We start from the raw sequence: 72,089 nt of genomic DNA on the forward strand, positions 1-72,089 counted from the left end.
AGGGAAACTTTTCCCCCTTTGATTCACAAATATTATGGAGAGTACAGCAGGCCGCAATAGCCATCGGAATATTTTCCTCACTGAGGTCTAACTGGCCACCAGTGACCTTTTAATCAGCCGAAGGCACATTCAACGGTCATTCGGCACCTGCTGAGCCTGTTGTTACAGCGCTCCTTGCTGCTGTGTAGGTTCCCAGTGTAAAGCTTCATGAGCCATAGGAGCAAGGGATATACAGAGTCTCCAAGGATCACTAGGATCATTTGCATATCCCACATTGGAATCTTCTAGTTTGGAAAGAAAGTGCCAGTGTGCCACTTTCTAGGCAGTCCAGTGTTCCGAAAGATGCGTGCATCATGCACCTTCCCTGACCACCCCACATTGACATCAGTGAAATGGCCCTTGTGATCCACCAGTGCCTATAGGATCATGGAGAAGTAGCCCTTTTGGTTGATGTGCTCTGTTACAAGATGTTTGAGGGCCAAAATTGGGATATGCATTCTATCTATTGCCATGCCGCAGTTAGGGAATCCCGTTGCCTCAAAGCCATCAATAATTTCCTGGACGACAGACCAGTAGCAGTCTGGAGTAGTCAGCTTCCACACACTGATCGCCACTCGCTTTTGCACAGTGAGGGCAGCTCTCATTCTGGTGTCCTTGCACTGCAGTACTGGAGCAAGCGCCGCACACAGTTCCAGGAAGGTGTCTTTGTGCATCCAAAAGTTCTGTAGCCACTGCTCATCATCTCATACATGCATCACGATGCGATCTCCCACTCAGTGCTTGTTTCCCGAGCCCAATACCGATGGTCCACCATGGCAACCTGGTCCGTGAATGTCAGCAGCAATCTTGAATTGTTTCTCTGGCAGACAGAAAGGCAGGCATCACCAATTCACACTCTGTTTTTCAGTTCATGAAATACTGCAGGACCAGCCATGTTGTGTTCATAATGCTCATCACCAGAATGGTCAGCAGCTCAGGATCCATGTCGTCAGGCAGAGATGGCGGGCACACAGTTTACAAGGGCTGCTGAAAAACAGCACAAAACAAAGTAGGAAGCCCATGGAATGATGGGATGGAAAGAACTGCATCATGAGATTGCGAGCAAGTCCCCATGGTGCACTGCAATCTGTTCCCAGAGCTCCCTGCGGCAGAGAGCGACAGAGGTTGGCGAGTTTCACTGTGGGATAGCTACCCTTGATGCAATGCTCTCTCTATTGATGCAAGAGCAACGACTGCGGACGCGCTCAGCCATTGTGTAGATGTGCTCCACTGATGTTATTAAAGAGACTTATGATTGTTGACAAAATTTAAGTCGACTTAACTCTGTAGAGTAGATCCCGTGAGTGATTTAAGTTACACCGACCTAAGCGCCAGCATGGACAACGCTATGTCGGCGGGAGAGCTTCACAGGATCACTGTTCTGCAGCCATTGCTAAGTGCTCTAACAGCAATGGGTCCAATCCTGATAAAACTTCCATTCACTTAAATGGCAGCAAGTTCAGGTCTTTATCCTAAAACATCCACAAAACCCAGTTTGTATTGCTGCAAAATGAATTCATTAGCTTGCAGACTTGCGTTACATGTTTGTTTCCTGTCTGCAAAATGAATTTAGGTTAATGCAATGCCAAACAAACCAAACAAAAATTGCTGAAGTTTCTGAACTAGCCTATCTCTTCTGCCCACACTCTTTCTGCATGCATTTACAGCAGATATTAGTTATGATGGGCTGAGTTTGGGTGCATATATAATCTGTGTATAACAGCAGTTCTCAAACTTTGGGTCGGGACCCTGAAGTGGGTGACGACCCTGTTTTAATGGGGTCGCCAGGGCTGGTTTAGACTTGCTGGGACCCGGGCCAAAGCCCAAGCCCGAGGGCTTCAACCCTGGGTGGCTGGGCTCAGGTTACAGGCTCCCTACCTGGGGCTGAAGCCCTTGGGCTTTGGCCACCCCGCCTGGGGCAGAGGGGCTTTGGCTTTGCCCCCCTCCACCCAGGGTGGTGTGGCTTGGGCAGGCTCAGGCTTCGGTCCCCACTCCTGGGGCCTGTAGTAATTTTTGTTGTCAGAAGGGGGTCGCGGTGGAATGACGTTTTAGAATGCCTGGTGTATAACATGCATTCTGAGCTTTGTTATATTTTTTATGAAGTGCTGTTTTGTCATTTTACAGAAGATGTCCCTAGTACAGTGCTTCACCTAGAAACTGATGTGCCTTCAAACAGTATAGAAGATGTTGCCTTTTAGTATTTACCTGGAGACTGACACACATAATGCAGTTCATGCTTCATCAGTACCGTGATATGAATGAGTGTGACACAGAGCACTGTTATCGGCTTGCCTGTTTGTTCACTTGAAATATTAGTCAAGTTAAAATAGTGGTAAGGTATAACAAACCAAAAGCATCAGATAATGTAGTCTTTAGAGAAAATGCTGCGGCGTGGTAGGCATGTACAGTTCCATCAGTAGAGAAAATAAAAGTAATCAAATAAAAGAAAACACCAAACCCTTCAGAATTAGAAAGTGATGAGTGACTATTTAGTATGTTGCTTAGGACTATGCTATATGTATGTGACCACATCGTATTGTTAGTATATGAAGTAGGTCCTGTAGATGTGTATAAACTCTTATTTTTAATAAGGTTTTCTATTGTTTTGCCTGTTGAGATCATACAAACACAACATTTATGTTTCCTTCTCAAAGGAGCGCATGGCCTGATTTTGAATGGAGAAGATATTTCTTCCATTGAAGATATTCGCAAATGGACTGTTGATGATGTATACAATTTTATTATTAGCCTTCCAGGTTGTTCAGATTATGCACAGGTGACCACAAGTATTAATCATACTTACATTTTTAGATGTTTAAAGATACATGCCCTGTAATTCTGCTAACATTATTTTATCTACTGAAATTAAATTATTATTACTATTTATTATTGCAGTAGAGTATCTTGAGGCCCCTTTGTGCTAGGCAATGTGCAACCATGCAGTAAAAAATAGCAAACAATGTAGGTTAATGCTCGTTTGTGGTTGTATGCTGCAATACAGAGTGTTCTATCATGGCGTAATATGAGAATGTTAATAGGAGAGCAACTGTATAAGGAAAGTGTTTTAATCCCCCACCCTCTGCCAGTATAGCACTTGCACAACTTTCAAACAGGCAGAAGCAATTGCATGTTCTTGTGATATTAAGCAATGTTTTAAGCAATAGTGAAATTACTTCATTCAATTTCATGAAAAATCATAAGCAGTGTAAACAGGAGGCTGAAAATCTGCATATTCATGGATAAAAAATGAATGACTAAGACGTGAGCCTCCCTTTAATTGATCACTTTTGTTAAAATAATAAAACTAAATAATGTTGCAACATTACACAGCTGGAACTCTCTGAGAGCAAGTGGATGTGCTGCAGGCACAGATGACGACAGCCACATCCATCTGCTCTCAGATTAATATAAAGCTGAATTACTTCCATGTTACTGTTTCCTTCCTTTATTGTCTGGGTATCACGATTAAAATAGAAGACATAAAAGAGTCTGTTTTAACAAGCCATTGTGTGCATTTTATTGTTTGATAAGATATTTAAAGATCATGCTATTGATGGAGAAACCCTGCCACTACTCACAGAAGAACATCTGTTGGACACAATGGGATTAAAACTTGGACCAGCACTAAAAATTCGATCTCAGGTACTGAAATGCTAAATGGAGGGAGAATGAAAGATTTGTGTTGCATGGGAAGGTGACAAAATTTTGTTGATTTTCTTTGAAGTTATATAACACTCTTTCACCCATAAAATATCTGAAATGGTATTGTGATAGGGTGCACTATCTAGTCCCAGTGGACAGCGCATTAACTCCAATTCAGCTTCCCTTTCATTTTCATGAGTGCCCCGAGGAAGAACTATGAACAGCTGCTTCAGAGACAGTGATAGAAGAGAATGCCTTTGGGAAGGTTGGGCTCCATAGCCAGGGTCATAAGATTGGGTTGAAATTAGAAATGAGGAAGACTTGTCTGATCAATTAGTCCATCTCCCCTTTTTTCCCTCCCTCCCCTGACCAACGGAGGATTGTTCTCTCCTGTAGATTCTCCAATACTTTGACCTGTCCTTTAAAATAACCCAAGTGATGAAGCTTCCATCACTTTGTTTGGGACAGTATTCCACAGTGTTACAGATCTCACTGATAAGAAGGTTTTCCTGCCCATCAGTTACAAATGTCCTGTTCTTAATTTCATCCACTGACTTCAAATTTGTTCTCATTTCTATTTGTCTCATCTATCTTTCTCCTAACCCATGTTCCTTTTCTTCTTCTTAACCCATGTATATCTCTCATTCTCCTCTTATTAAACCTATTTCTCTCTTCTCTTAATCATTTGTCTTATGTACCACCAATAGCCTGCATTATGCATGCTGAAGCGCACCACCTACTGGGAAGGAAGGAGCTTGTTGTCTAGAGTCAACAGGGTGCTTGCTCTCCTTCCTCTACAGATTGTGCTGAGCACAGCCAAACCAATTCAGCAGAAGCTGGGGCAGTGGAGGCCATTTCTGAATTTTTGCTAACCATCCTGAGATCTGGCCCTATGAGATGGCTGGAGGCCATACAACCTGAAGGCTCTGAGGTCATGTCCCCATCAGCCCTGTGGATAATCTGGACCTACATTCAAATTTAAGGTTAAGAAGAGCAATTAGTTAAATTGACATTATTTGAAGTAATTACTGTAATTGCTTATGTCTTTAAAGGTGTCTCGGCGGCTGGGCAATGTGTTCTACATGATGAATCTTCCTATGTCCATGCCCCTTCCTTCTGCTACAGGCAAACCATCAGAGCAGCCCTCCGACATGGCCTCCCCTATTCACTGCAATAGCAGTGGTGATACACTGGGCAGTCCCTGCTCCCAAGACCCAGAAACTTCAAAAACAGTGGAGCAGACTGTTTCGGAAAACAGGGAAAATCCATGTGACACAGCTGGAGCCCAGGCTGACTTTCAGATGATCAATTTTCAGAAGAGCTGAGCTGGGTCCAACATGTTCAGTGTTTTCAGTAATACAGTAGAACCCCTATGTTACAAATGGTTTCAAGGAACATCTGAAACCTTCATAAAACCAGGGATGGTGAAATAACCTCCAAATGCAGCAGGACTCAGTAAGATATTTTTAAAAGCATTTTTTTAAAGTGCAAATACTCATCAGTGCAATTAATTTCAAGTGCAATTCATACAATTGAATATTAATGCAATTAAAGCCTAAATTTAAATCAAAACTCCAAAATTATTATTCAGAACTGTTAGGGATTCAAAGAATACTGTCTTAGGGCTTGATCCCGCAGGCTGCTGAGTGCTGAGGAACTAGCTGTGAGAGGGAAAGGGATAGCACTGAACAATTGGCTTTTGCTCAGCATCTCTTAGTGACTTCTGCTGAGAGCCCAGTTCTGCTTTGCCAGTCAATGGCAAAATTCATATGGAATTTAATGTGAGTATATGGGAACAGTTTCAAACTATAGAGAAATTTGCCTAGTGCTCAGCAATTTGAGTAAAACTCAATGCCCTCCCTGAACTGAGCACTTGTGTGTAGTGGAGACGTGGATGCAGGGTGTGGGCATCGCAAACTGGTTAAATCCTGGACATTAAAATGATGCCTGGAACTGCCATATTCATTGTTCTGGGATACTCCTGCTGCTGCCCTTGAGTGCTGCTTTGCCTGATTGCACATATGAGCTGAGTTTCGGAGAAAGTGAGAACAGAGGCTGTCATGAAGACGAGCCAGGAAAGAAATGTTTCCCAGTTCTTGCAGCTGGCTGGCTCGATGCCTCAGAATCACAACCAACGATGGGCTCAGAATTCCTGCTGGCCCATTGACCTGCAGCAGCACCCATTCCCCGTGTCTTAATTTACCTTATTAGACCACTTATTAAAAAGCACCATGCTCAGCAGCATACCTTTTGCGTATAACACATTTCAAGGGACATCACTCATTTTAATGCCAAAGTTATCTATGTTCTGCACTAATTTGGTGTCCCCTCACTTCTTCTGTTGCAAATGATTTGCAACAGAACAAATAAGGATCATGAAGCTGAGGTTTTAGAAAGGGATAAATCTCACAGCATTTTGTGATGTTTCCTGCATTAATTATTTTGTGTGTTCCTCACTGTAGGTTTTTGTCACACACACTTTGTCCCACATTCAGGTCTTGGCAGGCTGAGAGATATAGTCAGTAGCCTGCTGCCTTAATGGTGGCTCTGCAATGCTCTCTCCCAGTCTCATCCGTATCCCTGCAGGACTGAGCCCTTATGTCTGGAAACACACACATTTTTTGGATAAAATGGAGTTTTGTAAATTGAGGGTTGATAAACTGGGGTTCTACTGTATGTCATTAACAGAGAGTCTCTTCCCCCTAGTCTAGTTGATGTGGCCTTGAGTAATTAAACAAAAGGAAAACTGATGCTTAGGATAGTAAGTGTCTAAGTACGTTTTTAATTTACCATGATTGTGGGGGAAAAGTAATTTAACATTTTAAATTAGGGGAACCTGTTCTTTTGTTTTATCTTTAAGTAAATCATGTTATATTATGTCTTTCGTCTTGTAGATCACACCTTTGTGCATTAGATAATGTGTGACAAGATGCTAACAGCAGCAACTAAATGAAGACGCTTATCTTACTGTATTGTACTGTTCATACTGGGTGGCCTTTAGGAGTATTCTCTTTCTGAAACAGCGAAGTTTTGGGCTAAAAAGAGTAGGGGCCTGATTCTGCTTTCAACGGGAGTTCTGTCATTGACTTCTATTGGAGCAGGATTGGACTCTAATACTGATATATCTGTGTATTTCTCTACATACTCGAACTAGGGTTTCCGGTTTTAGGGCTAAATTAATAAAACCCAATAAATCCTACCGATGCATATGTCTGATATATATAGCAAAATACCCCAAATTTGCCATTTTTGCAGTATGTAAAACTATTTATAGTGCCGAAGGACCCTACAGTCCTCTCATACTCATGAAGGCCCCGATCCTAATCCTGTTGATGTCAATGGGAGTCTTTCTGTTGACTTTGGGTTTTAGATCAGATCTTTGGAGATCATCCCTTGGAGTAAAGGGCTACAAAGGGGAACAATTTTTGATATAATTCAAAGAAAACAATGTTTTAAGTAGAGATTAAAAAAACCTCATATTGTTTACTTCTAAAATATGAGTCAAAAATTCCCTAAAAATAAACACCTATAATCAGAAAAAAACAAAATAAAAACCTGAAGCCGGAAAACCTAAGTATAACTCCATAAGGTTCTCTACAAAAAAAATAAAGAAAAAAACCTAAGTGTTATTAAACTTAGAATGGCAATTAGTTTGCTGTTCAATTTTTGTCAAATAACTTTAGCAAGTATTGACCTCTACCCTTTTCATTAACTTTTCTGTATTTTTCATGGCTAAAAACTTTCTAAGAAAGGATTTTGTTTTTGTTTTTTAAATAATCAAAATTTACTTTTAAAACTTTTGGATAAAAGGCCACTGTCAACTTAAAAATCACATTCTTCCTGAAACATCTTTATCTAATATTCTAGTCAGTAATGCCTATGATTACTAAAAGTGAAAGAGATTAGAGTAAAAAATTATCCTTCATTCTTTCATTTGTGCTCTTGACTGCTCTTTATTCATAGTAAGTTTCACTGTAGTCACATTCCCTTTTGTTTGTGTAGTTTTTCAACACAGCAACAGGAAAGACAATTTAAAAAAATGCAATTGTAAAACCACAAAAATTGTCAGGGAGACTCAGGGGCAGGTGTAGTACCTGAAGCTATTTTAAAATTATTTATTTTTTTGTAAAATTGACTACATTTCCTGTTGGCAGTATCCCTTTATCTTATTAAAAACAATTAATGCAATGGTCTTCCAATTGCTCCCTTCCTTCTCATTGTATGGAACATTCCATTTGTGACTTAATTTTAAGTTGCAAGACTTTCAAACTTGTACCTTCATGAAAGCCTTACTGTTTTTCTTTCTATAGAAAAAGAGTTTACACAGTCCCCATGAAATTCTCCTCCACATGGGAGGGTAGAGCTCTGCTATTCTCTCAGGTCAATTGGTCACGAGATACCACTGCAAAGCTAAAAGAGGCTAAGGTGACATCTCTTTGCAGCTGAGCATAGCACCTTTGCAGTACCTATTAAGGATAAGGATAGGAAGGAAGCCAGATTTATTTTTAAAGAAACCAGAGAGGAATTTAACACAATATATCCCATACCCTAGAATAAGAAGATTTCAGATCTGGAGCTGAATTTTGGGGTTTAGGCCTATCTTTCTAAATGGGCTCAAATCTGAACAACTCCAAAAGGTGGGGAAAATTGGGATCTGAACTTTGCACTTGGACTGTGAAAGAAACGTGATCATTTTGCACATATGGGATTATTCTGCCCATAGCTAAAAAAAAGAATTATCAGTTTTCTATGCCTGAGAAATTTCACTTAGTGCAGCCAAAATATAATGAACACAGGTTTGCAGGGTGGAAATCTGCGGTGGGATGAAGTGGGAAGAAAGAGGGTTCGTATAAACAGACACATCCATTCTCTTTATATACAAGGAGAAACCTCTAGTGGTGAATGTTCTCTTCCAAGAGTTCCCTACCAGCTCCTGAAATAAGAATGAAGAGCAAAAAAAATTCTTCACAGCACTACTAGACAGGGCCACATATTCAGCCCTTGCTGTGTTTTTCAGATTATTCTTATATATATAAACATTAGAGGCCATATTGATTCTCAATACCTGCACATTCTTTCTATATTTTTAACAAATATTACATGCTGCACCAGAGGTGTAACTAGCAGTCTCAAATATGTACCCATATTGGCTGGGCTTTGTTACTTACTGGTGTTCCAGTGTCCATGCCACCTCTGTGTTCTTTTGTTCTGATGTGCCACTGAAATCACAATTGAACACAGGTGATGCACCTGAATACATGTGGTAGCACTGGAAATTATTTACTTAATATATCTGCCACATTCGGCAGCAGTGAAGCAGTTAATGAAGGGGTGTATGTCTTATATGTGTCCAAATTATTTTGCCTGTGTCTGCACTAGATGTGTAAGCTAGTAGGGGCAGGGACTGTGACTTCTTGTTTGTACAGAGCCAAGCCCAATGACAAGGCTTAATAAATAAAATTTAATACTGGATGTGTTGAAAATCAATCTGTGCTAGGAATAACTGAATTAGAAATACTTCTGACAAGAAGAAAAAATAGAAGTTGGAAAGTCCATCAATACCAGTCTTCTCTCACCCCATATTGCAGAATTTGATTATGTGGACTATGCCCATATAGTCTTAATAGATGATACCATTCTTAATAGTCCAGAGTAAGGTGAAAAAATCTCTAAAGGAAACTCAGTATGATCAGTAAGAGGAATTCCAATCTGACCCCAAATCAGGTAATTATTGTAATTCAGTGCATCAAAGAAAGAACTGCCAGTTAAGAAGCACATGCCACTGATGTTTCAGGCTATTCAGTGACCAAATAATTGCCCATTTTTAAAAAAAGAAATCCTAGAATTGTGGAATAGTCTTCACAGGACAGAGAATTCAAAATGTTAATTTTTTTGAGTGTGGAGGAAAAAATAGCATCTTAACTTTTTAACCTAGATTTATGTTTTCTGGGCTGTCCACATATTCTCTTACTGTAGCTTAGTTCAAACAGAGCCTCACCTACACTTTTTAGGTCTCCTTTAAGTACTGTATTATGATCCCCATAAGCTTCTCTACAAACTCTATAGGCTTCTGGTCACCAACCTGTTGTCACAGCTATGACCTTACATAACTTTTATCAGTTGAGCCGCTCTCCTTAGAATCTTCTCCAGAATTTGAGCATTCCCACAAACGTTTTACAGAAGGTTACTGAAAACTGGACACAGCACTTCACAAGGTACTTCCCTCAGATGCTGTACAATGGTATAATGGCTTCTCTTGTTTTGTTTGTAATACTTCTGATGCAGCTCAGGAACTGACTAGTCTTCTTTGCTGCAACTGAATAACACCTTCCCATACAGCTGACTTGAATCCCTATCAGCATAGGCAGCTGGTGGCTAGGGCTAGAGGAGGTCAGTCCCCACAAATTGCTCTCTGTCAGGCGCACAGGATCTTGCTGCTCCCCATCTCTGCCTTTGACCTGTTTCCCCGCAGGGGGCAGAGCCCGGGACTAGGAGCAGGAGTCCACGGTCGCAGTGTCACCCGAATTTGGTCTGGCTGTCCCTTTATCATGGCAGCAGGGAACAATCAGCCTATGGGGAGGCGCTAACTGGAGCTGGGTGGCATGGGGCAGAGTTGGACTCAGTGCTGATGGGAAAACAGAGCTGAGCTGAATGGTCTGAGGGAGCAGCAGCTTCACTAAAAGAATGTGCCCCTCAGCACCCCTGCTCAATCTGGGGTTGCGACCCCCATCCCCTTACTTTAAGCACTTTCCTGGTGCTCAGATTTTGCTGGGCCTGGGTGCTAATAGGAATGGGCCATGGCCCACCTGTGGCTATCCCCTACTCAGACCCACCCCAAGAATATTTGCACCAGTCATCTATGCCTATCAGTATATTCCAGCTCTTTACACGGCATCATACGGGTTGCTTTATGATTCTTAGAACCAAAATGCCTCACTTTATGTATGCATACATTAAAATCCACCAATCATTACTGTTTAAATCTCATGGAATATACTACCAGTTTTACCATTGGTTGTATGTAAAATCTCACATATGGGATGGTACCCCCAATTCCTAGCACCTATTTACTTGTTTTTATATGTAAAATGTGCCCAACACATTGTGTCCAAGTGCAATATAAAATTACTAAAGTCATACACAATTTATTGACCAATATAAACAAATGTAGAACAAATTCGCACCTCCACACTGTGAACTGTGTCCATCCCTCAAAATCAGTTCCTTGAGATAAAAGCCTATGAAAATAGATCCTAAAATGGTCACCAAACTCTGTTTCTGTTAGACTAGCAGAAATATACATATTAGAAACAAAGGCCCTGACTCCAGCTTCAAGATTTTTAAAGCTAAGGAGGTACCTGGCTTGCCTCAACATTCTGAATTACAAATAGCACAAGGTGTGTCATCTCAGTTAGGCAGATCCCAAACAGGAGTCGTACATGGCTTTATAGATCAGGGGTTCTCAAACTGGGGGTCAGGGCCCCTCAGGGGGTTGCGAGGGTATTACATGGGGGGTCGCAAGCTGTTAGTCTTCACCCCAAGCCCCACTTTGTCTCCAGCATTTTTAATGATGTTAAATATATAAAAAAGTGTTTTTAATTTATAAGGGGGGGGGGGTCGCACTCAGAGGCTTCCTATGTGAAAGGGGTCACCAGTACAAAAGTTTGAGAACTACTGTTATAGATCACTGTCAATAATCTGAATTTCACTTGGAAGCAAATAGGAAGCAAAATCAGTCCGGAAAACTGGTGTTAAGTTCTCCTTAGAGGTGGTCAGCTGCTTTCTGCAGCTGTTGTAGCTTCTGAGTTGTTTCTTGAGGGTATCCCGTCAAGTGCATTGCAATAATTAATCTTGGAGGAATGGGTAACAGCAGCAAGGCCTACACCACAGAAAATGGTTACAGTTTCAGTTTCCTAACCAGACTTGGATGAAAAAAAGCATTTTAGGCTGTAGATCTCACCTGAGAATTCAGGAGTAAAGTGGGATCCAAAAGTTTCCTCTGCCCAAACTGCAAACCTCATTGACAAAATGTAGTCAGTCCTCCTCAATCACGGAGGCAGGCATCACCCCCATCTTGCCTTTTGCTAGATGCTGCCCCATCCTACCAGCATCAACAACTTGTCTGGATTGAACTGCAACCACCTCACCCTATCCACATTCAATCCTAGCCAGGCACTGGGAAATCGATACACTACTCCATCTATGCTCAATGAAAATCAGATATAGAGCTGTGTGTCACCTGAACACTGATGGCAACATAGTCCAAAATTTCTCACTATCTTCCTGCAATGGCCTCACATATTGTACACATTAACCAGAGCAGTGACAGAATAGTACTGGAACAGTGGATCCCATATGAGAGAACTTTTAGGCATTATGAACAATTCTGTAACCCCACAATTTAGGATATATTTGAGAAGAATAAAATCTTCCCATCTATCCTAGCCAGTATCTGCAGGTGTGTTAACAGAACTTCATGGGCACTAGTATCAAAAACTGTTGACAAATCTTTAAAAGAAAAGAAAAAAATGAAAAATCAGCTTCAACATGTACTTTGTCTATTTCTAGGAGATCATCAACCAATGAGACCACTCTTCCTGACATAATCAGGAAGCCAGTCCAAAGCCAGACTGGAAGAGATCAAGGGAATCTGACACCAGATGACACCAAAGTAGCCCAGCTATAACTTGCAGTCATGGCCTTCTCTTTATATTTGATCTATACTTGTAACGCAATGCAGAGTATGCATTTTAAAATATATTTCATGTTTTTTGTCAAATCTGCATTTATTACTTCAATATCAAATTGCACAAGGATTTTTTGTTTTAATATGGAGCATTACTGTTGAGGTTGTCTGGATTCTCTGATTAAAGACTCCCTTTCTATACATTGATACAATACAGCTTTAAAACAGCTGGTAAGGCTTAAAGTGCCAGTGATCTGCAGATTAAGTTGTCCCAAAGTATGTGTTACATGATGGACCATACTGGTTCCATTCTTTTGTCTGGGCCCTGTAGTGGATTACTGGGTGACTTCTGAATCGTCCCTTTCAGTCAATTGTGTATTATTTGTCTTAAAGGATACAGAAAGCTGTGTTAGGATTTCCCTTAAAAAGAAAGCAGACCAGTTTGAAAGTTCCTATCATTGCAAGAGCTTCACGCCATGTATAATCTGTGAAATGTATTAGAAAATAGGTTTCTAACTAAAATGGACAAATGTGTGTATATGTGTAGTGATAACTGTGACGGGTTAGACCCCCTTTTTGGGATGCCACCTGATGTACTTGGGTTTCACTAAGCCCCTCCTGCTCCACCAACCTGGATTCCCTCTCCGTTTTGCTGAATTAGGCTCTCTGGCTTTTTGCAGCGCACACACATAGGTAGGGCCACACCCAGGTGCAGACATAGACTTAAGTCAGCTTTGTGTGAGAGTATTCACCTAGCACTCACGTGCACACCCCCTTTGGTGAATAAACCCAAAATAATATTGTCTTGCGCTGTATAGAAAGATCTGCACAGTGCAAGCTCATAAAAATTCACCCTCTCCCTTAATGTGAAGAGAGAGATGCACAACTTCTTGCCCCCCCCCCCAGTTAGAAATTGGACAAACTGGGTTTAATAATAAACAAAACAAATTTATTAACTATAAAATTTATTAACTATATTAAGTGATTATAAGGGATAACAAACAGAACAAAGCAGATTACTAAGCAAATAAAACAAAACACGCATACTAAGCTTAAGATCTTAAAGAGACTGGTTTCAAGAAGTAATTTCTCACCCTAAATGTTATTTTAGGCAAGTTGCAGAGTTTCTGTAGCTTAGAGTTCCAGTTATTTATTCGTACAGACTGGACCCCTGTCTCAGTCTGGACTCATCCCTGCCTTTCCCCTCAGGTTAGTTCCTTTGTCCCTTCAGGTATTTTCAGCAGTCTTTCTTCTTGGGTACACAATGGAGGAGAGTCCAGATTAACCCCCTCCCCAGCCTCAAAAAGGATTTACCCCAGGCAGGAAACCTTTGTTTGATCCCCATCCGCCTACAGAGGAAAAGTACCAACAGTATCCACAGTATCCAAGATGGTATTTTGTATCAAGTGATCTTATCACCTGGCCTTGCAGTGTCAAAGCAACTATGAAACCAGGTTTATTTGCAATGTCCACAGGAAGGAACTCCAGGCCTTATTGGAAATCCACATCTTCAAAGACTCATTGCCATTTTCTAATGGCCCATTAAGGCTGATTGCTTATTGTCTGATGGGCGTTTCCCAAGTATACACACAGATGTACTTCTTACAGTCAATATTCCTAACTTTAGATACAGAAATGATACATGCATACAAATTTGATAATCACATTCAGTAAATTGTAACCTTTCCAATGATACCTTGTATGAGCCATCTTGCATAAAATATATCTTAGTTATGCCATATTCGTATCATAACCATGTTTCTATGAAGAATACGGGGTGTAGCGTCACAATAGCCATCTTGATTTTCAAGAGCAGCAGCATTTGTAAAATCAGAGAACCCAGTATCAGGGATTATAAAGAAGTCTGTAAACACTGGTTCCATAGTTGTGGATGACATTTTACAAAGACATTGTCTGTGCCCTATGCAGCTTACTATCTAAATCAGATAGATACAATACAGAACAATCTTGACTATTTGAACTTCACACATCCAAAACCCACTTTGTAAGCTGCTTGTATTCCCGCTCTACTCCTAACACAATACACAAAATTCAGAACCTAATTCCTGAAGTCCTATGTTGCTGCCAGCAGATCCAGTCTCCTCCTTACCTACAACATTTCTCTTACTATGCCCTACACAAACTCCAGCAAGGCAAGAGCATGATCCCAATCTCCTAAAGACAATAGGCCATTGGAACAAGTGAGATACTCATTTGAGTATGAATTGAGCCATCTAACTCCTTCTACTTGTTGGGAGATAACTACCACCGTAAGTTATACATCTGGAATCCACATGAACACAGATCATCTTGAAAGGTTCTGCTACCTGCAATCACTCAATTTTGACTAAGCCCGATCATACTAATGTCTGGACACACCCCAACTCCATGAAGGTTGATACCATCTCTTTCAGCTGCACTGGCACCGGACGTCCCCTGGCAGCACTGGACTTTGTGACATCTGAAAAACAATCTCTCTCCGTGGTCAGGTTCCACCATGGGAAATAATTGTTTTATATTCCACATATCCACCACAATAGAAGGCAATTATAGGAAAGGCCAATAGTTCCCTCCTCGATTCTTGGTATGCATTCCTATTCCTATTTGGTTCATTCCTTGGAGTTCCAAAGTCACTTCATTCTTCTCTGGGATGGCTCTACCATCTATCACTACCATTCCTTCAGTTCAAGGTTGTGGCCACAACAGTTCCTCTGTTTTGTTGGCCTTCAGGTAGTCCTCTGTTTGTTGCAGAGCCAAGTTCACCTAAGTCTCCATTCTTCCAGGCAGACTTTCCAAGTACTGCTCCAATACCATGAATTTCCCTACTATACAGGTTCCAGAAATTGTGTAAGATGCCTTTTAATGAAAGAGCAGTATGTAGATTGAATTAAGAAACTTTGCTGTTCCATTTATTTAAATTCCTAATGTGATGATGACTCAGTTAACAAGTCTGCTGTTTTAACAGCAGATACATGCTACGTCACACACACAACAGAGAGGTATAGCACAGGACATAGTTTGCTGTTCCAGGGAGTGAGAGCATTTTCTTTCTAAAGTGTTTTGTGTGTGTATGAATATGTCTCTAACCTGAGTAGCCAAAGCTTTCTTGCAGTATTAGCAGAAGGCTTCTCATAAGATAGATTTAAGCATTACATCACATGCCATTTGTCATTATTCTGCATATCAAGTCATGTTTCCACGTCAGTGTCCTGTTAGCACTTGTGCATTCCACCACTTCTGTGCCAAGTAAAGTGTTGTTATCCTTGGTCATTCAGGAGATGGGCAAAACCTCTTCCACAGGAAAGTTAAACCAACAGCCTCAGTTTGAACCTACTGTTTTGTAACTTCAACAGCTAAGCACATAAAATAATTATTAAAAGGCTACTGTCAACCTAAACATCACACTTCTGTCTGAATATATTTTACCCACTATTTTTAGAAGAAACACCTAATTTTACTCTATCTAAAATAGATTAAAACTTTATTTCCCTATATTTTCAATTTATTTTGTGTATAGTCCCCTCTACAGTCAGCCAGTTTAACTTGTAGCTTGTGTGGATCTGTTGTCCAGCACCAACGGAGAGAAAAACGTTTACAAAAAATAGGAAATTGTGATTATAAAATGCGCAGAAGTGTGCAGGGTGATTCAGGGGCAAGTATATCTGAAACTATTTTAAACTTTTTTTTACTGTTTTCAATTGATAGTATAATTTTCATTTGCGCATGAATACAAACTGAGACAGGCTGAGCGCTTCCAGATTAGCAGGAATAACCAGGTACAACAAGGTTTGGTGTGGCTGTGGGTTGCATATTCTGGTACAGAACTAAACGTGCTTTGCTAATATATATGGCCTATTAGTAAAAGCATGTGGTGAAACAATCTCAGATAAAAAGGTATTTGATTTTTATGTAAGGTGTATATCTGCACCTATCGCTTAAACTATGGGAAAGGGTCTGACTAACCTAAACAGGTACAATGCCTTCATAACCTGTGGACATATCAACAGGCATCTACATATGGAGGCACGGTGCAACAACTACTGTATCTTTGTTTTAGTCTAATCTCTCATCTAGGAATGTGTAGTCAAACGTCCATTCTAAATGTATGTGCCTATATTCAAAAGAATGGGTTATTACTAATCTAGTTTTGAGGCAGCCTTTCAAGATGGAGAATAACGTCTATGACCATTTACAGATTCTTTTTGGTTTGTTTAATCTATTGCCCGGCCTAAAATAGCGTACCTGGCAGAATGTACCTGGAGTGCTGCCACACACATTTGGTACATCGTGACGTGCTTTGTATTGTACATGAATAGAACACATGAGCACAGTAGGCAGAGATGAAGAAAAACACCTGAGTAAATATAGATTTAGGAGCTTAACTTTGGGCACTCAGTTTAAAATTTTTGACCAAGGATTTTGTAGCCTTTTGGACCAAATTCTGGACCTTTTCAAAACAGGATGCCTCTAGCCAATGTGCAAAAATGCATGCACAATTGGGCACCTAAATTTGTGGGCTCATTTCAGGCAATTGTTCTAAATTGTGATAGCTGCATACATGAGTTTGTGTATGCTGACACAGAGTCCTAGTTGAAGGCCAGAAGAGAACATCCCACCAGAGTCTAGGCTATCACCCAGTTATCCCTTGAAATGAACCCAATAACCTGGACTTTAGACTAAAGCATTACAGCCCTGGACAGACTAAAAAAAAAAACTATTGTGTGGCACAGGAAGAGACTAGCAGGGACTGAGGTGCACCAATGCCCCAAAATGGTGATGACCCTGGACACAAGGGTGAGAAAAGAACCCCAGGGATAGAGCCACACTTGAATGGTTAGTTGAGTTAATTAACGTGTTGATTAAGACGTGTTAACTAACACCACTGTGAGCGCTAGTGTAGACACCACACCAGCACCTACCATCGGTGGCCCGTCCAGGGGCGCTAGGTAAGATGCAGGCGCCACAGCTACATTCCCCTCCCCTCAGGCGGAGCAGCGGCGGGGCGATGAGGGACCAGGGAGCGCGCTACTGAAGAGGCCGCCTAATACCCAGCGGGGTGCTCGCCCCCGCCGTGCTGGACAGCGGAAGCGCAGGGCACGTATCCTGGCTCGAGCCCCGCCGGGAGCCCGCCAAAACTGCCTCCGCCCCCTGTCCAGCGAGCCGGGCCCTATCCCAGCCCCCACGCCACCCCTAATCCCTCCCGCCAGGCGCGAGCCCCAACTTAGCTCCCAGCCAGCTCCGCCCTGCTTCCATAGCGGCTCCCGCGGCCTCTCGCGAGGCTCCCGCCCCCACGTCACCGGCAAACCAGACGGCGACAACATGGCGGAGCGGAGGAGACATAGGAAGCGGATCCAGGTAGTGCAGCTTCCCTCGGGGACGCGTTGTGTCCTCCTGCCCTGCCTCTACTCCCGCTCGAGCCCCCTGCGGCTGGCCCTGCTCCCCATCCCTAAGGCCTGGAGGCCTCCTGCCTCCCCTTGCCCCCCCGCCTCTCGCCCCAGCCCCTGTCTCCCTCCCGTAAGGCCCCGCCAGAGTGCCCCTCTCCTCCCTGGAGCACCCCTGCCCTTCTCCCGCCTGGAGCCTGCGCGCCCCGCCGCATGCCCCTCTCCCCACCCGCGTGCAAAGCCCAGCCCACCTGTCCCGCTGGCACCCTGCATCATGTGAGCACACGCGGACCACCCTCGACATGCTACCCCTGTCGTGATATCGTAGCAATACATCACCCACCTCCTGTGGGTGCACCCACCCACCGCCTGTGCATGATCACATGCCCCCCTCCCCCCCACACAAACACTCCTGTGCAGAGGTGCACCCCCAGTGCGCTACACCTGTCGCAAACGCGCGGCTGTGCGCTGCCCACTGAATTAATGGGAATGACAATTTTCTTCTCTTGGAGGAGGGGGCAGAAGGGGTTTCCGCATTTAAGAACCAGTATTTTATAAAGAACGTCTGAATTTCTCATACCTTCTTGCAGCTTAAAGACCTATTCAGTTGTAAACAAAAATATGTGGAAGGGATTTTCTTCATAATATGGTTTAAAACGTTTCATTATTTTTCTTAAAGAGACCAGGTGGGTGAGGTAATATCTTTTATTGTAACAGCTTCTTTTGGTGAAAGAGATGAGCTTTTGTGAAATTTAGACAAACGATTACTTTTGTGAATAGTGGGTGTTTTTTCAGGTACAGTAAATCACCCCTCCTCCTTTCCCTCTCCCCCCAAAATCTTACATATTTAAATGTTTATTTAGACAAATACTAATGGGGGGGAGAGGAGTAAATAAATTTTTTCAGTAAATATTCAATTGGGGGAATAAAGTATTTATTACAGCTGGAACAATAAAGGCATCGGTAGTTCAGGTTGCCAAAACATATTGGGTGGGATCCAAGGTACTTAAGTTCCTAAATCCCAGTTTTGGTGCCACGGAGATCCATAAAACACCCACTAAATGCTGTAGGTGTCTAAACTCATTTGGCACCTAAGTTTTCAGGGTAAAAGTTCTCCTTTGTGCCTATGTTTATGTCTCTGAGAGTGTGCATGTCTACCTTCCTCAAGGTGTTGAGACACCATCTCCTGCCTAAACCTCAGAGCGATTCACAAGCCCAGGAAAGATAGGAATTTGGCTGCCTATCTCACATGCATGGCTGCCTATCTCACAAACTGGTAGGTGGCCTATGAATGTGCCTACCAGATTGGGTCCCATTCAGAATCTGGCCAAAGGAGGAGGAGGAGATGGTGCCCATCTTATAACTTTAGCCCCATGGTTAGAGCATTCACCTGGGATGTGGGAGATCCCGGTTCAATTCCCCCTTCTCTAGCAGAGGGGGAAGGAGGATTTGGACAGGGGTATCCCACATCTCTCAGGAGAGTGCCCTAATCATTGATGTGGGGTTCCCTCAAAGTCTCCTGCTGAAGCTTGTCCACCGTGGATAAATAATAAGTGAGTGGAGCAGAGGAACTGAAGCCAGGGTCTCTGACTTCCCAGGTGGATGCCTTACCCACTGTACTACAGTCATTATTTCCCTTTGCCTCTGGCCCGATGACTATTTAATGATTTATCCACAGTGGAACAGTCATTGAGTGAGAGAGAGTTTCTGAGAATTTACAAGTTATTTTGTTAAGTTAGTTTAAGTTAATTAAAGACAATCCTTTAAGAAATTAAGCAGCTGTCAATCTTTTCTCTGTCCCAAATGATCTTAACAATGGAATAATGCAGGCATTTCAGACTTCCCATATAGTTAAAATTAATTGAAATCTTGTGCAAGAGCACAGGGGGAACCGTGGAAGCACAGAGAGTCACCGACTAAGATCTCTTACCCTCCTTCACATATCACCAGTTTTGCTAATACAGCCCTCTCACTTAATAAATCAATTGCAAATTAAGGGTCAGATTCTCCAGTATGCTTAATGCTGCTCTGATGATGCAAAGCAGCTGTAAAACCATCTTAACTAGCTGACGTGCTCTGGCTGTTTTGGTGTACTGTTGAATTTGCCCCTAAATTTAAAATTTCAAAAAAAGATTTTGAGGTTGATATTACAGATCTTCAAATAATTAGAAATGTTTTATGGTAATATTCTTCTTAGGGTTCTTGTTTAGTATTCATATCTGAAAAAACCCAAGAGAAATTGAGACAAGAAACTGTATTAACATGGAATTAAGTTTGAGAATATATATCAAATATATCAGTAACTTCCCAGCTGAAAACATTATAGAGAAGTTGTAATGATCCTAAACCCAAGCATTACAAACCCAGAAAATGATGCCATGCAGGGAGGGGAATATGTGAAAAAATCTGTCTTTAGAAATAAATTTAATCTGGGATCACAAATACTACATTACTTCAGGGCAGAGATGAAGTTGTTTAGATTTCTTCACCATGTATTTTTTTTTTTTAACCTGAATATGTTTGGAGTTCTTTTAAATGTAACCTTAACTCTGAATTTCCTGGGTTTGTAATGTATCTTTTGGGAATAATTACACCATCCCTGTAATGTTGTATTACTGTTAAATTACTGATATATACTCTCAACCTTAACTTCATTTTAGCATATTTTGTCTGGGAATATATATGTGTGTGTATGCACATTTGTGAACTCATGGACGCAGTGTTCATGTAATGAATTGTAGAGTCATACAATACGTGTATTTATTCACTTTGATCATCTCACGTGCCCCGTGCTCACTAATCTATCACACTGGGACTTATTCTAGCATGCCATGCCTGTGATCAGTGTCAAACAGCCACCATTAAAAACCACCACCAACAAAAAACTGTCAGAGAAACGTTTCCTCTTTCTTCCTCCCAGTGTGGAATTTTCTGGGGGGGGAAAAAAATCATACCTGGTTTGAGGCCCAAGAAGGGCAGGATTCATTCTTATGCTTGTGACCTGTTCTTTTTTTTAACTTTTAAAAAAATTACTATTAAAAAAAGAAGAAACGGGAAAAAAAGCATAGATAGAACAAGAAAATAATCAGGTGCTTACAAGTTAGAACTGCATCCATTGCAATAGTATGATAAAATACTCTAAAGTGTCAGTGATTGAATTATTCTTTATATAGCAAACAAAATACAAACAAATAGGATTAAATACAGTCCAGGAAAACACTCACCAATAACAATTTACATATGACATTTAATATCTGGTGTAATAACAACCTAAGGCTTCAATCCTGCAAACACTCATACGCGAATTTAAAGCATTTAAGAAGTACTCCTGAATTTAACAGGACTATTCACATGCTTAAAGTTAAGTATGTGTATAAGAGTTGGCAAGACCAAGGCCTAAATTTGTAACACAAATACGTAGATAAACATATGTTGCCTTCTTAGCAGTTTCTCCATCATATATCAAACAGAATGTTGGAGATGAGTCCATGAAGAGAGTACTCTTTAATTTGCAGAGTTCTTAATTGGCCAAAATGAGTCAATTGTTTTTCTCAGCTTCTTGGACTGTCTTGGCATAGTTCAAAAAGGATCACCAGTTTTCAAAGTAATACTGCAAGCTGCCTCTATTAAGATAGTCAATTTTTCCTTTATAAGGGTATATCAGATTTTCTGGAACCAAGGGTGGAATCCATGAATCAATGTAGGTTCCTAACTTCTATTTAATCAGTGGAAGTTAGGAACCTTAATATAAGTTAGGAGTCGATGTTGTTTTGTGGACTCCACCCTAACTGTTTATTATAGGCCGGTGTTTAAGCTTCCAATTATCTGCCAGTGAATAGCTATAAAAAAGCCTGACTTTAAAGTCTGGCATTTTGTGGCCTTGCTGGGCAGTAAGCAGGAGCTTTATCCCATTGAGAAGGGAGAGATTCCCAGCAATGGGACATCTAGCCATGGAAGGTGCAAAGGTAACAGTATAGTCAAAACAATTTTATGTTTAGAAAAACTATTTAAAATAACTTCTTAGAGGGTTTTATGTGTCTGACATTGAATTCATAGTAATTAAGTCAAACGACTTTACAGGAGGAGAGAGATGAGATGAAAACAAGCTCCAATAAAAACTTTTAAACTTCTGTAAAATGTTCTTAAAATAGTTCTTTGCTGGTGGCTTTCAACAGAATGCAATGGCTAATAATATATATTCATAGGGTTTTAAAGAGGAGACTTTGCCTGGACGCGTGGCATAGAGAACAATGTATAATTAACCATAGCACACATTAAATGGATTAAAAGCTGGCTAACTGATAGGTGTCAAAATGTAATTGGAAACAGGGAATCATCAAGTAGGTGCATCTTTAGTGGGGTCCCACAGGGATCTGTTCTTGGCCCTACACTGTTTAACATTTTTATCAATGACCTGGAAGAAAACATAAAATCATCACTAAAAGTTTGCAGATGACACACAAATTGGGGGAATGGTAAATATTGAGGACAGGTCACTAATACACAGCAACCTGGATTGCTTGTTAAACTGAGCACAAACAATGTGCATTTTAGTATGACTAATGTAAATGTATTCATCTAGGAACAAAGAATGCAGGCCATACTCGCAAGAGAGGGGAACTCTATCCTGGAAAGCAGTGACTCTGAAAAAGATTTGGAGTCGTGATGGATTATCAGCTGAATATGATTTCCCAGTGTGATGCTGTAGCCAAAAGGACTAATACAATCCTTGGATGCATAAACAGGGGAATCTCGAGTAAGAGTAGAGAGGTTATTTTATCTTTGTATCTGGCACTGGTGCAACTGCTCCTGGAATACTGTGTCCAGTTCTGGTGTCCACAATTCTAAAAGGATGTTGAAAAATTGGAGAAGGTTCAAAGAAGAACCATGAGAATGATTAAAGGAATAGCAAACGTGCCTCATAGTGATAGACTCCGGGAGCTCAATTTATTTAATTTAACAAAGAGATGGTAACGGGGTGATTTGATTTCAGTCCACAAGTATCTACATGAGGAATACATATTTTTATAGTGGGCTCTTCCATCTAGCAGAGAGAGGTATAACACAATCCAGTAGCTGGAAGTTGAAACTAGACAAATTCACACTGGAAATAGGGTGTAAATTTTTAACAATGAGAATAATTAACCACTGGAACAATTTATCAAGATTCATGGTGGATTCTCCATCACTAATAATTTTTAAATCAAGATTGGATGTTTTTCTAAATGATATGCTCTAGGAATTATTTTAGGGAAATTTTGTGCCCTGTGCTATACAGGAGGTCAGACTAGATTACTACAGTTGGTGTTCTGGCCTTGGAATCTATTAATCTAGACATAGAACAATGAAGGAGGTTAGGCTCTTGATTTAGGCAAAATAAGAAAAAAATAAGTTTCTCATATCCCACCAGGACTTGTTTCCTTTCCATAGTTATGTAGTTTCTCATTTTCCCTATATCTAGTTGTGTTGTTTCTCTCCCTCTTGAAATCCCACCCTCATCTCTTTTCCTTTTTGTTCTGTTTCCACTCAGTGGTGTTTCCCTACCACACAGCTCTCTTCTGTGTAGTGTTCTGGCAGCAAGGTGAAATTTATTAAAATTTTGGTCTTTGAAGGATCAATAAAAGGGATTTTGGAGATAAAAATTCTAGTAAATCTTACTTGGGTGGCAGTTTAACTGAGGTAGTAGGAAGAGCACTATATAAAGAGAAAATCCTGAGGGAATCAGATTGCTAAAAATGGTGTGATACTTAGTGATATTGAGGTTTCTGAAGACCCAAGACTTTAATTTCTCTGAGAAAAGACTATCTGTGTATATATATAAAGGATGTATTTAAAAAAATAAAAAACTTTTCCTTTACAGACTCCAGGTTAATATCTGTTTAAGAAAAAGTCTAACTACATATGGTCAAAAAAGAAAAACACCACCACAATAAACCCCCCTCCCCCGTATACCTGTTACCTAAGAAACCTGATCCAATGTGCTCTTTCATCTCTTGTTAAAAAAACAAACATGTTTTATAACCTACAGTGAAACTATTCACTTAAACACAAAGTCGTCTTAGTCCAGTTCATTTGGACAGGTGTTCAGTTGAACATCACAGCTGGCACTTTGTTGGCAGTTTCAGAGACTAAACTGTTGACTGAATAGGCACTTAGGTTGAACTGCACTGGCCAAATTCTAAAGTGGATAATTATATGTGCCTAAAATTGTGCCTATACTTTCATTTGGATAAATAATTAATACTTATTAAATGCCTCTCATCTTAGTGTCACTGTATTTCACAAATATTAGTATATATGACCACTATTACATAGATGGAGAAACTGAGGCAAAGGTTGTGGTTGGCCAATGGCTCAGTGCAAGCTGGTGGCAGACATGGGAATAGAAATCCAGATTTCTTGACTTTCAGTCTGTTTCTCTAACCACTATACACAGCCTTTTGGGATTCAACTAGATGAAAGATGTGTTGGTTGTTATTTTTATGAAGACATTAACATCATAATCCTACAGTTTGTGGTTCTACATTTGGGTTGGAATCTGTGGGTAGGACATTGTACAATATCTTGCACCACTGTTTCCGTGGTTTACCCCTTTGGTGGATGAATAAAGGACTGATCTTCAGAAGTGACAATAGAACACTTTTTACTAAAACTAAACCAATTTTCCCATTTGTTAGGGCTCTTTTCAGTTAGTTTCATGGTGATTTTTTTAAAAAAGAGGTCAAATGCTGAGTGGAGAGACAGGGAGGGAGAATGGCAAGAGAGAGATGAGTGTACACATAAGAGATGTCAGATAGTAGAGGAGGAAGAAAAGAAGAACAAGAAAAACAGGAGATGTAGCAAAACAGGATATGAAGACAAAGATAATTTATTCCATGATGACAGCACTTACTGTCAGTCAGACAAGTAGTGTGGTCTTCAAAAAATCCAAGTCAGGTGTGGGGAAAGGACCAAATCACCTGGCATAAGGTTAGGAGAAAAAATTAGGCATGACCTTTGCTTTTAAAATGTTGTCTCCTCCTATTTTGTCATTAAATATTAATTTTGAAATGTGATGCTTTTAGTTGTTGCACAACAAAATTAAAGCTATGACTGAATATAATAAAGGGAAAAAATAGATGATTCTTTTTTAGTGAGAGAGATTTCTATGGGGACACAATGTCAATGATCAATAGTAGAGAGAGAGAAGGTTGGTGAGGTAATATCTTCAGTTGGACCAATAACAGATATTACCTCACCCACCTTGTCTCTCTATTAACCTGGGACCAATAGGACTACAAGAACATTGCAATGAGCAATATTGTTTTTTCTTAAAGAAAGGATGCATGTCTTACAGTTAAAATATAGTACCCTAGTAATCTGGAGATCTTGCTTCTAGGCCTGGTTCTGTAACAGGCTTCCTTTGAGGGACCTTGGACAACTCATATACCAGTCACTTGTCTACAGTTAGTCTTAGTCTTAGATCATCACTTGGGGCTAGATTTTCAGGGGTATTTAGGTGCCTAAAGGTAGAGGTAGGCACTTTTGTAAATCCCATTAAATATCTGAAGATGTAAGATAGACACTTAAATACTTTTGAAAATCTGACCCCCTAGCCTTTGTGCCTGAGTTTCCAATACTGACCTGCTTGATGGGTCTGAACGCTAATTCATGCCTGTAAAGTGCTTTGAGATCCTTGGATTAAATGTGTTATAAAAGAGCAAATGTGTTTTTTTTTTTTTTCCCCAGAGTGATATTTTTACTTTGACAGATTTCTTAAATGAATGCTAAAGATGTTACACAAACCAACAAAGACAAACAGAAAATAAATGTTCTCTCTCTAGGACACAGTGTAAGCTTTAATTTTTAATTTTGTTATTGTCTTCCATCTTTCATATGATTTAGACAAGATAATTGAGTTTCACATGCTGTACGCTTGAGGTCGTTTGCTTGAATTTTGTATAAAAATGTGTCCTGAATGAGTACATAATTCTTTGAAAAAGAGTGAAATTAACTTGTTAAATATAAATAAATAAAAATTAACTCATAAGTGAAGCCTGTCCCAGGTTCTAGGCACTCATGCCATCAGTTAAAAATACTCTTGGATCAAATACAATCCTTTTCAGACTAAACAGAAACACATTCTTTTCTCCACAAATGTCTCCCATCAGACAGCAAAACATCTGGACAGGCAAGTGAGTGAAAATTGGGGTTTACTATAAACTCAGTAACTCACAACTGTAACTTGAGCCTCTACATGCTTATATACTTTTATAAAATATCCACTACCGTAACTCCTATTAGGAGACCCATCTTGCAATGATTAATAGCTTATCTAAACAAATTTCTTTCAAATTCTTTCAAAATAGTACAGATCCTTAGCCCAAGCTAAGTCCCATTTGTGCCATTCCACTTAAAGATGCTGTGAAGGTGTAGTTGGGGAATACCCTTGTGAGACAGAACTGGTATAATAGAATGCCTGGGGGATTTTGGGGGGATAGCATGATGCTATACTCTGGTGATCCTATGTCAGCAGAACAACCCCTGAGGACCGCTGCTTTAATTTATGCCCCCACAAAGTGGGAGGAGGTGGTGGAAAGGAAAGGAGGCGGTGGAAACCAGTATTAATTTTATATTTTTATATTATAGGAAGTTGGTGAGCCGTTCAAAGAGGAGAAAGCTGTAGCCAAATACCTACGTTTCAACTGTCCAACAAAATCTACCAACATGATGGGCCACAGAGTTGATTATTTTATTGGTAAGATTACTTGTAACCAAATGATGATACTGCAAATTTACTAATATTGTACTTTTTTAAAATTTAGGTTACTAGTATTTTTAATTAGTAAGCTGTATATCATTTATAGCCCAGGGAAATTAACAAGGCACTTACTAGTCAGAAGATTACATTTACCAACCTGAAGTAGATGCAGAAGACACAGTCAGGAAAGCAGAAGTGAGGTCCAGAGTAAGACACCCTGGTGAAAAGCCCTATCTGTCTTCCACCCCTGTCTGCTGGTAAGGGAGGAGGACTGAGATTTCTAACAGGGAGTTATCCCTGCACCCTGCTTGGGGGGGTCTAATGTTCACATCAGTCACTGAGTAGCAGGTGTCTGATAAATCTGACACCACATCCCACCTCTAGCTGCTGAAAGGGAGAAGTAGCTTTCTGTCTCTTCCCCATCCTCTTGAGTATCCTGGTTGCTGTGAAAGGGACTCTGCTACTTTACTTCCCCAAAGCCTTCAAGCTGCTGTGGGGAAAGTATCAGCAAGTTCCCACTACACAACCCCTCTCTTAGTCTCCAGTTTTTGGGTCTTTTTTTCTCTGTGAATAAAGACAGAGCTTTGTCAAACAGCAGTAGCAGCATTAAACTAACATGATTCATGATAGCTTCACAGTATTCCTGTAGGTTCTGAATGGAAGCAGGAAACTAACCAGAATCTTGTTAATTTCATTGTCTTGTTGCCTCACTGAGCTATGAGGAGGAGTAGATGTACTGTGTGCAGACTTGGCAAGACAATACTACATTAGCTATTCTGTTCTCATCCGGAAACTTATCTTTGTAATGATAAGGGGTATAAATTATCTTTTAATATGAAATTGATGGCTTAGTCTCTCATAATCGCCAGGGAAACCTTCCCATGTGCCATTGCCAGTGATTTTTTTCAAACCCTATTTTTAGTTCACTTTTCATTGTGAAGTAATGTTACAAAAATTCTGAGGTGTTTTGTGTGGCATTAGGACTATTAGACAAGAAGTCCTACTTCTACTTATAACTTCATACAGACTGCTTTCTGTAGCCTTGGACGAGCTTCTGGACTTCCTGCCCTAGTTTCTCTATCTGTAAAATGGAAATGAGGGTAATAATTATGTACCTCAGATGGGTGTAGTGAGGCTCAATTAAGCTTCATAGTGTTTTTCAGATATAAAGGGCTATGTAAGAGCTATATACTTGTATTATAACTTTCTTGGTAGTTTGAATGGTTATATTTTATATTTTTCAATCACTTATTTTCCTTGTAACTTTTGGAGATGACACCCTATCCTCCTGATCTTGTATTCACTGGTAAAATTTTATACAAAAATGGCAGTAATATAACAGCAAATTCTACTCTCATAAAATGAAAGCATTTCTTGCTTGAGTGTTCAGTAAGTCATGTTGATGTTTAAAATGTTTATGCTAATCATTTTTTATTTTTTGAAGGGCGTCTGTCACCTTTCTCCACCCCTCTCCCATCACCACCCTTAAAAGCCCCAAGTTAAGGTGACCTTCCTGTCTGAGGAGAGCTGGATTTTGTTTCCTTCCTCCAGGGGCTAAGGATACTACTTTAACTTGTACCCATCCTCTGCTGGCTTAGGGTGGTGTGGTATCAGAATTATTCCACCTGTATTTGGTATAATGGTGCTGTAATACTATAGTAGTTCAAAGTCTCAGTTTTGCCTGGGTAGAAACAAAGTGCTCTATTGTGTATCTCTCAGTGTTTATAGGGAAACCTCAACGTGGGCACCCTCCTGCTGCCAACATTAGAAGCACAGGCATAGCTTGCCTCAGTTTCCATTTCAGCTGCCTATGCAAATGAATATTGTCTCTCTCAGCAACAAATTCAGACGCTTTTATTCATATCAAGTGCCACAATCTTCACATCCCTCATGGTAAAAACAGCTTCTCCCAAAACCCCAAAGTAGAACACCGCACACTTCAAGGTTACAACATAGCACTCTTCAATCCCGTTCAGAGGTCACCATTCTCTGGTTGGCCACCTGAGAGTCGTTAACGCTTCAACCCCAGTTTCTTTATCCCTGTTCCAGAACCCTCACTCTCCAGGGCATTCACCTGAGAGTTCCAAGACCAGTTTCTTTCCCACAAGTCGTCTTCTATAGCCGCACATTAGATGCCTGCAGCATTCCACTCCCCAGGCCTGCACTGATCAGACTGGTTCTTTCCCTCATTCCTAAGGCCTCTGCACAAGCTTTCCTGCAACTCATAAAGGTTCCCCAGCACTAGTCAGTCCTCCCAACAGCTTTCCTCAGAACTAGTCACCAGCAGCTCGCAGTTACTGTTTTCCTACTGTTCTTTCCCTCTAGCCACTCTTTGCTACTCTTCTGTTTCTCCTCTGGTCTCAGGCTGCTCATGCCTGCTGCCCCTTTCTAACTCTGACATGCTCACACTCTCTCTCTTTGTCTCAGTCTCCTCCTTTTGATATGGTCCTGCTCTGAAGCCCAATTGGAAGGACCTGACCAGTCACAGGTGCAGTGGGCCCCTCTCTGTCTTAAAGAGGCAAGTCTCCCTGTGACTCCCAGAATACAGCCAAGATGATCAGTGTATTCCTAACTGGGTTTTTTTTTTCTTTCTTCTTTTGCTTTTGATTCAGGTTCTCCTTCTAAACCATTTGTCTTGTGTTGATTAGGAAATAATTTAATTCTTACTGTGGGATATAAAACAGAATTGTAAATAGTTTGTAAAAAGGATGAAATTCAAAAAGGACAAATGCAAAGTACTCCAGTTAGGAAGGAGCAATCATTTGCACACACACAAAATGGGAAATCACTGCCTAGGAAGGAGTACTGCGGAAAGGGATCTGGGGGTACTGCGGAAAGGGATCTGGGGGTCATAGTGGACCATAAGCTAAATATGAGTCAACAGTGTAACACTGTTGCAAAAAAAGCGAACATCATTCTGGGATGTATTAGCATGAGTGTTGTAAGTACGACATGAGAAGTAATTCTTCCACTCTACTCCGCACTGATTGGGCCTCAGCTGGAGTACTGTGTCCAGTTCTGGGCGTCACATTTCATGAAAGACGTGGAAAAATGGGAGAAAGTCCAGAGAAGAGCAACAAAAATGATTAAAGATCTAGAAAACATGACCTATGAGGGAAGATTGAAAAAATTGGTTTTGTTTAGTCTGGAAAAGAGAAGACTGAGTGGGGACATAACAATTTTCAAGTACATAAAAGGTTGTTACAAGGAGGAAGGAGAAAAATTGTTCTTCTTAACCTCTGAGGATAGGACAAGAAGCAATGGGCTTAAATTGCAGCAAGGGAGGTTTAGATTGGACATTAGGAAAAACTTCCTAACTGTCAGGGTGGTTAAGCACTGGAATAAATTGCCTAGGAAGGTTGTGGAATCTCCATCATTGGAGATTTTTAAGAGCAGGTTAGACAAACACCTGTCAGGGATGGTCTAGATAATACTTAGTCCTGCCATGAGTGCAGGGAACTGGACTAGATGGCCTCTCGAGGTCCCTCCCAGTCCTATAGTTCTATGATTGACAGAATAGTTCAACAATATATTTTGCCATGAAGCTATTCTAGAGTTCCAACAAACTTGAATTTGGAGTAAGGACTTAATTGTGTTCCATGTGATTGGACTGGATTTTGGAAGTGTTTTCATGAAGTTTACACTTTACTGGTATGATGCTCTGGCACTGTACGGATTATAGTTCTATGACATTATGCTTTTTTTAAAAAAACCCTCAATAATAAGAGATTGTAAAACAAAAATATGTAATACACCAGACTAAAGAGTGAAAAAATTGTTACTCCTTTCCTAGCTACACACACAAACAGTTGTGTTTGTGTTTTACATTCATACAACCTCAAACTGGGAGATCACATGGTATAATCAATAGCATTAATAGAATACTTCAGTAATGATCGGCTGAAAGCAAAGACTGGCAGCCTGTTTATGCGATAGCTATTGTACAAAGTGTAAATATTAAAAAAGAAGGGGGGAAAGGATGTATGATCAGCTGTGCCAGAGCTCCAGTCAGTGCAGCTGAAGAGTTGGACAAAGGTAGTTCTGCTGTAAATTACCTTCTCACTAAACGCCTGACTGCAGCGGCCCCCACAGAGCCATTCTGTAGCCAAGGAGTAACAGAGCAAGCAACACTCCAGCCAGGCCTTGTTTCCCCAAAATGCCCTGTATGATGAGACTGGGAAGCAATGCTGTGGGGCTGGCTACATTATCTTTCTGCCATCTGAATATTCCACTATGCCAGAGAAATTTCCATATACTGGTATCTGGTTAAATTGGCTTGAAGCTGCATTGTATTGCCAGTGCAAAGTAACTTTATTGGGGGCCAGGATCTGTGCTGGAGCCTTTAAACTTCTAAAGTAACTAATCGGATCACTCAGAGAGTTGAATTATGGGAGTTGGGGTTTTGTTTTGTTTGGTTGTTTTAAGCTTTAAAATCTTCATTATGATTTCAGATACTCTTTCTGAGCCTGTGTGCATATGCTTACACCTTCGTAAATGTTTGGACATTTGGTGTCTGCAAGCCAGTTTATATAGAAGGTGTGGAACAGCAACTTCAGGGAACAGGCTAATCAGAATTTTCCAGGATAAACAAATAACTCTACGCTTGTTCTTTTTATCTTATCTGCTCCATGATTAGTGTGTTGCTGTTACTTTTAGAGCCTGGACATAACAATCCGTTTCATATTTTGTGCCAGATTTTTGCTTTAGATAGTCACATGGCTTCCTTTCATAGAATTTGACCAAGAATATTTAAAGATTGAACTGTTACGTTAAAAAAATCATGCCTTGAAATAAAAAAAAAAAAAGTCAGATTTTTAAAATTTAACTACTTACATGTTGTACTTCCTGCATTTCAGCATGGATAGTAAAAATGGACTAATCAGTTTAACTTTTTTATTTTCATTCACTAGCAGCACAAACTACTGTAGAGGATAATCTCTTTTTTAAGGTTCCATTGGAATTTCTTAAAAAAACAGAAAATCCTCACACCTTAGTTTTGGAATTATAACAGAATTCTTCTTTGGGGTAGGATTTGATCTTGCAATGTCCTGCTAAAATTGGTTTGTAATATAATATTGTGTAAAGTATGCATCTGAACCTGGATTCTTTATGCAGGCAAGGTTCCCATTGGCATCAGTGGGAGTTCTGTTGCAACACTGGCATCTCTCTCTCTGAGAGTGGGGTGTTTTTGTTTCATTATGCAGGTAGGGTTTTGTTCCTGTATTTAGCAAAACTGAGAACTAATTACAGATTCTGTTTTTGTAGTATTTGGGCGGATCAAATATTGAAGTGAGCTCTTTCTATATTTTATCACAGGTTTGTTTTTCCTTTTTTCCTTTCAGCCTCAAAAGCTGTGGACTGCCTTTTGGATTCTAAATGGGCAAAAGCCAAGAAGGGAGAAGAAGCCTTATTTACAACTCGAGAGTCTATAGTTGACTATTGCAACAGGTATGGCCTTCTAGTCAAGATAAATAGTCTTAATAACAAGTACAGTTTTCAAAAGCATTAAAGTTCCATTTTCTGAAGGCCCTAAATCACTTGGGCCCTTTTGAAAATGGGACAGATACTTCTGAAAATTATATTTTCACTATTTTTCTTAACCTTTTGTGTGTACATTATAGTTACTTCAAAATAGACTGCTGAAGCAATGTATGTTTTTGATTAGAATGTTTGAAAAAATATTTGTGGTGTATCAGTAACATAGAAATAATGTAGTTTAATCATTGTAAATATATAGTCATTAACAATTAGAAGAACTTATTGGGTCCAATCCTGTAATTACTGGTGGCTTTGCCACTGGAGCAGCACCCCTGGAGGAAAAAGGAGACAGTAAAGTAATAGCAAAGTAAGTATCTTTCTCCCAATTCCACAAACATTTTAATGTTTATCTAGTAGAATAGCTGCTCTTTCAGATGAAGAAAGTATTTCTTCACACAACACACAGTCAACCTGTGGAACTCTTTGCCAGAGGATGTTGTGAAGGCCAAGACTATAAAAGGGTTCAAAAAAGAACTAGATAAATTCATAGAGGATAGGTCTATCAATGGCTATTAGCCAGGATGGATAGGGATGGTATCCCTAGCCTCTGTTTGCCAGAAGGTGGGAATGGGCAACAGGGGATGGATCACTTGATGATTACGTGTTCTGTTCATTCCCTCTGGGGCACCTGGCATTGGCCACTGTCAGAAGACAGGATACTGGGCTAGATGGACCTTTGATCTGACCCATTATGGCCGTTCTTATGTAAGAATTCTTGTGGGACTGCTGCTCTGAAGGCCTGGGCTCTGTAACCCACAAATCTCCAGCAGCAGTCAATCAAGAGCCTGTCGGCTGCATCGGAGGGCAGCAAAGATAGATTTTAAGTTCCTACTTTATGACTTGTAGGAGCAAAATGAACCTTCCAGTAAAGACTGAAATTGGGAGAAGCTTTAAATGCCTTGTTGTTCTTCAAGTGATTGTCCACATGGATTCCACCTTATGCACACCAGATTGGATTTTTTTGGCCAGCAGTGTTTGTTGGGGCTGGACCTGTGCTCTAGATGTCCTCCAGCCCCTGCACTCAAGGGCATAAGGGCAGAGTGGGCCCAACAGTTCCTCAGTTCCTACTTATCAGTCACGGCCCTACTGGGCTGCTTGGTGTATGCAGTCATATGCCCTCAAACCAACGTCCTCTGCCCTCACGTCTAGGGTAAGATCGTCTTCCCCTAAGAGGGAGGAGGCTATAACAGGCAGGGGCAGAGGAACAGTTGATCCTGGCAACAATTTCATCCTCCTCCCCTGATATGGCAGCCAATCTTTCTACCTTGTCCAACAGATGACTTGAAGGCATTCCAAAACTGAAGAAATGTATGGTCAAGACCCTTGACATCCCACTGAAATTAGTGCAAGAGAAATTGCAAAAGCTGCTAGACATTCTGCACCCTTCCATGCTTATTAACAAGGGATTATTAGAACCTACAGTGGACTTGTGGCAGGCTCCAGCATCGATACCTGCCACTTACAAAAGCGTGGATAGACAGTATGAAGTTCCTCCTAAGGGCTTCAAGTATTTTTATTTGCTTCTTAATAAGCATCAGGTTTAAAACAAATATAAGGAAGTTCTTCTTCACACAACACACTGTCAACCTTTGGAACTCGTTGCCATGGGATGTGGTGAAGGCTAAAAGTATAACTGGGTTCAAAATAGAATTAGATATGTTCATGGAGGACAGGTCTATCAATGGCTTTTAGCCAAGATGGTCAGGGATGCAACCCCATGCTCCGGGTGTCCCTAAACCTCCAGCTGCCAAGTGCTCAGGCTGGATGACAGGAGATGGATCACTCAGAGTTGTCCTGTTCTGTTCATTCCCTCTAAAACATCTGGCACTGGTCACTGCCAGAGACAGGATATTGGACCCTAGATGGACCATTTGTCTGACCCACTATGGCCGTTCCTGTAGTGCCAAATTCACCTGTTATAGTGGCTGTTACAGAAAGATCCAAGCAGAAAGGGCCTCCAAAAACATCACCAAGGAAAAAGGCCCCTAAGAAACTAGATCTGTTCAGCAGAAAAATTGTCTTCTCTGCCAATCTCCCAACTACCAGCTTTTGGCAAAATATGACTATCTGAACTGGGACAAATTCTCTCTGTTTATGGAAAGACTGCTGCAGGAGCATAAGGAAGAATTAAAATCCATCATGCTAGAGGCGCAGCTGATAGCTTTAACTTCCCTGTAGGCTGCTTTGGATGTATCTGATACATCCACATGCACCATGATCACATTGGTGGTGGTTCAGAATTGGAGAGGTCCAAAACACTAATCAGAAATGGATGAGGCCCTCCACTTGTTAAAGGACTCCTGAGTCACTTTGCGTTCTCTGGGTTTGTACAACTCAGCCCCAAGAAGAAAGCAAACCAGACCTCAAGATTCCTTCAGACATAATCGCTCTGCTCCATACTGTTATAACTTTCTGAGGGCATTGGCGCGAGTAAGGGAGAAGCAGAGCTTCCAGAATAGACAACCCATCACTTCTTCCTCTGCTACAATGCACTCAATGTCTTCCTCTCAACAGCAGTTTTCATGCCATAGTTGAGCCCTTTTGGCAACTGCCTTTCTTTTTTCAGGGAAGCCTGGGCTGGGATCACTGTGGACCAGTGGGTGTGAGAGATTGTCAGCAAGAGGTATTGCATGTATTTCCAGTTGCTTACTACCCTTCAGGTACCTTCCCCATTCCTCTTCTGAGATACTGTTGAAGCAAGGGTTGGTTTTTTTCCTGCATCTCCGAACAGTGGAAGGAGGTGCCCTTTAAGTTCAGGGGAAGGAGTTCTTATTCACATTATATTTTCATTCCAAAGAAGAAAGGTGGCTGGCATCCTATTCTGGACCTTTGATGTCTCAACAACTTCATCTACCATTTCAGGTTCAGGATGGTGACTCGAGCCTCCATTAGATCCTCAAGACTTTCATGGCTCTAACCTTTCAAGACACCTATTTTTAGATATCCATACATCTGGCTCATAGGAAATACCTCAGATTCCTAGTAGGAACATCTCATTACCAGTGCGGTATCTTGTGTTCTGGTCTTTCCACAGCACCAGTACTGTTCAAGGACTTGGCAGTTGTAGCAGCTCACTTAAGGAGAGAAGGGATCCAGGTCTACCAATATCCTAATGATGGGTTGATCCAGGAAAGATCACCACAACAAGTGACCAACTTGATTAAAGTAGCCTTAACTTTCTTTGCCACACTGACGCAAAGCAGAGAGTTCACAGAAGTCTTGTTAGATTTCAGGTCAGCAAGAGCCATCTTCTTCCACAAAAAAGATTTTAAACTATTGTGGTCCTCAACAACTCTCATTTCAACTAATTGGACTGTTTACTAGACCTGAAACAACTTTGGCTTCCTATTATTTCCATAAGGGTTTATCTAGCAATAATATCTGCACATCACTCTGTTATCCAGGGCCAAACTGTATTTTTTCCATCCTACAGTGGCTAGTTTCCTTAATGGCCCTATTCATTAGTTTTATTTTTTTTGCCCCCTCCAGTTCAGGAGTCACCTGCCTCTTGGGACCTCAGTATAGTTTTAACAGGATTGATGGGTCTCCTTTTAGAGTCCTTAGGTGGTATAGGGAACAGGTTGCTATCAGTGAAGACTGCCTTTTTAGTTGCCATTACATCAGCTTGAAGGGTTGAGGATTCAGACCCTTATTGTGGGGACACTTATTTTTTGGCAAAGGCTTCCAGAATGGATGCCTATCTTGGTAGGGCTGTCTTGCCGTTTTTGTTTAAGTAGGACACCTACAAGCAAATGGGTTGTTTGTTACTCACTAAGTGTAGAATATGTGTGAACAATCACTGAAAGAAAGAGAGCTTACTTACCTTACAGTACAGTAACTGGTTCTTTGAGATGTGTTGCCCAGGTGAATTCCACACCCCGCCCTCCTTTCTTGCTACTAGAGTCCTACTCTTCTGGGATTCTGTTTTGGCGAAGGACCATGGTTGGGGTCGCTCCACCCTTATGCCTCAGGTGGGGGGTGGATGGGAAGCAAGGATATCTAGGGCACAGGTGTGGCCCCAATGGACACTACTGGCCAAAAGAATCCAATCTTACAGGCATGAGGAACATGTGCACCGAGAGTGGAATCCATGTGGAAAACACATCCCAAAGAACTTCAGTTACTGTAAGGTAAGTAACTTTTTTCTTTTTTTCTTTTGAATAAGGGATTGAGGACCTGATTCTACTGCTATTTTACATTAAATATTCCCACTGGCTTTAGTGGGAGTTTGTGTGCATAGGAACTGCAGGGTCAGGCCAAAAGCAATGTAGCTTAGGATCAGATGAGCAGAACTGGACTATTTTTCAAACATATTCTTAGTAAAGTTACTGTGCCTTAAAAAGGAAAAAAGAATGAAACCATGCTTTGCTTTTCTTTCTATCTGTTTAATTTTTGTTGTGCCTCCAGCTGTGTATGTTTTATTTTAATATCATTCTGCATATAGTTTTTCCAATGAAGTAGTTCAGCTGATTTCTTTCCCTGTAAAATATTTAGGTAAATAGCTCTGACAAAGGTACCTGATCTATAATAATAATAATAATTAATAGATAAATGAAAGGACGAGAATCAATTACTGGGTGAAGCGATGGCAACAATTCAAACTAACTAGACCACAAAGTAAGGGCCAGATTCTCTGGTGTTTTAATCCCTGCCTCCCGCAGCCCCAGCCTGACCTGCCCTTGTCGTGGCAGAGGCCATGACCACAGTATTTTATGCTCTGGCTAGCTCAGTTGGCAAATACTTGGTTTCTCAGATGTAAAAGTCTCCCCAACACTTTCCCCCTCACTTGGCACCAAGTTTCTGTTTGGACCTCATAGAATGTGATTGTCTAAGTGTGTTACCTTGGTTCCAGTAGTACATCTTGGGTCAACTTACAGCTCTGAACCATATAGCCTGATAAGTTGTATGTCCACTTCCCATATCTCCTGCTGCTGTGAGAAATGTTGACATGTAATTAAAGAGAAATATTGAAAGGAAATGTATCAAATGAGAGGGTGTAAGAAAAATAATTTAAACAATGTACCCGATTTTCCACTCTCTTGGTTCTGGTGTTGTCATTTACATCTCTGCAAAATGCAACCGAATCAGGAAGGTAGAGGTTTTACTCCCACTTTGCACAGGCATACAAAGAAGGCACACAGGTGTGAGGCAGAGGAGAATCAGGCCCACTATGTTTATTAATAACCAGTCCTGCTTGGTGTGACACCGTCTTTGCATCATGCTGTCACAGGTATCCAATAACATAATTGTGTTCTAAACATATAACCACACCAGTAACTCCTAAATGATTTAGTAATATAACCTTTTTATTGTAAGACTCCTAAAGAAACAGTTCTTTCACCGAGCATTGAAAGTGATGAAAATGAAGCCTGATAAGGATGCAAAAAAAGAGAAAGAGAAAGAGAAAGGAAAGACTGAGAGTGGGAAAGAGGATGAGAAAAAGAGCAAGAAGGAAAGTGGCAAAGATGAAAAGACTAAGAAGGAGAAAGAGAAGGAAAAGAGAAAGGATGGTGAGAAAGAAGAGTGCAAGAAGGTAAGTGCAACCCAAAAAAGAAGACAGTCAAACCTATTAGCAGATACTACTAACTACTGTGAAAAACCTAGTTTTTAAAGGGTAAGGTTGTTCGATCCAAAATGGGGAGTGCTTCTGCAGTAGTATTCTTGTTGTTCAGCACTCATAAGCAACTTTGTAATAATGATATATGGATGCAGCCAAAATTTCAAAATGGGACCTAAGAATCTGGGGCCTTTTACAGTCTCTAAATTCCTTTTTAATTATTCCTTCTGTTTCATGATTGATATATGTTCTTAGGATGAGAACCCAGGAACACCCAAGAAAAAGGAAACCAAGAGAAAATTTAAACTTGAGCCACATGAAGATCAAGTTTTTCTGGATGGAAATGAGGTGAGGTTTGTGTGTAACTTTTATTTCTACACTTCCTATATTTATCCGTGACCAGTACATTGACAATAAAATACTGAACCTGATTAATTTCACCAGACTTTTTCCTTCTGCCCTTTTGATAGTTACCAGCATGGGTGGAAACTAGCTGGCCTCTCTTGCTAGTAGGTAATGCCATTTTGAAGTATTTTTAAATACTTCAAATTCAGCTACAGGAAAGGGAGTCCAAAGTGGTTGCCATCTAGAAGCCTCATGGTCTGAACATGGGACTGGGAGTCAGGCACGCCTGAATTCTAAACTAGGCTCTGCCACCAAATTTCTGTGTGGCCTTAAGTTATTTAACCTCTCCGTGCCTCACTTGCCTCTTCTTTAAATCAGATGATTTACTTCTCTAATGATACCATACTGTCTGGATTCCTGCCCTTGCACTTATATCTTGAGACAAGAGGGAATTCCTGTACTTCTCAGTGATTTTACCCATTTAAACAGAGGGAAATGTGTCTCATACATAGACCAACTGCTGTCTCTCATTGGGCCCCTGGAATGTTTCCTTAAATTCCTTTCTGACGTTGGTCAGCAAAGGAGTGTCCCGTTAGGACTGTGACTCTTATGACTGGTTCCAGTTCTCTGCCTGTCCTGCAGACTATACATCGAGAGAAACTTTCTTCACAAAATTGGTGAGTACCTACAGTAGTGGGTTTGTATATGTCTGGTATGCAGTTGACGTAACAGTCACCTTCTTTTCAGCTGTGAAGGTCACCAGTTACTGCTGTCGGGTACTTTGAATCTTCACTACTAGATGAAGATGCTATCTGGCTTTAATGACATTCATTAATCATACTAGTTCAAAGTACTCTACACTTTGGCAAGAAGCTTTTTCCTTAGGGTGAGTGAATTCATGGTTCAAGTGGATTGTGTAGTTCCCATGAACACCTTTGGTACAATGTGATGCAACAGTGGGGATTAAGATGACACTGTACCCTGGTACTGGGTATAAATTATTGCTCCTAATTGCCATTTGTTTGAGCCTATCAGATAGAACTTACCTCCCTTACTTAGTTTATTCCTACATTTGTCTTCTTTTGAGCCTCCTGGCTTGCTGTCTGTTTTCCCTTGATCTCTTTCTCCTGGGTGCCTCTTGGCACTTAGAGCAGTATATATTTTTTCCCTTTGGGAACATGAGTGAGTTTGTTTTTTACTGGAAGTTATGGCTTCATGGCCAATACCTCCAAAGCTCCATAAACACTTGGATTTAGTGTTATTTCTGAGGCTCTTTCATTTCAGTGAGTCTGTTACCTAATGTGAACTCCTAGAGAAAACATCTTTCATAAATTATCCTTGGCTAAAGCTTCTTTTAAGAAGTAACGCTTCTAGGAATCCATTCAGGAAAGTGATTTTGTTGCTTAAGAGAAGCAATTATTTACCTGTAATTCTCTGAAGATATCCTTTGATGTGTTCCTACTTCCTTACATTTGGGAGATGATCCCTTGATGACTTACCTTTTGTCCCTTTAGCTAATTTTTTGCTCACAAATGATTCTTAGAGGTTAGAGAGCTCCATGCTTCCCACTCATTAAAGCATTACAAAGGAATGCTCAAGTGGGACATTGAGGCACCACTGGTTGGTCAGTAAATGAGACACAACTACCAGCACCGGAAAATGTCAGTCTTTGAGAGCTAGGGAAGTTTATGCCAGTCTCATGCTAAACTTCAAGTCCTAAGTAGAAATATACAGCTAAATGGTATTTTCAACTAAGCCAAGTGAAAGTAACTTTCCTTTCTTTACCTCTGATGGAGCTATGAGGATTAATGTTTGTAAGATGCTGAAAGTGTAAAGGGCTATGTATTATTAATGGAAAATAATATACTCCTGGGGGACTTCTGTGCCACTGCACATGCGCAGAATTTATGTCCCCCGCAGATTTCTTCCTCGCAGAAAAAATGACTTTCTGACGGGGAAGCCACAAGAGCGGTCATGCGACTCTCCCCAGCAGTATGTTTTGGGTGCCCACGGCAGCTGGCACAGAGGTAAATCACTGTGGGGCAGAGGGCGGGACTGGGGAAGACCCAGCTGGTGGCTCTTACCCTGCACTGGGCTCAACTGCTAGTCCCAGCTGGGCTGGGGAGGACTTCCTCTTCCTCTGCATGGCATCCGGGGCTGTGTTAGACCCACCCCCAGATTTCTCCCCTGCCTGTAGGAAGCTCTGCAAACTCCCCGTTTCCTGCACCCATCGCTCCTCAGCTGCAGGGGAAGGGATCACTGTACAGGGAACTGCCCCCCCATCCACCCAACCCCCATGCATCCAGACCCCCTCATACCCAGACCTTCCCGCCAAGCCTCACTCCCCCCACACCCAGAATCCCAACAAGTCCCACTCCCCCTGCACCTGGACTACCCCAACGAGCCACCTGCACCTGGATCCCCACCCTGCTGAGCCCAACCACCTTCACCTGGACCCCTCTGCAGACTCCCATTACTGTTGCAACCAGAACCCCCCTAACAAGTGCCTGTGCATCCAGATCCCCTGTGCACCCAGATCCCCCACTGAGCCGCCCGCACCCAGAATGCCCCACACAGAACCCTCTCAAACCACACCAAACCCCTCCACACTTGGATCCTGCTTTGCTGAGACTGCCTGCCCACACCTGGTACACGTGGCACTGAGGGGCATGGTCCTGGGGTGTTTCTGGGGCAGGCCTAGTCCTTGTGCAGTGTCAGGGTTGGGTGCAGCCTTACTGCTGAGTCTGTGTCCTGGGTGGGAGCTGCACAGTGATCTCCCACCTCTGTGCAACCAGTGGCCTGTGCTTCCCAATGCCATGCTGGAGCCTCCACATTTATTTGACAAATAAAATTTGCAGAATTTTAAAATACTGTGCGCAGAATTTTTAATTTTTTGGCACAGAATGCCCTCAGGAGTAAATAATACTAGTAAGTCATTAAAATCATTAAAATATTTTAAATAAAGGCACCAACACACACCAGGGTATGAGCAATATATTCTAATAAGAGCATTTATCAGATGCTGGAAGCTCCCAGCCTTCATCCTTGTGCCTGACAAGATATGGCACCAGTGTAATATTAAATATTTATATTATACATCCTTCTCCAATAAAAATACTGTGCTTAGGCCGTCTGCTCACTGAGTCAGATTAAGATCCGTGCATTGCTGAGGCAATTTGTGTAGGCTTAAAGAGGTGGTAGTGACAAGGTTATATATCTGCTTCTGCAGCTACTTCACTGAGCAGAATTGACATAGACCTTGGCTTCATGTCTCATCCAAAAATACAGAATCTCCAGCAATGCAGTGCCCCTCACCACAGTGCTGTACCATGGTTCAGTGCTGACTTGGAGGGCAGAGTGGCACCTGGTGGTGAATGTAACCTAGTACTAGAGAAATATGGTAATAAAGAAACATGCAGATGAGGAAACGAATCTGAAAGCTCTTACCAAAGATCTTTATTTGGGAATATAATTTGTTAATTTTAACCTGATTATTCTTACTGCAGGTGTATGTGTGGATCTATGACCCAGTTCATTTTAAAACATTTGCCATGGGACTTGTTCTTGGTAAGTAAGAATAGATGTTAATGTTCCTCAAGACATCTGTCTCTTTCCCATGGACAAACCTTTTAGTGTTTACGCTTTGTTCTAATTTGATACCTGCTTCAGCCTTGGTACCAATGAGAGAAAAGGTGCATGCAGTAAAAACCTCAGACTAGTGAGGCTCCTTTTTATTCTCTCATATTCAGACACAGAATTAACATTTTTATCAATTTGCACCTAACTTACAGTTACACCTACTAACTGATCTGTAGATTTCAATTACTTAACACTAATAGATCGTGTCCTTAATAGGTACTGAACACTCATAATTGATACCCTTTCCCTTCCATCTCCCAATATTATTTATGTAGATCATTGGCCCAAGCAATTTTTTTTTTTTTTTTTTTACAGTCTAGACCAATTTTAATGTTTACACACTGGTCTATTCTTCTTCATTAGCTGCTGCTGTGTAATGGGGAAATGGAAAAAGTTAGGGCCTAAAAGGCACCCAACTTCCCTGAGTTTAGAAATCATGGTAGCACCTTTCTAGAGAATCATGCTGACACTTTATGCCTAACCACTATGGTGATGGGCATCTTGGAAATACCTAAGGTAGATGGATAAATATTTTTGATCGGTATATAGAGGGCCTAACCATGTTACATGCTACAACTGGTGGGGATGTTGTGTACGGTATGCTTTGTATATTGGGTTCTGTCTACACTTACCAGGGAATACTTATTACTTATATGGTGCTTTTTATCTTGAGAATTATACAAATCATCTTTTCAGACCCTCTCTGAGGTAGGTAAATATTGTTTATTTCAGTTATAAGATGAGGAAAACTGAGGCAGAGAGGTGAAGTGACTTGCCAAGGCAAGGCCACATGGGTAAGTCAGGTGTCAGAGCTGGCATTAGAATGTAGGAGTTGCTGGCTCCCAGTTCCATGTTCATATCCTCTCTCTATCAGCACAATTCTCTATGGAGAAGATATAATTTATATGACCATGATATATTTAGGGCTTTGAAAGGTAATGTGCTTAGCTTCTAAAGTGGTGTTGGGAGCCAGTTATGTGTTTACGCAATCTTGTAGACTTCAGCAAATAGCAGGAGGGCAGAAACTGCACAACTGTAAGGAAGACAAAGGGGGTGAGGGTGGGGACTGAAAAACAAGCAAAAAATGAAAGAGTGGGGATATTCACTTGCTCTCCAAACTTAAGCATGTTCTATTGGGTTTTTATGGCCTAAGCTGGTAATTTATATATGTGTATTTGTGGGCCAACAGAAATCCTACTCTGTTTCTGAATGGCAATCAAATAATGGGAATGCCTGGCAGTGGCGTAGCCAGGTGGAGGGAACGATAAAAAAGGCGCCACCCGCTGCGGCGCTTTTACTCACCCGGCGGCGCTCCGGGTCTTCGGCGGCGGGCCCTTCGCTCACTCTGGGTGTCTTCAGCAGCACTGAAGGACCCGCCGCCGAAATGCTGCCGAAGACCCGGAGCGAGTGAAGGTCCTGCCGCCAAACTGCCACCGAAGACCCGGAGCGCTGCCGGGTGAGTAAAATAAAAGCACCGCAGCGGGTGGCGCTTTTTTTTTTTTAATTGCTCCCCCGGGTGAGTACAAAGGCAGCAAGAAATTGGCAAGGCGCCACTTGTGCTCAGTCGGGGAGCAGCCACTGCCCCGCTCCCACCCTAGCTACGCTACTGATGCCTGGTCAAAGTGCTGTATGAACATTACTACAGGCAACAACACCAGACCACTATAGCCCTTTAATTGGTATCTTATCCATGTTTCTCAAACTCTTATCTTCATTTTTAGTGATTGCGGTTATAGCTGCAACTCTCTTCCCGCTTTGGCCTGCAGAGATGCGAGTAGGTGTTTATTACCTCAGCGTAGGCGCAGGCTGTTTCGTAGCCAGTATTCTCCTCCTTGCTGTTGGTAAGTTTCATTTGTTTTCAATAGAAGTTAGATGAACAGGACAAGCAGGGTAAAATTTTCAGAAGTTTCTAAGTGACTTAGAACCCTGTCTAATTGTAAAAGTGGAATAAGTACTTAGACTCCTAAATCTGTCAACTTAACTTCTGAAAATTTTACCCCTATTCTTTAAAATAGCCATAGACCAGTGGTCCCCAATCTGTGAGGCATGCACCCCTTTGGGCAGTGTGGAGGAATGTCTGGGGGGGCCCAGGCCAGCTCCCACAGGGAAGAAAGTGCCACCCAGCCCCACTCTAGGCTCAGCTCTGCTCCCGTCCCCGGCTTGACCTCCCCATCACAGCTCTGCTCCTGGCCAGGGGACTGTGACACATTCCATTACTGGTAAGGAGGGGCGGGGGTGGTACGAGAGGAAAAGTTTGGGGACCACCGCCATAGATTAATCTTATGTGAGTAATTCATTAATGGCCACTATATGTCACTATTGTGGCACTGGAAAAAAGTGTTCCTCAGGGTTCATTTCAGGCTGCAGGCTTACACCAGGGTGTGCACTCTTGATCTTGCATAGTGGAGATCAATGTCCTTAGGACAGCACAAGCACTCTGTTTTATCAGAGCTCTCTGGTCCACTGTTCGTGTTAGACCTCTCTTGCTGCTAAAACTCTTGTTTTAGGCACTAGATAGTAGCAGCGGCTCTAATGTGAGACATGTTAGTAAGGTTGGGAGATGAGAAAGGTGGCCACGGTGGTGGGGTCTTTAAACTGGAGGAGAAACAGTGGCCAAGGTGAAGAGAAAAAGTTTGAGACAACAGGGAGGGGGAAAAAGGACCATCATCTACAAATTAGAGGCAGTGCTTCCTCCTGAAAAGCCAGTTCAGGCTTTTGGCAGAGGTGGAATCACCAGACCTAGAAACAGTGTTACTTATAAACTTACGGGCATTGCCTGTAGATAGAATACAAAGGAAAGTAAAACCGCTCGAGTCACATTGCATCTTGATATCAGAGGCCTGCATTTTGACCACCTGCCTTCTAGGCAGAATTAGATGCAATGCCCGAAAGGAATAGCTCAGGATCAACACATAGACACTTGCAAAAGAAATAAAACTGAGAACATGACTCACCTGTTAAGGATTTGGGCCCAGATCCTCACATCTGAAATCAGTGGAAGTTAGGAGCTTAATTACCTTTGAGGAGCTGGATGCAGGTAATCAAGCTTTCTTTTTGACTTGCATGGTGTGTAACTGACCAAAACAATGCTTAAAAATGCAGATGGGAGATCACTGACCCTCTTATTTTTCATGGAGACTTACAAACTAATAGAGAAAACTTGCTCTTTGGCTAAGATCAAATGATCGTATCCTATTGCAGGGGAATAGACTTTTCTGTCTATTAGCTCTTTACCGTTTCTAACTTTTATCATCAAACCTTGTATCAGACTTTTATTTTTGGGAGGGTGTTGAAAGATGGCACCTTTTAATTCTCCCCCTTGCCTACTTCTTGATCACCACCATTAAGTATCAGAACACGCTGTTAAACCCATCCTTCCAGCCCAGGGATTTGGTTTCATTTGTATTTTGTGTGTTTTGTCTGTCCTCAACTTGATTTTGAGTACAGCAGGGGAGAGGCATCTAATGAACACAGTTGTTATATGTTGTAAATATTTATATAAAATATTTGGGCTTTCTCTCCTCACAGCCCGCTGCATTCTCTTCCTTATTATTTGGCTGATAACTGGAGGAAGGCATCACTTCTGGTTTTTGCCAAATCTGACAGCAGACGTGGGTTTCATTGACTCCTTCAGGCCCCTGTACACACATGAATACAAGGGACCAAAAGCAGACTCAAAGAAAGAGGAGAAATCAGAGTCCAAAAAGCAGCCGAAGTCTGACAGTGAGGAGAAATCAGATAGTGAGAAAAAGGAAGATGAGGACGGAAAAGTCGAAGCAACAGGCAACTCAGGAGCAGATGGCTCTGGAGGGGAGCGGCATTCAGACACAGACAGTGATAGGCGTGAGGATGACCGATCCCAGCATAGTAGTGGAAATGGAAATGATTTTGAAATGATCACAAAAGAGGAACTTGAACAGCAAACTGATGAAGGAGATTGTGAGGAAGAGGAGGAGGAGGAGGAGGAGGAGGAAGAAGAAACTAGGCCTTTACATGAAAAATCCTAACTCACTGTAGTTTTGAGACTGAATATGTGCAAAACAATTGGATTTTCTTCATTGGCTGATCACCAAAATGTAGTTACAGTAACATTCTTCCCATTTGTTTGCTGAAATACACGTTATCCAAACAGTTTTATATCTAGTTTCTTCATTTTAAAAAAACTATTAGCTTGATTACTTGGTACAATCTGAAGTCATTAATACACATTTACAAAAGTTTTGTCAATTTGACAAGTTTTCTGTCAGATCCTATAATTTGTCTAGATAGTCCTCAAACCTTCCGAAGAACATAGTTTCCCTATTGTCATTTTCTGGTACTTGCATAACTTTTCAGTAAGTATAGCCTACTCAAAATAGCTTTGTAAAATGGTAAAAAGTTGAATGACCAAATCTCACATTATTCCTAGTATATTCATTTGATAGCTAGTTAAGTAAAGGACTTCTTAGCTCATGGCTCTCTTGACATTTTTCTTGATCTTTATAAAATTGTAAGAAAGAACTTTAAGACAACTAGTTTTAGCAGAAGGTAATTTTAAAGTATTTTGCTAGACATACAAGCTGGTAGTGCTTATTTGGCTGCAGTGTTTTCAGTTGTGTACAAATTGTGTACCACCAACTTAAGAAATCCAAACTGTTTTGTACATCTGGTTCAGAGAAAGATGTCATCTCGAGGAGGCAAAGGGAACAGCATAGTTTGGAAACTATGGCTGTCTTCTTTTCCCCCTCACTTCCCCCACCATCATAATTCAGAGGAAATTATTCTGTACGTAATTTTAAAATAAAGCAACCCCCTTTTTTTTTTTAAACTGTTACTTATTATTTAGAAGTTTTATCCAAATTTCAATTTGTATAATTGAAGCCATTTCAGGGTGTGTTTATTAGAGAAATGCAAGATGGAGGACCTCACAGAATCTGTTTGATTGGTAGATTTGTCCCAGGAGCTTTAGTTTCCTGCGAACATTCCATGTATTTGAGTGAGTAAATTGATCCTTATTAAACAAAAGCAGATAACACAGCTGTCTGTATGCCTTAATGTTAATCTTAACATTTTCTATATTCAGAAACGAGTACTATATTAACTGATGAGTAGGCACATCTTGAGAGTATTCACCTGTTCAGAAGTACAGATAACAAAAAAGCTAATTCAAAAGATGACCAAGATCAAATTGTTTTTAAAACTGCTGAAGCAATTTGAATGTTCAGTTTGTTTCACACATCTCTGATTTGCTAGACTGTTGGAGGACATTTTGTGTTTAGTTATATAAGTATTTAAAAAGTTAAGATGACATAATTCCTCTGAATCGTTCAATTTCAGACCAACTGAAATAGTGAATACAGATATTATTCCTCCCTGACACCACTGTGAGGAAAGAATGCTAGTTATTGCTTGAATTTTCAATAGTTGACAACATTTTTTTCTTGAATTTCTCTTTTCCATTACCAGTGTTTTGAAGGAAGATGTTAATTTTTCTGACTGTGCAAATATATACATTTTACATGTGCATTGATAAGGTCTAATTTGCATACTACTTCTGAATATTTATTGTATGGGGAACAGAGATTGGATCTGTTACGCATTTTTCTATTGATACGGAAGAACTTTTATTAACCTGTTCCCTGGCAAACTTTGACATTTGTGTGTTATTGCTGTTTACAGTGACTTGTTTTAACAGATCCGTCACTGCCATCCACTACCTTAAGATGTGCATGTGTAATGGGATAGGACACTGGCTTAAAACTCTTCTTTCCACTCAGTTTAGCAACTGTTTTGAACAACATACTGCCTTCAGGCAGAAGCTAATATCTGCCATGCTTGCAGTTCCAATCTCCGTGGCTAGCATTGGGAACTGAACTGCAGTCCTTTGTGTACAACACTCTTTAGCTATTTGGTTCTGTGATGTATCTCAGTACCCCCCTAAACACCCACTATTATCATATATAAAATGGTACACATGCATCTTCCTTTCAGATGAGCAAGAACAGCACGGAACCCTTGCTTTTACTATAAAATGCAGGGTGGTAAAACCATTTTGTAGTCTGCACTGAAGCTAAATTTTGTCTTTATTCAGGTGAAACTCCCATTGATTTCAGTGAATTAAAATCAAGACAGACTGACATTTGGCCTCTATCTAGTTTTTAAAAGCCAGTTGGAGAACAGCACCTGACGTGTGTAAAACAACAAAACAAAACAAAAAAGTGTGTAATACATAAGTTGAAGATGGTTTTACTAATATTTGAAAATAAGGTCCAGTATTTTTCCAAGTAATAAACAATTGGGCTACCCGCGTTTGAAGCCTTTAGGGCAATGAATTTATCTCTATTTCCTCAGCTAAAATGAAATGACATCTTAATAATCCTGTTGAGAAAATTAAGTTTAATCATTCTAAATTGGAATAATATTATTAAATAACTGTTTAGTAAAGCTGTCACCTGCTGTCTGTGCAGTGACCTATTTGAAATGAGCTTGTGATGGCAGTCCATTTCCTAGTACACAGGTGTCTAGATCTCAAAACCCCTGCCAACCCTGGCAGGAGAGTTCATCGCTTAACTAGGCACGGAAATGGAACTGTCCTCTAATCCACTGACTCATCTTTAAAAAAGAACTTTGTGACGTGGATGGAACATCCAGCTCATGTACACATTGAACTCCTGATTACCCTTAACCCTAATTTGCAGTGTTCAGCTCTGAGACACATTGACAGGGTAATATGAGAAAGGGTGCACTATTGTTGGGAGCTGTTCTGTGGACATAAAGCATTTCATTGCCCAGTTCTATTAGACATTTCCACAAATACTAAATTCACTGTACTTATTTTAAAAATTTTAGGGTTAGATAGGAGATGAGTGGCTACAATTTGATATGCCAGCAACAACTAAAGAGAAAAAGAATCAGTGGACATGTGACATTTTGCATACACACTTCCAAAACAGACACAGGGTCCAAAACATAGATATGGAAATAATAAAGGTACTGACCAGCATTCAGTTCTCTTAAGATATGTGGTTACTTTTAAAATCAAAGTATTTCAGAGTAAGTTGCTTCTACTCCCCTTACTGGTTTTGACTTAAACTTCGTAACTTATATGCCTGTCTAGTAGGATGACTTTAATGGGAACAATTTTATTTATATTTAGTGGAACATTTAAACAGTTACTCTATTAAAATTTCCTTATTGCAATAAAATGTTAGTGGTCTCATTGATTTTTCTCCCTATAGCTATATAACAAGTGTAATAGTTACTCTTTTCTGATAAAATGTGATTGCCATTAGTTTAACCAATTTTGAAAATAAATTATTAAAAAATTTTAAACTTAAGCAGAAAACTATGCAGGTCAACATCTAGAGGTGATGTTATACCAAAACCTGATCTGGGTACAGGGTAGACGAGAATTTTCAACTTAATTTTTCTATCAACTAGTGCACATTAATTTTTTTTCAGATCTTTATCTGGTAATGTATAAGACTCAAATATTCTTCAATCAACTCATTCTCAAATCTGTACTGTAGCATTAGAGAGTATGGCAGTGGGGAGGAGGCTTACTAGTAGCTGTGGGAACTGAGCAAATATGATTACTAGAAAATTAGTAGAATTTTAATACATATTAGACAAATGGGACCATGACCATCCTGTGATGTGTATCTCAGATTTTCTCATATAAATATTTTAAATATTAAAGTCTTTGTTGTTGCCCCAGTTGAGGCCTGATCCAACTTCTAGTGAAGTCCATGGGAATTGGATTAGATCCATAGAGTGTAATGTAGCTTCAAGGGGAGACAAAAAGGAAGGGGAATGACTCAAATGACTGGTAAGTTACACTTTAGTCATGAGCCTTTTTTATGTCTGATTAGGGAAAGAGCCTAATGGTAGAGATGCTGTAGGAATACAACACTCTGACTCCCTGAACCTACAAGTTCATAATTCAGCTGTCTTGACTTATTGCAGGGGTAGGCAACCTGTGGCACATGTGCCAAAGGCGGCACGCAAGCTGATTTTCAGTGGCACTCACACTACCTGGGTCCTGGCCACCGGTCCGGGGGGAGGGAGGTGCTCTGCATTTTAATTTAATTTTAAATGAAGCTTTTTAAACATTTTAAAAACCTTATTTACTTTACATACAATAATAGTTTAGTTATATATTATAGACTTTAACATTTTTAGAAGGTCTCTTTCTGTAAATGTGTTACTGGCATGTGAAACCTTAAATTAGAATGAATAAATGAAGACTTGGCACCCCACTTCTGAAAGGTTGCCAACCCCTGACTTATCACCTCAGCCTCCTGAGACAGCTAAGTTACTTATGTATTTTACCATATTATGCTAAAATACAGAAACTTATTGCAAGTAATTTAATTGTTGGTCATTTCCAAATGAGATTTCAAACTTGTGCTGCTATCTGCTGAGAGGTGTTAAAAGTACCCATGCCTTGTTTCTAAGAAAAGGGAGTCACCCAGTGTCTTAACCAAACTATCCCCTCTCCCTCCCTGCTGCCATTGTGAGAATACTGAGACTTTCACCCTATTTTCAGATGTGTTTTAGGAGTGCTGTATTGGAAATGTTCAGGTTGAAAGATTTTATGTGAATATTGTTACTGTCAGACCTCTGGAAACCCCACATGCTTAACTTTTTACATCTCTTTAACTGGAACCAAATTAAATTTGGAATCACACTGGTATCAATCCAGAGTAGTTCTGCTGTCTTCAGCGTAGCGGAGATCAGAATCTGTACCTGCTCCTGCATCTCAGCCACTCTGCCTCCACCTGTGATGAAGGACAGTCAGTGAATGCTGCTTTATAATTGGTCAGAGATTGGTGCCAAAGCCCATTTCTCTTGGAGGCAGCATGTTCATTTGCTAGTGTGGCTTTTTAAATAATTCCTAATTACATGGTTGACTTGAGTTTCATATCTGATGCCTTTTAGTACATCTTAACAGCAATCCCACCAGAAACACTTGCAGAGGTGCTGGAACAATTTTTAATAGTATGGTGCTGAAAACCATTAGACAAAACTGTAACCCCCTCCGCATGATGGAAACCATGCATTGGGTTGCTATTATGATTTCAAGCTAAGGGGTGCTGTCACACACATCCCCTAGCCCTCTGTGATCTTGGTCTACTTGGAACTATAAACTCTCACTTGTGCTGTCCTTATTGAGGAATATTTATCAACCATCCAATGTAAGGAGAGTCTTTCTACAGTTATGATCCAAAAAAATAAAAACTAGTAGCTACTCTAGGCTGTAATATTTTGGATTATCAATGAACATTGTAGCATTATGTTTTGTGTTTTTTAATTAAAGGGTTTCTATCTCCATTGCTAGCGTTGAGAACAGAACTATAGGCTTTTGTGTTCAACATTTTTCATTCACATGGTACCTTACTATTTAAAGCAGCTGTTAAACCTTTTGAATCCAGAACAAAAAGGGGATCATTTCTATTCAATGTACAGAACTGGGAACTAGAAACGCCTGTATTCTAATCCCAGCTTTGATACTGACTCATTCTATGGCACCAGTCAAACCACATAGGGCCAAGTTTTTCTCTGTCAACCTATCCAGCACCATTGCAAGTTAGAGGCATGACTTGCAACTCCATTCCAAGTCATATGACTGAAGGAGAATTTGAGTCTTAACCTCTCTGCAACATGAGAGTAATATAGTAGTTATTTACCTGCCATACAGGGGCACTGTGAGGATGTACGAATCATCCTTTGTAAAATACTTGGAAGTCAAATTTCATTTTATTGCTGTGCACATTTTTATATCAGAATTGGTATGTATGTGCTTTACTGCTGAACTCAGTTTATCATTGATTTTGATCATGTGCCTTGAAAAGTTTGTGAGGAGAATGGAATAAAATGATGCAAGGCTGCATTGTACACTGAGTTATACTGTAGCTTTCTCATTTACAGACAAAGAGCAGGACAAAATAACCCAAGCAATGCAAATGAACTGGAGTCTGTTTTCAATAGACTTCCTGTAACAGCTGGTATAATTTCACAGTTGCTTCCTGCTTTACTTAATAAACATTGGATGATTTTATTCATAATGTAGCAACTGAACAACTATGAAAACAAAAAGATATAGCTCCTGATTGTGTATGCAGTCCATTATTCCATTGGTTGACATAGTGGTCATTAGTGCTGAACTTACGTTTAGTTAATGGAAGAAATGATTTCAAAGAACATTGTTGGTGATAGAATCATGTAAATAATTCCAGTATAAGTCTCAAGTGTGTGTGTGTGTGGGGGGGGGAGTACTGTACACTTGTCATGTTTCAGAGCTAGCTCAAACCACTTGGCAAAAGATCATAAATGCCATTATCCTTATTTTACAAGATGGGGAAAAAAGGCACATGGGGCAGATCCTTAAAGATACTTAGGCATTGCTCCACTCAGCATGGCAATGCCTAAATCCTAGGCAACCTGCCACTCAGTGGAATTTTCAGCCCCACGCGAAGTACCCTGGCTCCCCCATACAATACACAGGGAGAGTTAGGCACCTACAGAAGGCATTTTTCACAAGCCAGCCAGCTGAGTGGGAAGCTACTGAAGTTAACCAGTAAAATGTTGAGGAGAGGGGTTTAGGCACCTACATTGCTGACAGACCAGAGACAGACACCTCCCTCTGTTTGGGGTCTTCAGCTGTGAACCCTCTCCTGAAATAAGGCACCTAAGCAGCTGAACCGACTGAGAGACCAATGCCCTAACAGCTATTTCTCTCTCTCCTGCTCACATTTAATACCTCTCACACTTGCCCTATGTTTCCCTGTGCCCCCAGCTTTCTTCTGTATAGTTCTCTGCTGTCCCTCTACCTATTAGTGGCCTGCTTCCACCCACTTGATGAGGTGGCTGGTTGGTAACAGCTGGTAGGCATTCTCTGAGTATGCCTGCAGGTTCAGGCCCCTCTGGTGAGACAGGTACTCCCCCACCCGCCTTGTTTGAAGCTATAAGATCTCCTGGCCTTTGGCTTGTGGTTCTTAATATAGCCAGGTGCTTATGACAGGCAGCAGAGAAATGTGCAGAATCATTTATAATGAACCCAGTTTGCTAAATCCCATATTATATTTCCAAGATATGTAGTGCAAATCAGACAAGTATAATAAAATATAAAGTACATGTAGGGCAATTCAGCCTATCTGCTATACATACAAAATTCTCATGTGACAGTATTACTAAAGATTAGAAGACAATTCTCATTTGGATCAACAGACAACCCTGCCTTATATCAGTGACGCACTGATTCTTCTTCGAGTGCTTGTTCTTGGCGATTCCAGTCAAGTGTGCGTGTGCCACGTGCACAGTCGTCGGAAACTTTTTCCCTTAGCAGTTCCCATCAGGTTGGTTAGGGAGCCGCCTGGAGTGGTGCCTTCATGGCGCTCAATATATGACATTGCCGACCTGACCCCCCTTCAGTTCCTTCTTACCGTCTTTGGAACAGCGCTCAGCAAGTGCTCCCTTAGCTTTTCTTATTAGATTTAATTGGTGTTTAGTTTTATTAGTAGTTTATTGTATAAAGTTAGTTAGTAGGTGTGGAACGGGGTACCTCCCCAATCCCTACCCCTTCCCTGGGCTCCGGGGCATGCCGCAAGCCCACAGCTTTAAGCCGTGCAGCACTTGTAATAAGCCTATGCCCATAAGTAGACCCCCACAACTCTTGCCTAAAGTGGCTGGGGGAGGCGCACCAAATGGAAAGGTGCAGAATTTGTAAAGTTTTTCGGCCAAGAACGAAGAAAGAGCGTGACTTCCGCCTGAATCAGCTTTTAATGGAGTCGACTCTTTGCCAGCAACTGGCCGCAGAGCGCCAGGATCCAGCACCAAGCGCATCTGTACGGAGTGCTCCGTCATCTGTATATGACATAGGGCTGAGGAAGGACTCTAGCACAAGAGACCCTCGGCACTGGTGGTCTGCGGCGCCGCAACCAGGATCAGCGAGCCGGCACTGCTCAACTTCTCCGGTGCCGCACAAGAAGGCCGAAATCATGGCACTGAGCATCGGCACTTGGGACCTCAGCACCGCCGTGGTACTCAAGATCAGGCTCGGCCTCCTCAGAGTCCGATGCCGACTCATATTATTCAAGACATAGTCAGCATAGATCCCAGAGGCGACAAAGGGAGCTGCCACCGAACTGGCAACCCCCAGTGCAATGGCCCTTTTGGACCCCTGGGCGTATCATCAAGCCCAGGGCACCTTGTCAAAGGGATCAAGGTCTGTAGCGTCAGGATACTGGCAGCACCACTCTTCTGGGGACAGACCCCACCCTTGAGGATCCCAGGCCACCCTGTCCCAACCACGCCCTTAACCTTGGGTTGTGGCCGAGACATCTCCGCCACAGGACCAGCCCCAGGTATCGACTGTAGTAGCCACAACAGTCTGTACTGACCAAGAGGAGGTCAGAGACTTAGAGGGACAGGAGGACCCAGTACCTCCACTAGCCACCTTGTCTTCTTCCCAAGACAAAGCTGTAGCAGGGGCATCAGCTTCGGGGCCACCTCCAATAGATCACAGGGCGCACCAAGACCCCTTCAGGTGAATCGCCCGCAACATGGGGTTGAAAGCGGAGGAGGTTGTCAAGACCAAGAACCCCATGGTGGACATTCTCACCCCCGAAGGTCCATCACGGGTGGCTCTGCCCCAATCAAGACGGTGCAGAACAATATAAAAACTCTGTGACAGACCCTGGCCTCAGTCCCGCCGACTGCTAGAGGCGTCGAGCGTCAATACTTCATCCCTTCCAAGGGATCTGAGTATTTGTTCTTGCACCCACAGCCATGCTTGCTAGTTGTGTTGGCAGTCAATAAGAAGGAGCGTCAAGGACAGCAAGGGCTGGCCCCCAAGTCCAAGGAGGCGAAAAGGATGGACCTTTTTGGCAGAAAGGTCTATGCCATGGGTGGCCTACAACTGAGGATAGCCAATCAGCAGGCTATCCTCAGTAGGTACAACTTCAATTCATGGACCACCATGTTGAAGATCAAGACATGATCCCGGTGGACTCCAGAATGGAATTCTCCACTATAGTTGAGAAAGGGAAAGCGGTTGCACAGATCAATCTGCAGGCGCCCTTGGACTCAGCAGATTCGGCCGCCCGTACCCTCTCCTCAGGAACAGCCATTCAACGAACATCATGGCTCTAGGTGTCTGAGTTACCCCCGGAAGTGCAGCAAACCCTGCAGGACCTTCCCTTCGAGCGCACAGGGCTTTTTTTGGAGCAGACTGACTCCAAGCTGCACAGTTTGAAAGATTCCAGGGCGACCATTAAGTGTTTGGGGATGCACACCCCTGCAACCACTTTAAGCCCCAACCACTGCAACAGCAACGCCCATATTCTCCTTGGTCGAGGCAGGATTTTTATAGGCAAAGGGGCAGAAATCACAGGCGCAAGCCTTCAAACCCGCCTTCAGGGCAGGATCAGGGCCTAACTAAGCCATTGTTGGGCTCCAAACAAAGATTTTGAAGGGACGCCCGAGGACGGCGTACCCTCCAATATCCTGGATCCTTCCCGGTGCTTCCTGAATCGTTTGTCCCACTTCTACCATGCTTGGTCGCAAATAACATTGGATCGCTGGGTGCTTCGCATGGTAAAAGTGGGATATTCTCTCCAGTTCTGCTCCTCCCCTCCCTCACCCCCACCTTCCCTGTCCCTCTTCAAGGACCCATCTCACGAGCAACTCCTTGTTCAGGAGGTGCAATTTTGCTCCTTGCCATAGGGGCAGTGGAGGAGGTTCCTCAGGAGCTCAGGGGCAAGGGATTCTACTCCAGATACTTCCTTATCCCCAAGGCGAAGGGAGGTCTCAGACCCATTCTAGACCTCAGAGGACCCAACCAGTTCATGGTGAAGTTGAAGTTCCGCATGGTCTCTCTGAGCACGATCATATCTTCCCTGGATCCGGGAGACTGGTACGCCGCCCTCAACATGAAAGATGCGTACTTTCATATAGCCATTCGTCCGGCCCACAGACATTTCCTGAGGTTTGCAGTCGGCCACAAACACTACCACTTCACGGTGCTCCCATTCGATTTACTGACGGCCCCCAAAGTGTTCACCAAGTGCATGTCGGTGGTTGCGGCCTTTCTCCGAAAGAGGAAGGTACAGGTGTATCCCTACCTCAACAACTGGCTGCTGCGGGGGTGCTCCAGGAAGCAGGTGGAGTCCCAAGTCTGGCTAGTCAGAGACACCTTTGAGAGACTAGGACTCCTCCTCAACGTGAACAAGTCCACACTTTCACCGACCCAAAGAATAGAATTCATCAGTACAGGCCAGAGCAATTCTGCCGGAGTCCAGATTTCTAGCAATGACAGATATTATCCAGACTCTCGGGCAGTATCCCACCACAACTGCAAGGGGATGCCTGAGTCTCCTCGGTCACATGGCAACCTGCACCTATGTGGTCAGACATGCCAGACTGAGGCTCAGGCTGCTCCAGGCATGGCTCACCTCAACTTATCGCCCAGGTCAAGACAGCTTGGACTCGGTAGGGACAGTACCGGAGCAAGTTCTAGAAGCCCTTCGCTGGTGGCTAGACCCTCGCATGGTCCGTGAAGGGTCTAGCACCCCTCACCCCTCCATGACCCTAGTAACAGACACGTCAGCTCTGGTTTGGGAGGCCCACCTAGGAGACCTACAGACGCAGGGTCGGTAGTCACAGGTCGAGCTCTCACTCCACATCAATATCAAGGAGCTCAGAGCTGTGTGTCTAGCCTGCCAGACCTTCCAGACCAGAATTCAGGATCAGTGCGTGGCAGTGATGACCAACAATACCACCACATTTTACATAAAGAAGCAGGGCAGAGCCCACTCCTCCCCTCTCTGTCAGGAAGCTCTCCAGCTGTGGGATTTTTGTATAGCCCACTCCATTCACCTGGAGGCATCCTATCTCCCTGGAGTACGGAACAAGCCTGCAGACCACCTCAGCAGGTCATTTTGCAAGCACGAGTGATCCATCCATCCAGACGTCATACATAGACCTATTTGCCATGAGGAGCAACAAGAAGTGTCCAATGTTTTGCTCTTTCCAAAAACACAGTCCGGGCTCTATCTCGGACGTGTTCATGCTACCCTGGGGAGACCGTCTAATGTATGCCTTTCCGCCGATACCACTTGTCTACAAGATGCTGCTCAAGATCCGCAGGGAGAAAGCACAGGTAATTCTGTTAGCCCCAGTGTGGCCACGCCAATATTGGTATACCATGCTTCTGGAGCTGTCAGTGGACACCCCGATCGCACTGCCGCTCTACCCCGATCTGATCACACAGGATCACGGACACCTCCTTCACCCGGACCTCCAGTCCCTCCATCTCATGGGTTGGAAGCTTCATGGTTAAACCCAATGGAGCTTCAATGCATTGAATTGGTGAGGGAGATGCTGCTTGGTAGCAGGAAACCTTACACCAGGGCCACTTACCTAGCTAAGTGGAAAAGGTTCTCGTGCTGGTGTGAGCAGCGTCACGTACCTCCACTTCAAGCATCTTTACCGTTCATTCTGGAGTATCTACTGCATCTGAAGCAGCAAGGTTTGGCGGGATCATCCATCAGGGTATACCTCGCAGCCATCTCGGCGTCCACCCAGGAGAGTTGGGGCCCTTGGTATTCACCAACCCTATGGTGGGCCATTTCCTGAAAGGCATGGAAAGGCTATATCCACAGTCCCAACCACCAGTACCTGCTTGGGATCTCAATCTGGTCCTCTCTAGGCTAATGGGGGCCCCATTCGAACCACTGGCTACATGTGGTATCCCTTCTGTATCTCTTGTGGAAGGTGGCATTCCTGGGTGCCATCACATCAGCCAGGAGGGTGTCCGAGTTAAAAGTGCTAACCTCCAACCCCCCCCCCCCCGCCCCGGTCTTCCATAAGGACAAAGTACAACTCAGGGCCCACCCAGCCTTCCTGCCCAAGGTGGTATCCCAATTCCACATTGACCAAGACATTTTTCTACCAGTCTTCTATCCCAAGCCACATGCGAATGCACAGGAGCAGAGGCTTCACTCACTAGATGTCTGGAGAGCGCTAGCATTCTACATTGAGCACACAAAGCCTTTCAGGAAGTCGAATCAACTGTTTGTAGCGGTGGCAGACCAGGTGAAGGGGCTTCCGGTCTCCTCATAAGGCATTTCTTCCTGGGTCATGGACTGCATCCGTACCTGCTATGACATCGCCAAGGTCCCAGCCTCAGCTATTACGGCCCACTCGACATGAACTAAAGCCTTGTCCGCCGCTTTCCTGGCTGAGGTGCCCATCCAGGAGAGCTGCAATGTAGCAAACTGGTCTTCGGTGCACACGTTTACCACCCACTATGCCATCACCCAGCACGCTATGGAGGACACAGCTTTTGGCAAGGTGGTTCTCCAATTGGTGATTCCTTAACTCTGACCCCACCTCTGGGGGAGAGCTTGGAAGTCACCTGATTGGAATCAACATGAACAAGCACTCGAAGAAGAAAAAACGGTTACTCGCCTTCTTGTAACTGTTGTTCTTTGAGATGTGTTGTTCACGTCCATTCCAATACCCACCCTCCTTCGCCTCTGTTGGAGCAGCTGGCAATTAGGAACTGGGGGGGGGGTTGGGTCAGCAGGGTCATATATTGAGCCATGAAGGCGCCACTCCAGGGGGCTCCCTAGCCGACCCGACGGGAGCTGCTAAGGGAAAAAGTTTCTGACGACCATGCATGCGGTGCGCACACAGCTGATTGGAATGGACGTGAACAACACATCTAGAAGAACAACAGTTACAAGAAGGTAAGTAACCATTTTTTCTGCTTGCAGTGGGTATAATGCGCCCATCACCAGACAGCAACTTCAGAAACAAACAAGGAGAGAAAAGTTATTGGTAAACTAGTTATCTGAGTTAATGCTCCAGCTGCTGAACAAACAGCATTATAAATAACTGCACCTCTCATTTAGGCCTGGTCCACCTGCCAGCTCCATCTGTGTTTACCAGTATGATTCTCATTGCAGGGGAGGCAGAGCCTTACAGTATGCACCTCTGCCTATCCAGCTACCAAAGCTGTTATGACCAGATAAAGACAAGCAGAGAAAACTGCAGTGTTATAACATATAGGAGCAATGGTTACATCACAGATGGGGAAACATGCTGCAGTTATAAATATTAAAGAAACTTGCTAGTTCAGTAAATGAAATACTGATCATGATTCAAGGCTGGATTTGAATATCATTTGTGACCTGTGTGAAAGATGAGCTGCAACGTGCAGCAGAAGAATACACCGATGTACAGTAGGGTTTACTGGTCTTCAACGGAGTATCTGGAAACAGATTACGACTAAGAGAAGCTTTTTGAATTAAAAGTTGACAAAGGAAATTGTTGAAGTATCTACTTAAGAAAAACAGCCCAGGAACAAATGGTAGGAAATAGGTCTGAACAGGAGCCCTAATTAATAGCAATAAGGAATCCCTTAAGAGACAGATTATTAGAAACAGAAAACATCCCGTTAATGGAACAGTAGTGCAGTATTTTTCTTAGATGTAACAATTTTTTGTATAAACACGTGGCTCTTTTTTTCTCTGTCAATTAAATAGTTTATTAAGTTTCCATTAATACAATAAAACCTTTATCACTACATACTGTCTCAGCCCAACCATTTTTTTTTTTTTAATAAACATACTAGTTTCTCATATAATACTCCTGACAGAAGTTCCTGCCACTCTCAGGTCCTTTCATTTCTCCCAGTACACGCTTACATTATTAATCTCTTTGGAAGCTTGAAGCTTAGATATGCTTCTGATCCTATATCTTGCTCCCTGAAGGACAGATTGTAAGATGTCCAATTGCGGGGAGAAGACGCTGTGAGCCTATGCAGAGGCCAGTCACAACTGCACTTACTGTTCTTTTCTGGGTGCAAGAACTGTTATCAACTAGCCCCTTGAAGCACAAGACACCACAAAAGGAGGGGAGGGGAAGGGAGGACAGGGGATGAGGCAACCATGAGGAGAAAACAGCGTGCACCTTTCTAAAGCATGGCACTGCAGCTGGGCAATTTAGGAAGTTTAAGGAGATGTAGGGTCACAGTGCATGGAACTATTCATTACCTCCAATGTACCCCAGTGCCTAACGAGAATAACCTGGCCTGAACCAGCCAGAGCTGGGGATGATGCAGAAGCAGCACACAAACTTCTGATCTTGGAAGCAGGGAGTCCATTCTGTTTTTCTGTGCTAGTCCTTCAGAGCAATTTCAGAACAGTCTTAATGAGCTGCAAAGGGACTCTCATCGGACCAACCATCTTTTGCTGGAAAATTGGAGGCTGCAATATAGCGCCTTGTTGGTGGAAGGGTTAAAGGGGTTGAAGACATGATGAAGGAGGCTCACTGGATAGATGTAAGTCTGTTTATTTTCCCCAGTGTTTTTCTTCCACTGGGGCTGCATGCTGGTTTGCTATTGTAGGCTTGTTGGCCCTGACGTGTTTGTTTAGCGGGCGGGGGAGAAGGAAGCAAACAAACTCAAAGGACTGCATGAATAATGCAGACAAAACCTTGACTGCTTCCAAGATGGAAGGCAGAGTTCCCTGTCCATTCCCCAGCATAATCTCTAGTTCATTCCCGGGAGAGGAAGAAACAGCAAGGACTCAGCAGCAGCAGGGAAGTGAACTCTGTTTCTATACAATGGTCAACAGGAAGCTGATCAATCAACACACCACAGCTTTTCTCTTGCAACAGCCTTTTGTGCTCTCTGCACTTGTTGCAGGACAATGACAGTTTTTAAACCACACAAATTTGAGGAAGCTGTGACATGAAACACACTAGAGCTAGATTCACTGCAGAACCCAGGCTGTGAGCTCCCAGTAGCATGCTGTGCATGCTAACTGCAACCCTGGCTCTATCAGGGCCCTGCCTTGAGCCAGTGCAACAGTACCTGGATGATGCACTGATTCAGCACTTCCCCCACTCTGCTGCTGGAAAGGTATCTGCTATGAAGCGCTAGCCAACATTTAAAGCTGCTCTCCCCTGGCATAGGTGGCACCACTTCCTGCATGCCACAACCCCGGGTGAATTCCCTCTAGTGCACAGCTACCCCTAACTGCCACCACCCTAAAATGTTTCCACAGTTGCAAGCAGGTGTAAATGCCAACATCCTAAATCTGAAGGGGCAATCCAGCCCATTATTTACAATACTTACTGATAGATGCTTAACAAAAAGCTTGTGGGCTTTGTTACATAGTTAAAATCAACATGGTGCTAAAGAAAAGATAGTGAAGAAGGGGCCAATCCTGTGCCACACTTAGGGCTCTCATCTCTCACTGCAATCAAAAGAGGCTGGCAGAGCTCCGCTCAGCACTTCACAGGATAGGGCCCAAAATGACCTCTCTTCTCAAGTGCAAGGTATTTAATTTTTGAGAATTTTTATTCTACATGATCTATTTGTTTGTTTTAAGCACTTGGACATGAGACACTGCATATGGAGTAATAGCAATTACCAGATTAATTCAGAGGAGATTAAATAATGAGCAATAAACAAACTTTCAAGCACCTACCACACTGACTGCTGGGGGAAGCGATGGATAGGGACCCATGGGAAGCAAAGTGGAAGCAGCCTTGAGGCTGCTGTAACCCATGCTGGGGCTATAGCACTTCCAAACAGCCCCAGAGTACATGGAATGAAAATGTGGCTTAAAGCCATCCTCCCTCGCCCCCCAGTCACCAATCCATTCCTACACTCAGCACAGAGAAAGAACTGGGACCCAAATCTCTTATGTAAGTTTTATAGCACTCAGAAACCATGATTGATGGTGATGCACACATTCTAAATACCTATACCGGTCTCATGGATATTTCTAAGGCACCTGTCTCTGCAATATATAAGTGCCAGCTATATACAGTTAGCTCCCACTCAGAAAATCCTCATTTGATTCCCAACTCTGTCAGTCTCCTAGTCCAGGTGCTGTGTCCCTATGCCCCAATATTATATTCTCTTCCTTTCCACAATGACTGCAGCCTCTCCTAGCACGTAGGGCCCTACTTCATTCTTATGATGAGGCACCTATGAGCTAGATTGAGGGAGCACGGCAGTTGTGTGTGATTCCACAGAAATGCTGCCCACCAAAGCTCAGAGCCAGGGTATCAAGCTAGAAGCATTAAACTGTCAGAACACTCTTTGGCTGTGATTTCCCTTAAGATATCGCACTTCTGCTAGCTGCCTGTGTAAGACATAGCCTTGTATAAATTAAGCCTTTGAGATGTCACCTATGCCACATCAGACGGATCTAGAGACCCAGGAGAAAGAGGAGAGAGGAAAACAAATGTCCAATAGAACATTTGGGATTTTCATTTATACAGACAGTGACATTGAAAGGTCTGAATCTTCTCTTGATTCTGCACTGAGAAGAAGCAGGTTTTAAAATAGGCTCCTGTAAGTAGGGGAGATGTCTTGGTACCTTCCCTGTTTAGGGAGATAGAGCCATTCACCTCCACCATTTCAGGAGACCTGTAAAAAAATCCACATCCAATTTTTATAACATTGTTCCTGAGACATAACACTCAAAAGCTTTAAAGGAGAACCCCATAAGCCTTATGAGAACAACAGAGGCTTCTATGGAAGCATGTGGTCTATATGGCGATAACCAGTTTACACAATGAGCCGAGTCTGCCCAGCTCAACTCACAATGCATGCATGAATGAGCAGAGACGATACCTTTTCCAAGAGGTTATCTATTCAGATCTAAAAGGGAGATGGATCAGTAAGAATCCAAGTGATCCTCAAGATTTCTGTCTTTACAGGATCAATGCCTGGCTGGAGAAAATGAGTAATGAGCGACTATCCAGAGACAGAACTGCATTTAGTTTTTGTATTTTTCTAGGTCAAAGCCATCTGTCTTAGGTACATTCCTTGATTTCAGTCCTTCAATGACCTGAGCTCTCACTCTCAAAGCTGAATAAGATGCAAGGGACCCACTAAAGAAAAATCCAAAAGAGCCACCCAATCAAAGAAAGAAAATAATGTTTGTTTTAAGTATAAAGAAATGCTCAAATAAAAAAAAAATCAAACATAAGAAACCAGTGAGTCTCACGTATGCTGCATTTTATTTCCCTAGGATGGGGTAACATCCCAAAGTCTGTCCATTCTGAGAGCACAGTTGAGCAGATAGGAATAGTTCAAGACAGTGAGTCATAGACAACAATAGTAAGACAGAGTGGAATATGAACTTGGTTCTCTTCCTTCATACACCAGTCCCCACACACACACACCAGTCCAGCCAAGTCACTAACTCAGTCGGAAGGAGGCATCTTCACTTGAGATTCTTTTTAAGGCGGGTTTTAAGTGCTTCCTTACTGAGAGGGAGGATTTTGCAACACATTCCAATGAGACAACTAAAATCTCATTCATTCCAATTGTCACAGTTCAACACAGTAGCACACGGGTCATATTGCATGAGTACCTAGTAAGTTATGATAAGATGGAGGATAATGCATGTGGCATATCCACTGATCGGTTCCACTGGAAGGTGCCTTTCCTCTAACTCATTCCTCAGTGTACTGCTTTGTTACCTTTTGAGATTTGGTAATAGGAAGCAACAGGAAATGTCACAATGTAAATATGTCAATGTTTCAGGTGACAACAAGAAAAGCCACACCAATTCCTGAAAAGCAAAATATCATCTCATAAACTTCCTATGTAATTCGGTATGTTTTGTGAATTCAAGAATACAGAGAAAAAGAAACTGCGGTGAAGAGGTTTATTTACCCATCAGGGGATTTCAGCAATTTACTTACCCATCAGGGGATTTCAGAGTTCTGATCACTGATGTCATCCAGGTGTGTGCGTGCAGCCAGTTACATTCTAGGAGTTAACTCCAGGATATATAACTTGCTCTGGTTTGTATCTAATTGCAATTAAACCTGAAGCACAATACTAAACTCTATCAGGGCCCTATCCTGCAAACACTTACTTGTGGCCAAAATGCTTACTACCTCATAGTGTACAGCAATACCCAGTAGTAAGTTTGCTTGTTGCATGGCTACTTTTTGTAAGAGTCCATGGAAATGGTGATCAGACACATGACTCTCACTAGGCTAGCTTGTGGCATCTTTCCAAACTATAAGAGTAATCACCTTTTTAAAATAAAGAATTATTGAATTTCTCATTTTTCACAAGTTTATTTAACCCCTGAAATGGAATGAAACAGCAAACACAATAAAATTGAGCACCAATTGCTTCTGAATTTACCTCCTGTGAGTGCCAGAATGTCACTTGCCAATGGTAGGTGCTCTACTGGCATTATCAACTTTCCACACAGAGTAAAACATGGACTCTCAGTCTAAAGTAATAAAGTCGTCATGAGAGAGCAGAGTGTCTCTCCATTCTAATAGGCTACACCAACCCTGAGTAGGGTTGTCAGGTGTCCGGTTTTTTACCGTAACGCCCAGTTGAAAAGGGACCTCAGCGGCTCCGGTCAGCAGTGCTGACCGGGCAATTAAAAGTCCAGTTGGCTGCACAGCGAGGCTAAAGCAGGCTCCCTGCCCGCCGTGGCTCCGCAACAACGGCCAATGGGAGCTGCAGGGGCGGCACTTGCGGACGGCGCACTGCACAGAGCTGCCTAGACGCGCCTCCGTGTAGGAGATGGAGGGGGGACATGCTGCTGCTTCCAGGAGCTACTTGAGGTAAGCACCGCCCGGAGCCTGCACCCCGACCCCCTTCTGTGCCCCAACCCCCTGTCCCAGCCCTGATCCCCCTCCAGCCCTCTGAACCCCTCTGTCCCAGCCCAGAGCACCCTCCTACACCCCAAGTGGTTAGAGTACCCACCTAGGGGGCAGGAGTCCTTCGGTCAAGTCCCCCTGCTCTAATCAGTCTTTCATTATTTCTCAATGATACAGCTTCAACAGGAGAGACTGAAGGAATCCCATGTCAGACTATCCCTTAGCTCAGTGGTCAGCGCACTCTCCTGAGAGTTGGGAGTCCCCAGTCTCCCACTACTGCAGGGAGGGGAGAATTGAACCTGGGTCTCCCATATCCTAGGTGAGTGCTCTAACCACTGGGCTAGAAGTTATAAGATGATCACCATCTCTTCCTCCTTTAGCTGACTTCTGAATGGGGCCCAATATGGTATGCATACTCAGAGGGCACCTATCAGATCGGGTCCTGTGGGCAAGACTAGCAGTCGAATGCCTATCTTCCCCTGGTTCATGAATTGCCCTGGGGCTTAGGTGGGAGATAGGCATCCAGACACCTAGAGTGAAGCAGCAGTGCATAAGCCCAGAGGCAAAAAACTTAGTTAACCCCCCTTCCTGTACCACCCTCTACCCTGCCTCCAACCTGTTCCATCCCCACATAGGAATCCCTATTCTAGTCAAAGGCCCTCTGGGAGGTTCAAGGACAAAGGTATGATGTTACAGAGGGAACCAACCTCCTTGTCTAAACACTCCTGCTGGTTTTCTTCCTCTTCACAGGCAGAGGGGATAATTTGGCCCATTATTATTTAAACAGCACAGTAGACAGTGCTATAAAACATATAAAAAGACCAGGTCCCAGCCCTATAGCACTTATACTCTGACAAACATGATGCACAGGACAACTGTTATTATACTAACAACACTTTGCACTCCTGTACTTAAGGAGGATTTCAAAGGGCATTTAAAGCATTAACTATTAGCTATGTAGTTTCACAACATCACTATGAGATGAGTAAATATCACTATCCACCTCATATAGAAGAGGAAATTGAGTAATGGAGTGGACTATTTATGTCCAAGAGACCAGCATATAAGCATCCTATGATAAAATCAGCACACATTAACATCACAAATGAAGGCCAAGTAGGCAGGCCACCAACAAGAACCAAAACATTGACCACAAGCACAGTAGACTTCCTGCAACCTTCCTAACCACAAAAGCGGAAACTATTCCCAGTTAATGTAAGGACTAGGAAAGGAATGGGATTAATACATTGTGGGGCGGAGAGAGGGGAGAAAAACACAAGGGGAATCAAAAGCCAAATAGGAATGAACCTGACATAGTACATGGGCTTTGCATAGTGCCCTAACATCAACCCTAAACTGAGAAAGCTGTGTTGTAGCTTTGCTCCTAAGAATCAAAAGCCAGTCCCTCCTAGCTGACTGTAACTTCAGGGCAGAGACATAGAGACATTACTCAATTACTGGTTTCAGAGTTATATATCTCCTCAATGTTTCACTCTATATGCATCCGAAGAAGTGGGTTGTAGCCCACGAAAGCTTATGCTCTAATAAATTTGTTAGTCTCTAAGGTGCCACAAGTACTCCTGTTCTTTTTACTCAATTACTGAGGGCCTAGATTATGAAAGGCTGATTATAGCAGTACCAGAATTGCAAATTAAGTGAAGTGAGGCCAGAATTGCAAATGTTAAGTGACTAAAGGCATAAGGAGTACAGCTCCCAGTGAGGTCACAGAAGGAGAAAATGTGGTTCACTTGTAAGGTTCACTAGAAAGCAACTTTCTTCCTGGGAGCAGCCAGCGTAGGTAGATTGATATCACCTCACTTCTCTTAATGAAAGGAATAGAATATCAGCATGACAGCTTTCACAACAATGCAAAACAGACACAGAGTTTAAACCATCATTCCCATTTGAGTTCAGTGGAAAGATTCCCATTGACTTCAGATCAGACACAAACACAAGAGGGCATTGCCTGGTCCCGGTGACAAGAAATTAACTCTAGCTCACCTTATATAGGTGTCCAAGGAAGACTTTAAACAGTGGCTTCTTGGGAACCAGAAGGGAGAGAATGCCTTTCGGAATGCTGGGCTCCACAGCTGGAAGACACAGGACCAAGCTGAACTCCAGGAAGGGGCACTTTTCTGTTTACTCTAGTTAGATTAATCTAATTAACTTTAAATGCTGAAGCTCATGCTGTAAATCAGTGGCAAAACTGGGACTAGAATACAGTCTTGGCTCCCAATCCTCAATTCCATTTCTTATCCTTCTTCATGTCGGCTAAGTGCTCTCACTACTAGTCCCTATCTCTCCCTTATCCTCACACTCACAGAAGGATTCTATAGCCACTTGCTGGCCCTAGGTTTTGTAAATCTAACAGGATGATCATCCTCAAACAATTAGAAATTGCTAGTGACACTTGATCTCTGAGGGGTATTTCATTCATTTGAATAGTTCATACTTATGAAGCTCATTTATCAATATAAAACTCCCCAGCTATATCTTACATGCTGTAGTAATGCTCAGTTTGTTCTCCAGAAAAGATCAGAAGAGGCTTTACAGAATAATGTGGAATTCTTGTGTGACATGCTTAGGGTACAATCACTTGAGGTCATTATACAACTAGAAATTCAGCTCATTGAGTTGCTGACAATACAGCTATGAGGGAGGCTACAGGAGGATAAACTGAGTTATGACTAGAAGAAATTAAGAAAAAGAAGGGGGTCATGGATAACTTGACATGAGAAGATGGAACCTACTTGGCTCGGACCAGGTCAGTGTTAAACAAAACTGTAATGTTATTTATATATAGACTCTGTATTGAATTCTGTACTGTCACTTTAATGCAGTGGAATCTGAGCCAGTGTCTCAATTTGCAGTTGAGAACAACAGGTGGTCAATCTAAACCTTGCAACTTCCTAATAATGGGCCAAATTCTTTCTTCTCTAGGAAGAACCTATACAGGAGAGGAAACTATAAAAGGTCAACTACCTGCATTTATTCCCTTCTAGCTCCGTTGTGTGGTGATGAGCTCTTGTTGGCATGAGGAAATGGAAAATGGTATTGGGAATTAAGTGAGTTTGTTCTCTGCATTGTAAGATAGTTTAAGGTTTCTATTTTGCAGTGTTGATTTGAAACCTGCCATATTGATGTTTTTTCCTTAGGTTAAGAAAAATGAGGTAATCTCAGTGCAGCTAAACTGGTTGCTCCCAGGAAGAGAGAGCTAAGAGTGACACTTGTAATTAGAAATCGTGAGCCATGCCTGCCCCTGCAATAAGCAGACATAGCTTCTATTGATTTCACTGGGAGCTGTGATTCTTATTCCAGAGATGAATTTTGTCTAGTCTCCATAGTGTAGCTGTCTGAAAATTCACTGGGTATGTGATGTTACAAGAATGTTCCTTATTTGGTGCCTTATATTTTAGAGTGAAGCTCACTTGTCCCTTTTAATAAGGGATGTCCTCTGATGCCTAACATTTAGCATCAAGAATCAGATCAACTAGTGTAGATTGGTGTAGCTATCTGTTATTACTTGGAACCACTTAAATCCTACTTTTTATACTTAATAAAATCACTTTTGCTTATTAATTAATGCAGAGTAAATAATTAATACCTGTGGGAGCAAACAGCTGTGCATATCTCTCTATCAGTGTTATAGAGGGTGGACAATTTATGAGTTTACCCTGTATAAACTTTATACAGAGTAAAATGGATTCATTTGGGGTTTAGGCTCCCAGAAAGACTGAATACTGAGTGTTGGGAAAGTGCCTGGTAACTGAGAAGCCCCTGGGATAAGTGAATCTTAGTCTCTGTGAACTGCAGGGTGCATGGCCCAACCTCTTGGTCTGCGCTGCAGCGGACTGGTGTGTCCAGCTCAGCAAGACGGGAGTGGAGGGAAGGCTTCTCTGGCAGGGGAGTTTGTTCTCAGTGGTATTCCAGCACATCTAGTGACAATCTTGAGGGAATTTCTGTGACCAAACCCATCACAAGAGGTTCTATAAAAGTGCAAGGGAGTAGCTATAGGCAGCAAATCTACAGGACTTTTTATCTTTAAAGGAGTTAAGTATTTGTAAACTTTCCTGAAAAAATATTAAAATAGTAATGTAATGGGTTAAAGACTCAGCTTTTAGCTATACTAGAGTATGTTAAATAAGAGTTTGTGCTTAAAGAAAAGTCAAAGTTTCCATATGCACTGAAACAATCCCAAAAGACTTTATTTTTGAATTTCTATAGACAATCCAAAATACCATAATATCTTTAACATACCATATCAGCAGGTGGCTTTAAAAAAACCACAAAAGTCAATAGCTTGATCTGGAAACAGGAAGAAATTGGTTAAGGAAAGTTCTTAACTCGATCAAAAAAAACAGAAGCTACACATCAAAGATAATATGCAATCAAAGTCAACTAGCTTTAAATCTGACACATTTCCTTCCTGAAGCCATTGCAGGAGCTTTTGTGGATGTTCAAAACAAGCAACAATCTCCTAGCTTCATTACTAAAGAGTCCTTAATCTTTCAGAACATCAAGGATGGGAAGAGCAGCTTGCTTTTTGCTTTTAATGCTAACCATTCCTCTTCTAAAGTTATTATAAACTGACCTCTCAGAGTAGTTATTGTGTTATAATTTGAAATACAGTCGAGGGTCACCCCGTCCCAAAACCACTGACTGGTATAATTTACTCGGCAGGTGAGAGCTGGGTGGGTGTTACACTGTGAAAAAAGGTTATTTAACGGTAGGTAAGACAATACAACTGGTTGTTTTTTTAAAAACAAAAAACCACGTAACAGGGATTTTATGTAAATCAGAACAAACAGAACTGGATTCCATCTACCTACAATAACATTAAATATAATAATAATATATATCATAAAAATGATTTGAATACACACACAGCAACTTACTACTAAGTGTACTTAAACTATATATAACCCGGTCCCTCAATATATATGTGTATGCACAGGCTATTATCTTATTAGTTCAAGGTTCCCCTTTTCCCAATCTTTCACTAGGTGCTGTCTAATGCCCAAATGAGTCTTTGAACCTCAAGCGCCTCTCAGAACTTCCTGTAGAGATGGACTTGACTCCAGTGGTGTTTGCTTACAGAGGTACACAGTAGACCAAACCCATGGGATCTGAAAGACCTTTGGTTCTCCTGTTCTGGATCTCTGGGACATATGAAGCAGTGATAAGAGATGGCTGGATCTGATGCTCAAGGAACATGCCATCAAATATGGACTGACTTGACCAGACAGCTCTAAAACCGAAGGGCCCCTCTCCTGCATGTCTCTCTGTCTGTCCTGCCCAGTCTAAGCCTCTCCATCCACTCTTGGTTTCTCTCAGTCCCGGTTTCCCTCTGTCCATCCCCTCCCCTTGTTCTCTTTCTCTCAGCTACTCTCAGACTGTTTCTCTGTGTCTCTCTCAGGCTCCCCCTGCTTGCCTCTGTCCCTCAACTGTCCCCATTCTTCTTCAACTCACTTCCCCTCCTCCTGAGGGGAGGAGCCACCTCCCACTTTCCCAGAGGGAGGGGCTACCTCCTTTCCACAGAACAATGACATTGCATTTGCCCTGAACACACCCTAAATCATATATCCCCAGCTAGAGTCAAGTCCCGTCTCTTTACCATATTTACAGTCTATTCAAAGAAAGATTCCTGGGGGAAATATCTTCTCACTTGTATACACAGTATTGTTACATGTAAAGGGTTAACAGCTCGCTATGAAGTTCTCCTATGAAAGAACAAATATGGTTATGAGATTAGATAACATTTGAGCTGTACTGTGGATATGAAAACATTCAATAAAAGCACTATGTAATGGTAATAATTTTAATGCCATTGTAACCAGGACACTAGGCAGAATTCCCAAATTTGTTCCCTGGTTTTTTAATGAGTCTTAAGTGTGGAAACATGGTGCAAAAGGGTTGACTTGTCAAGTATTCAGAGGCTTTGCTCTGTAATGGGGAACAGACTCAGGGCCCAATCCTGCCCTCTTCTCCATGGCTCTAATTCCCATTGACTACACAAGAATGACAACATCATGATCATGTTGGTCCAAATATATGAGGTGGGAACCAGTGTTATGCATTCTGGAAATCCTCAGTTAGATTGTTACAATTCCTACCCAACATGCTGTAGGAATAGAAGTCCCTGGCAGTGGAGCTGCCACAGGTTCCCCTGTGCTAAGGGCAGGGGGATGTGGAGAGCCCATGAATGGGATAATCACCTCATGTGCCAGTAAGCCCAGCTGCCACACACGAGCTTGGGGTTTGAGCAGGCATATTAATTGTTAATCACTAAGCAGATCCACTGGCCATCCCCACTGTATACAAGACTTTATTTATGGCAACTTATTTTAAAAGGCACCTATTATGGGCTCTAGGTGCTAATATTTTATTGGGAGTATGTCCTCCACTTTGATCAATCACAGTGGGGTTTAAAATTGGTCTCTTTTCATTGCCTTCAATAGACTTTGGATCAGGTTCCTACTGCGCTTCAGTAATTACACTTTATAAAATAAATCTTCTCCTGGACCAACATCCTCATCCCTCACTGTTTGGGTCTCAACATGTTTCCCTGGCAAATGCTGGCAAGTTGAAAGCTAAGGATCACTGTAACACAGTAGGAAATAGTATCCACATTCACCTGGAATTATCTTCTCTATCAGCTGAGTGCCTAGAAAAGGAATATAACAGCACACTAAACATTCAAACTCCAACAAAATCATTTCAAAACAAAACATGTACACTCCATATTCCAAACTTTAAAATTCCTGGAGCCTGATGCTGTAGGTTGCTGATTTCACTTGGACTTGACTATTCATGGGCCCCATGACTGACCCCTAGCCCACTGGTTCCCAAACTTTTTACTAAGGCAACCCCCCCATCTGCATTTTGTCTTTTATTGTGGCCCAGCCATGGTCCAAATTCATGATGGTGGCCCAAAATCATAGGGATCAGCGTCCTTTGCCTACGCTTGCCCCTTGCCCTGTCAAGGAAGCATCCACCACGCACAACAGCACCCTGTGCCTCAGCACTGCAAACCTAATCCCAGCCCAGCACTGAGGGGAGGCCCCTGTATGTGGGGAAGAGAGGGGGGGGGAGAAAGTGAGCTCATCCCACAGCAGCACTCACTCAAATGTGGCCTGTTTGCCCCTTCATCATCACAGAGGGGCAGTAGTGTAACCTTGTGCTTCAGGTTGTAGTACCTGGAGTGGGGAGCAGGACCCAGACCTCAGGACTGGAGCCACTGCTGTGGGGTGAATGCAGGGCAATCTTATTCTACAACTCCCCTCCCCTCCCAGTTCTCGCCTCCTCACTGGGCCTGTGACCTGCTGCCTAGTGCCTTCTGCAATCCACTGGTGGGTTAGGACCAACCTTTTTGGAAACACTGCCCTAGACCAGGGGTAGGAGTGCTTGGTTCCCATCTCCCACTCAGGGAGCACAAGCAGTCCCCAGTCTCTAACTTCAATCTACACAATAATACCCCCATCAGGCTCCCTGCACAATCTTCTCCTCCCCGCCCAGTAGCTCCAACAATGGCTTAGGGTCTCCCCCAAAAGACTGCAGCTACTGTGAACTCCACCTTCTGCCTCCCTGCGTGTGCTTATTGCCACTGCTCCAATGGCCCTGGCTGGGCATCGGAGAGAGAGGTCCCCACTACAAGGGTAGTTAAGCTCTAGAACAGGCTTCCACCGGAGGTTGTGGAATCGCCATCACTGGCGTTTTTAAGAGCAGGTTGGACAAACCCCCTGGCGCAAGGCTGGTGGAGGTTTAGCTGACTCTGTTGATGACTTCTCCAGGTCCCGGCCAGCCCTACACGTCTAGGAGTCTATGACTAGAAACAGGACAGCCCAAAGTCCTGTACCCAAACACCCCCGTGCTCCATGCTCTGAC

The 72,089-nt window shown here is 42.3% G+C and overlaps 2 protein-coding genes across 2 annotated transcripts in view; both read left to right on the top strand.

Moving 5' to 3' along the window:
- SAMD7 (sterile alpha motif domain containing 7) overlaps positions 1-5,006 on the top strand; it is a 16,218-nt gene extending 11,212 nt beyond the window's left edge. Inside the window, exons 6-8 of the mRNA XM_024209503.2 lie at positions 2,694-2,815; positions 3,571-3,681; positions 4,734-5,006. Of these exons, the coding sequence (XP_024065271.2) occupies positions 2,694-2,815; positions 3,571-3,681; positions 4,734-5,006 (506 nt within the window). The remainder of the gene's footprint in view (positions 1-2,693; positions 2,816-3,570; positions 3,682-4,733) is intronic.
- Positions 5,007-17,669: 12,663 nt separating this feature from the next.
- SEC62 (SEC62 homolog, preprotein translocation factor) lies at positions 17,670-45,704 on the top strand. The gene is made up of 8 exons (XM_024209494.3): positions 17,670-17,722; positions 26,377-26,485; positions 31,831-31,936; positions 37,343-37,559; positions 37,839-37,931; positions 41,435-41,495; positions 43,289-43,408; positions 45,096-45,704. The coding sequence occupies exons 1-8, from the start codon at positions 17,687-17,689 to the stop codon at positions 45,572-45,574; spliced, it is 1,221 nt and encodes a 406-aa protein (XP_024065262.2). The 5' UTR covers positions 17,670-17,686; the 3' UTR covers positions 45,575-45,704.
- The last annotated feature ends 26,385 nt before the right edge of the window (positions 45,705-72,089 follow it).

This window comes from Terrapene carolina, unplaced genomic scaffold, assembly GCF_002925995.2.
Source record: "Terrapene carolina triunguis isolate 2854851 unplaced genomic scaffold, T_m_triunguis-2.0 Scaffold88, whole genome shotgun sequence".
Taxonomy (NCBI): domain Eukaryota; kingdom Metazoa; phylum Chordata; order Testudines; family Emydidae; genus Terrapene; species Terrapene triunguis.

Bases quoted from the DNA above. Each gene is read 5' to 3' on its own strand.
- SEC62 (XM_024209494.3), top strand. From the start codon at position 17,687: ATGGCGGAGCGGAGGAGACATAGGAAGCGGATCCAG. The intron at 26,486-31,830 runs GTAAGATTACTT...TTTTCCTTTCAG, and splicing joins CAGAGTTGATTATTTTATTG to CCTCAAAAGCTGTGGACTGC. The intron at 31,937-37,342 runs GTATGGCCTTCT...TTTTATTGTAAG, and splicing joins ATAGTTGACTATTGCAACAG to ACTCCTAAAGAAACAGTTCT.